We start from the raw sequence: 72,089 nt of genomic DNA on the forward strand, positions 1-72,089 counted from the left end.
GCCCCGTGGAGTCCCTCAGGAGAGGGACCAAGAGCCTGGGTTGGGGACTGCAGTTATATTTCACAGGAAACAGTACCTGAGAAGAGGGAGCTGCACAGACGTGGAAACTGATAAGCAGACCTGTGAGGAAACCGCCTAGGACCGGAAAAGGACAAGTCAGAGGCTTATGGGAAAATGTGCCCAGTTCACATGAGTGAACACAGTGAATATGGGGAGCCTCATAATACACGGGGCACTCAGTGGGGTACTGAGAAGGGTCTTGCCTCTGTGTGAGGAATGAACAGCTCTGAACTAAACTTGCTCTGGTCCTGCCTAATAGCAAGGCCGGAAAGGATCAAATTGTTCCCCCAAAATGTCACTGCTTCTCAGAACAAAGTACAAAAACATTTATAGGAATACCAAAAGGTCCAGTGCCAACAAGAGTGACATTCACAAAGCGTGACATCTAGTGAAAAATGACCAAGCATGTGGACAAGCAGGAAGGCCTGGACCAACAGCAAGACAAAATGTAACCAAATCATCCCAGAACAAAGAAAGACGCAGGAATTAGCAGACTAGCCCGTCACAACAGTTATTATGACAGTATTAAATGAATCCAAAACTTTGAGTAGAGGCACAAAAGATATTAAGGATTTGTGTTGGATTTAATGTCCCCAGGCAGGGAGACAAGGAAGATTGTGTTGGATAGAACTGGATAAAAGGGTCACTTTGTCTTTTCCAACAGAATGCCTTTCTCCCTTGAAGGATTTTATTGGGGCTCAAGTGTCAGTTACAGGGGGCTTACAGGAAGAGTTATGGAGCCTTTGGAGTTGGGAGTGAATTTCTGGGGCATCCTTATACTCTTCTCTCCTTTAGTCTGAGGATGGGCAGAGACTATACCCTGCATGAGAATCTAGGGAAATTGGAAACCATTTCTAGAATTATCTATATCTTGGCTATCTTCCAATAGTTACTTAACTTCATTGGGCTTTATTTTCATTGTTATAAAAGGAATACCTTTCTTTTAAATTTAAATTAGTATTTGATAAACTTATCCTGGGATAGGCCTGTGATCCTGGCCAGGGTTTTAGGTAGTCAGCTGTTAGCATAGTAACTGAGTAAAACTGAGTACACGTTTTTACGTGATCTTATTTTTTGGAGGAAAAATGTGTACCAGTAATGTATTCTAATGTTCTTTATTATCATATTTGTTCACTATACTTATTTACATAACATTCAGTTTAAATGCCTCAGACTTAGTCTCCCTTGTCACTTCAGACTTTCTTCTCCTTTCACATTTACTTTCTTGGTGAAGGAACCAGTGAAGCCCCATCCATGTACATCAGAAACCTAGAAGACAGGTCACCTCTCCCCTCCTCATCCAATCAGTGAAGAGCTTCGTTAAGCTGTCCTCTTCTATACGTCTACCTCCCCTGGTCCTTGGGAGGTTTGGTATCTTCTGACTAGGATGGATCTGCTTTCTAAGCCACCCTTCAAAACTGGGCTCTTTCCCCTACTAAAACTCGAAGTTCGAGCATGTTGCTTTTATTTAAATCATTTAGTAAGTCCGTTGTCTTTCTGATAACCACAGTGTAGAGTAGCTTCACCAACCACCTTTGGTCTGCTTTCACTCCCTCGATGGAACCAAACTACCCACCACAAGCGTGTCCACCAGGCTCCTGTGTGTTCAGACTCAGTGCTTCTCCTGGCGATGCTGAGTCTTGGTTTGGGGACCTTTGTGCGCTTGTGAAGACCCTGATAAGAATCTGCCTACATGAAGCCGTCTCCATGTAACCAGCAGTGTGTGCCTCTCTTCCTCCCTAGGCTGTTGCACCCAGCGGTTTCCTCTGTGCCATTTGTCACATCACTTTGTGAACCTCTCTTTGTTTTGCTTACCCCAGAGGCTTGGGTTTCCAGGGTGGAGCTTTATGCCTATGTACACTCTCCTGTCCCTAGAACAATACCCCCCACACAACAAATACTCAGTCTTAAATGACAGAGAAAATGAATAAGTAAACAGAACCTAAATGGTGTATTTCCATGATTATTTTAAAATTTTCATATCATTTTTTTCCCCCTCTGAAATCTACAAGCGTTCTTGGCCTTTGTCTCTATTTTTGTTTGTTTCTTTTCAGAAGAGACCCCAGGGATGCTAGTGGAAAAGTTATAACTGGCTGTTTCTTGAGGAAATGATGTCATGCGATTCTGGCTCTGTGCTTCTGAGCCTCCGTGTCTCTCGCTCCAAGACTGAAGTGAACTCTGGGCAGCATCTGGCTGGCCTTGTACCTGCTAATTCATTTCCGAAGGTGGGATATTGAGAGTCCCAGTGTCCAGCGGGTGATATTTTCAGCACTGAAACCTGTTAAACCACCAGGGCAGCTTTAACGAGATGGAAGAAATTGATTTATTTCTCTTCTGAATTGCATGGCAGTGCCTGGATTTCAAGTCATAAGGTTTTGCTCAGTGGGTCGCGTATGAGATTAGCCCTTCCTTCCCGCAGCCTACCCAAAAACTGCAGGAGGTAATGCTGTCTTGAACCTGCAATGTTCTTCTGCGGAGAGAACATCGGGGACATTTCAGAGAAAATCAAATTCGTCCCCAGTCACTTTCTCACTTTCTCTGGTGAACCTGGAGAGTCAGGACCTTGGGAGAAGAGAGAACAATCTGGAAGCTTAGGTTGTTACTCAAATTGTTATTCCCCATCCTTGGCTTATTGACATAAACTTTAATATCAAAAGACTGATGCTGATAATGTGGAATAAAATAGTTTAAATATGGATGAGCATTGTTTTAAATGCTGGGAGATTTGTCTCAGACCATTCACATTTTTTCCAAAATGTGAGCTGTGATTTCTCTCTTGAGTCCAATTAGAATGACAATTGACCTTTGAAATTTTTCTTCCCTCTGCTCATAATGATGACCTGGAGAAGATGGGAAAATGAAATTGATAACTTGATGTTTTAAGGGAAAAGATGGACTAGGGTCAGAAAGGACCACTAAGTGTTCTCTGCTGGCCAGGCAGCTTTAAGATCAAAGCTATCTTTTCCTGTGTGGACTCAGGTCACTCAGGTGCTCCCTGAGACCCTGCAGTCACACAGGTCAGCTCAAAACTGGGCTGGGTAATGGTTCAGATCAGGGCCTTGGTCTGAGTCCGTTCCTATTTCTGTTTTTCCATTCACCTGCAGTGTGTTTGAGGACCTCATCCCTGGTCTCCTCCTCTCTAGAATAACCCTTGCTACAGAGTTTTGCATATTTCATGTATGTGAAAGGACCTAGTGGGTCCTGGTGCCACCGATGTGCTGTGCAGATACTCTCCTTTTCCCTAGGTGTCCAAAGTGACCACCCGTCGGCTGCACCCTTTATTTTGTGAAACGAGGAAGAAGTTCTATCGTAGGGCTCTCCTTACTGGCGCCTAACATCCCCTGGTCCCCTGGCTGCTGAGCATGGACTTTCTGCTGCCTTCCTGTCCCCACACCATCGGGGCAGAGGCAGAGTCTGCCCACCCAGGGAGACATCTGTCCATTGGAAAAGCATCCTCCAGAATCTGAGGCTCTGTAAACAAAGAAAAGATTTCGGGATGGCACAGTGCCTTCCAGGGACTGGACTAGGAGCCCCTCAGGTCCCTCCACAGATGGAGCTCATCTTGAACAGCAGCACCTCAGCCCTGGTCGGCATGAACTGGCGACAGCTGCCGGTCTTGCTTTCTCTTCCTTCTCTGTGACCCCATGCAGCACTGTGACAGTGGCTGCGAGAACCGGGAGCTTGGTGGACAGAAAGCAGGGCTGAGGCAGGTTCATTTCACTTGCACACTGAGGTGGTGATGGTGGCAGTGGGGTGGTTGTGCATGGGAGTTCATTTTCTCTATCAAAACTGTACTTACATCGGCAGCCCATAATAACTAACTAAAAGCACCACCTTTGCAGGTAGGCTTCCTGGTTTGAGATTCTGACTACAGGGCTTAATCAGCTCTCTCTGTTTTGGTAAATCATTTGACCTTCATTTTCTCAAGCTGTAGAATGAGAATACTAGTAGTAGTTAGTCCATCGAGCTGTTTCTAAGTTAAATGAAATAATACACAAGAATACCTGACAACAGTGTGTGCTCACTAAGTGCGGTTTGTTTTCAGGTGGCTGGAGCAAGCCATGATGCCCCAAAGCGGACGCCACTGTCTTCTGAATTCACTTACCTAAGGTTCCCCAATGGCTCTGAGACAGTTTCTGCCCGGTTAGCTTTCCTGTGATCTCAAGACCCTCTTTTCTATCTTTTGTCCCTGGAGACCCCTGAGGTTTAAAGTTATATATATATCTTTCCTTAGTAATCAATATCCATTACATGTAGCTCATGATTACAGCTTTTCCTGGAGAAAGATGTTAATGGAGTCTGTCAAGCCCACAAAACAGCCACTTCCTTAGACAAAGGCCCTTGAGTTTTCTAAAAGCTGGCCTTCGGTTAGAAAGTGATCGGGAAGCTTCCAATAAGGCTAGGGATCTTATCAATATTTTCCATTCTTTGGTGATGATTAGTAGAGGGACCTCGGTTGTCATCAGGGGTCCACCATAAAGCCTGATTATGTCACAGGGGCTGCTGCTGCCTTTTCCTGACTTTTAGTATCCATGACATATTTCTGGGGAGGGGAAGGGGGACTCTTCAGGTTTCCACGACATGGTAGTAGTGGGCCATGTCAATTTGCTGGCCTTTGAAAAAATAAAGTAGTATAGTTAAAACCAAACAAGACAGATGGAAATGAGAGTTCCACTTTGGTTTCAAGAGATTGGGTTATTTGGGTCTGTTGGCCTTCCAACATCGAGAAGATTGGACTTCAGAGCTGACAGTAAAGAGCATTGCTTCTCCCATTTAAATTCTCCAGTCAAAGGTTTCCTAGTCCCCCTGTCATCTAAGTATATGGTCCCTGTTGTTTATTTTGATTTACATTCCTGGCAGAGAAGGAAGTGGTATTTATAGTCAATTCACCTGTATTTCCATCTTTAATAATCAATAATACAGTTTAGCAAATTTCTTAGTAAGTTTATTTAAAGTCAAGATTGCGAAGGCCTAGCGATGTCTAGAAAAGGGATAGAATCATTGAGCAATTTTGCAGCGAACATGAAATTCAGTTAGCTCTGCGGCCACCTAGTGGTGGGTCTGTGAACTTCGTTGATGGGTGGTCAGGTACCCAGACATTTGCATGCTGATAAGGAAGTTAATACCTTTATTTAGAATATAACTTTCCAAATTTGGCATATCCAGTGTGAACTTTTGAATTCTGTCATCATTGTCAGGAAAGACACCTTGAGGAAAAGGCAGAGTGTCTTGTGTGAGATGGTCGAGACGAGAGAATGCTGGAACCTGTGCGTGAGGGCTGGGGTCAGCCACCAGGAGGAGAAGCTCTTGGTTTTGTTTTGGATCACCAACGCCATATTCCTGACACAACTTACGTCCAGATATACTCGAGATTGTGCCAAGGATGGCACAATAGCATTTAGACTATATACTAAAAGTGAATTCTGATTTTTCTAATTTAAAAGGGACTTTCCTGACTTACATTGCAGAATCTATTGCCCCTCACATTGCCCTACGAACCTCCTTCCTGCAGTGTGTAGCCACTGATCGATCAGCTCAGGTCTTCTTACTTTTATATTTTATCTTCTTTTCTGTGAGCTGCCCTTGGACCTGCTCTGTATAGTGGTAAGTGATTTGAGCAGATGTTTTGCTTAAACCTCAGGAGTATGTGGAACTTCAACCTCTGGGCTGGTGTAGCTGGTTTTCAGATCTCATGGATTTTATCTTTTGTGCTTCTCTCTTGGGTCCCCAGCCCCATGCACATGCAGCCAGGGAGTCTGTGGAGAGCTGGTGGAGGCCTGGCAGCTTTGACTTGGGGCACCTGTCAAGCCAGTTCCATCTGTGGCAGGCCCACTCCTCACCTTAGGGTCTACAAACTCCAGCTAGCAGACATGAATCTTTGTCCCCTTTCTATTTCTTTAACTTTCTTTCTTTCTTTCTTTCTTTTTTTTTTTTTTTTTAATAGGGATGACTGAACCCCTGGAGAGCTTTATCCTATACTACATTCCTAGTCCTATTTGTTTGTTTGTTTTGAGATAGGATCTTGCTAATTCACCTGGGGCCTCACTAAATTTTTGAGATTGGTCTTGAACTTTCAATCTTCCTGCTTCATTCAGCCTCAGAAATCACCAGGATTATTGACTGCGTGCCACCCTGCCCAATTCCATTTGTTTCTTAGAGGTTTTGTCACTTTTGCTTATAAAATATTTGGTTTCTTCCTCCTCAACTCAAATCTGTCCCACCAAAGGCCATTTAAAAAAAAAAAAAAAAAGAAGAAGATGTGTTAAAAAAAAGATTAGTTCAAAGATGTTGGGAGAGGCCAACGGGTTGGGCCCCTGAAGTTCAAGCTTTGTTCATTTCCTGACCAATCTGCCTCTGTCCAGGACACAGAAGCCATGACTCACTACAGGCCCAGTCACAGCATCCAGAAGATAACCAGCTTGGTCTGAGTTTAGGCAGGTTCCAGCAGCAGGAAGGATTCTAAGTCCATGTGTTGGGCAGGGCAGCAAGAATTCCACGAGGGCAGATGTGAGGCATAGGGTCTCAGACCACAGGCCTAGCAGATGTGTTGGTTCACAGCAGAATTCCTATCAGCAACTCTGAGTTCAGGGGAGAGGATTCAACTCCCCAGAGGTGACGAGAGCCAGAGAGCATTAGGTTAGGGCTGCACCTGAAGAGCAGACACAGGCTCTAATCCTCTAAGCCAGAGGTTGTAAGCATCAGGTGCTAGATGTAGGAATGCAGCGGTAGTATGCAGATGAAATCCAGTAGAGCCCACTTGGGCCTGGTGTGGAGATCATGCAGACATCCAGCCCCTAAAACCTTAACTGTGAGGTCTGGGGAGCAGAATAACTTAATTCCAATTCTTCACACACACCCCCATCCCAAAGGATGGAGCAGGGACTCCTGATGCCTATTCCTGTGACATTGTGACTGACTCCACAACCATGCAGAATTTCTCTGTGTTAGCTGGACAACTAGTGAGGAGAAGCTGGAAGGATTGCTCCCTAATTTCTAGACAGGCCTGGAAGGAGAGGATCCCTAAGAAACCAAGCAGGTAGCAGCAGCAGTATTTGTAAGGAGGCTGATAAAAGCCCCTGAGGCCTGGGCTAAGCAGAATGGCAAAGCTAAAATCAAAGAGGGGCTGACCTGTCACAAGGTCCCACTGTTATCTGAAGAAAAGGGAAGCAGGCTAGAAATCTAGAGTCATTCTCTAGACAGGAAGCCACAAGGCAGGAGGATTTACAGGGTACTAGAGCTGCTTAGAAGAAGGAGAAGAAATTTGAGAGGAAATGTAATCAGAATTTAGAAGCTAGTTGAATGTGGAGCCCAGGTTTGAAGCACAGACGATGGTAGGTAAGTGTTCTGGAAAAGATGTGGGAACAATTAAAAAAAAAATGGGAAGGTGATCCTTTCATGGAGGGAGGGAGATAATACCCAAATGTGTACTGCCCACCGCATTGGTGGTGTTCAGGAGAAGGCAAAGATGTGGCTGTCCTTTAACTGGGCATGTCAGAGGATGGCTGTGGGCCTTAAGACTGCTATGCATCTGATATGGAGTTTCTTCCTCCCAAAAGTCACGTACAATGTTTAAATTGGCATCTTGCTCTCCAAACACGTTCATGGATATTCCTCCTCAAGTGGAGGTTCGATGAGAACTACAGAAGCATGTGCAAAGCTGAAGGGGCGACGTGCTGAGTCGCCGTGTTCCTGACTGAGAAAGAAGCAAGCACCCAGCAAGAGACTGGCCAAGGACAGCGGGCAGCCAACTCGCCCGAGCCTGTTTCACCGAGTCAGAAAAGTCTCACTTAGTACTTGAGATCTTTATTTTAGCAAATGAAACAAAAGAACTGCAATAGGCTTAACAGTTCACAAAGAGAAAGTGGAGAACCCCATTTGAGGCATGCACCCTAACACACTGACAGGCTCCGACAGGCCAGGTTCAGAGACTGCACCCTCGGGCTCAAGTGTCATCCAAGGACCCGGAGGCCCTCCCTGGAGGTCTGAGCTCATCCTCCTGGCTGGCCTGAGTTAATTTGCAGAAATGCTTATTTCCTCCCAATTTCTCCACCAGCCTCTTAAGGAATTCTAGAAAGGCAAACCCACAAAATTAGAACTGCCAGGAGCTCCTGTGTGCTCTGTTGCCAGCCCTGTGATTGTAAGGACTGCTCTGCAGTGGAGGTTACCATTCTTCTGCCTCCTTCACTTAATTGACTACGGAGCCAGTGCCACCCTGCAGTGCCCGCCTTGGCATTTCTGCAGGCAGCAGTTTCATTTAGATCAGATTTAAGGACATCAGGACACTGGTTCCAATTAAAGTACTTTCACGCCCCCAAAGAGCTAACCACCCATGAGCGATGTTGCTTCTTAGACTCAGGGTTATACGTTAGCATCCTCCAAGTTTTAACTTTTTAAAAAGTAACTAGATTAACATTTTGCAGGCCAGTGCTGGAGCAAAGAGACTTTCATTTTCATATTAAGCTAAAGAGCATCTGAAAAGCCATAGACGTGGTGTTTTTTTTTTTTTTCTTTGTTTTTTTTGTTTTTTTCCAGTAGCATACGTCTATGCTATAGGTTGTGAATTCTACAAGTAAATATTAACAGAAAGAAATTCTCTTAAGTGTTTTCTGCCTTGATAAAGAACATTTGAAACCCTACTGAAATACTCGTAACAAAAATGGAGGGAAGGTTGTGAAGATCTTATATCCCGGATCCGCCCAGACTGGTACAGCCATTCTGGATGTCAAGTTTCAAGGTCTAAACAGAAACAGATGGTCAGAGATAAGTTGCTTTCCACAAAATCCATAAACATGTACTGCAGTTGCTCATTTCTATCTACCAGCTAGAATACCCTTCCTGGATTCTGTGGTACTACATTGATGCACACTGTTTTAGATATCTCCTCAGCCATGGCTGACTGTTCACTTATAAAATGAGCAAGCCAATCAAAAAAAGAAAGGGAACAGTTTTGTTCTCCAGTGTAAGATGTCAAACAGTTGGCTTGCACTAAGGAGTATCTCCACTCTTCACTCCCTGTGCGACAGACCTGTCACTGGGGAGGGGAAGGATCATTAAAAAATGTTCTGCTCTCTCTCTCTCAGCAGGAGCAGGGTCTCTGTATTGTGCAGAATTCCTTCTAAGAACACCGTGTGGAGGAAAAGAGTCCCCAGCATGTTGTTGAAACTGACAAAAATGAATGAAGGAAGGAAGGAAAACAAAAACTTGGAAACATACCCAAACAACAGTCATTTCCTCTCTCTTTGATCAAAATCATATTTTTTTCATAAATTTTCCAGAACAGACATAGTAATTCAAGTGTGAAATCACCCTTCACCTACTGTCATTTTTTTATTTGGTTAGAAAAACTGTGGTCAAGCAATCCTCAGAATAACTGCCTTTTCTCTGATTATCACAAGCACAGGTATGTCCTTTAAAACACTTGGAGAACCTGCAGGTATGTATACTCTGGCCAAAAAAAGTCTGAGAGAAAAATGTTGTTGCTGTTATTTCTCATATGTGTCAAGGTCTGGGTACTCTTGAATACTAGCTTGCTCCTGTGGTCCAGTTTAATAGTCTTGGACAAAACATGCTTGGCAGAATTCCGATTTCAGCATACTGGTAAAAACAGTTTTAACATCTTGTTCTTTTGATAAGTTCAGAGGGCTCCCTAAACCAAAGCAGATAAAAAGCACAAAAGAATCCCAGCATTTGAAAAATAAAAGGGGGAGGGACTCTGTCAAAGGAACCTACCACTTTGGCACTTTGATTGGGATCTGCAACTCCTTTTGGATCTTTATTTGTAGGTTTCTGTAATCAATAAATTATGTTGTATCAGGAACTGCACCAGATACGAGCACACACTCACACACACCTAAGGGCATATACACACACAGAGACCACATTTTCTTACTCCATGAAAAATCTAAGACAGTTTGTAAGTTGCTATGGAGAGGGAATGGATAATGCCAATTAGATAAAGTCTTATTGGAACCATTAGTCCTTGAAAAAACTTGCAACTCTTTCCTAGAATATCTTAGGTAAGAGATTTTCTCCCAAGTACTTGGATAGGCAGAATTAATATTGTCAAAATGGTCAGACTATCAAAAGTGCTATACGAATTTAATGCAATTCCTACCAAAATTCCAATGATGTTTTTCATAGAAGCAGAAAAGGCAATCATGAAATTAATTTGGAAAAATAAAAGGCCCAGAATAGCCACTTTTCTCTTTAACAAGAAAAGTGAAGTAGGAGGCATCACAATACCAGACCTTAAATTATACATCAGAGCTACAGTAACAAAAACAGCATGGTATTGGCACCAAAACAGACATGTAGACCAATGGAACAGAATAGAAGACACAGAGACAAACCCACATAAATGCACTTATCTCATACTAGACCATAAACATATATTGGAGCAAAGATAGCCTTTTTCAACAAATGGTACTGGGAAAACTGGAAATCCTTATGTAGCAGAATGAAACTGAACCCATATCTCTCACCCTGCATAAAGCTCAAAGTGGATCAAGAATCTAGGCATTAGACCAGAGACCCTGCACCACGAGAGAAAATTTAGGCCCAAATATCCATCATGTTGGTTTAAGAATCGACTTCTACAACAAGACACTTAAAGTGCAAGAACTAAGATCAGGAATCAATAAATGGAATGGTATCCAACTAAAAAGTTTTTTCATAACAGAGGAAACAATCAAGAATGTGAACAGAGAGCCTGAAGAATGGGAGAAAATCTTAGCAACTGCACCTCAGAGCATTAATCTCCAGAATATATAAAGAACTCAAAAATTTAACATCAAAAACAAATAACCCAAACAATAAATGGGCAAAAGAACTGAACAGGCACTTCACGGAAAAAGAAATATGAAAGGTCAACAAATATATGGAAAATGTTCAACATCTCAGGCAATTAGAAAAATGCAAATTAAAACTACATTGAAATTCCATCTCACACCAGTCAGAATGGCAATCCTGAAGAATGCTAGTAACAAAAAATGTTGGCAAGGATGTGGGGAAAAAGGTAGACTCATATATTGCTGGTGGGACTGCAAATAAATTCAACTACTCTGGAAAGCAGTATGGTAATTCCTCTGAAAACTAGCAATGGAATATTCATTTGACCCAGTTACCCTGCTCCTTGGTATGTACTCAGAGGATTTAAAATCACCATACTACAGTGATGCAGCCACATTAATGTTCATAGCAGGTCAATTCACAATAGCTAAGCTATGGAATCAATCTAGCTACCCTTCAACATATGAGTGGATAAAGAAAATGTGGTATATGTACACAATGGAATATTACTTGGCCATAAAGAAGAAAGAAATTATGACATGTTTCCATAAATGGATGGAATTGGAGACTCTCTTGCTAAGTGAAATAAGCCAATTGCCAAAAAATAAAGACTGAATATTCTGTCTGATATGCGGATGCCAATCCACAATAAGGTAGGGGAGAGAAAAATAGAAATTCATTGGATTAGTCAAAGGGGAATCAGGGGAAGGGAGGAGGCATGGGAATGGGAAAGACAGCAGAATAAATTGGACATAAATCTCCTACTTTCGTGTTTGAATACGTGACCAGTGAAACTCCATATCGTATACAACCACAAGAACGGGAAGTTATACTCCATGTATGTATAGAATGTCAAAATACAATCTACTGCCATGTATAACTGAAAAGAACAAGGAAAATTTAGGCCCAAATATCCATCATGTTGGTTTAGGAACCGACTTCTACAAGACATGTACTTGGATAGGCAGAATTAATATTGCCTATCCAATAAAAAAGATATTCTCAAACTTTTTAAAGTTAGAGCCTTCATTTGGATGCTGTTTCCCCTGGAGTCCCAGTTAAACCCATTTCAAAGACAGAACTGCTTTGGCTCCATGGGGAAGGGGGGTATTTGCCCTTTGGCTCCAGCAATACAGTCTGGCACCCTCTGAGATCCCCAGTGTGGTCCGAGGATTCTAAGAAACCACAGACTGGAAAGTACTCTGATCACCATCATTAATCCTTAAAGAGAAATGCTGATTTTGAAATACAGATCTGAGAATCTTGACGTGTTCAGGCCCAGTTCTGAGAGTTGTTCAGCTAACAACTTTGCATGAAAGAGCTAGCGTTTGGGTGATTCCCTGAGATTTTGCAGTTTCTCTCTCTCTCTCTCTCTCTCTCTCTCTTTCTTTCTTTCTTTCATCCTTCCTTCCTTCCTTTTTCTTTCTTTCTTTTTTCTTCCTTCCTTTCTTTTTTCTTTCTTTCTTTTTTTTTTTTTTTAACCACTTTGGTTAAAAGCGCTTTTTAAAGCTCTCAGGTTGGCCAAGGCCTCACTGAAAACCCTCACTGTGTTTTATCGCAGGACTAGGGTGAGCTGAGCTGAGCAAGGCATTCATCTCAGGAGCAGAATTTAGGAGATAAAAGCAAACTCAATAATCACAATAAATAATATGTGAATGCAGTAGTTTTAAAAAATAAAAATTAATTGACGAGAATTCATAATGATATAAATTGCCAACATTTTAAACAAAGACAGGGCTGCCCAGGATTTCCAGGCTCCTCTCCTCACCCTAATCCCCACGCTGCTGAGTGTGTCTCTATCCCAGATGAGCTATTCCACCCCAAATCAGAGAGCTGTGAGACTGGCCTTCTAAAGGATCCAACAGGATCACCTGGCATCAAAAGGATTAATGCAATGGACACAGGCTGCTGCAAGCAACAGTAGGGGCAGGGACATACCAGGGTGATGTAATGGGGACTTGAGAAACTGGATGGGAGGCTCTCCAGGGTTTCTGCAGTTCTCCGCTAGTGAAAAGAGAGACCATTTCCCTGCAATTAGTACTCAAGCAAATAGGACTATTTCCCAAGCCCATGGCCATCCCTGGAATACATCCCTAGCAAATGTAGGAACACAGAAGGACGTGGAAACAATATTCTTCCCTAGGAGGTTGTCTTGCATCCAAGAGTCCAAGATCTGTCTACAAGGCCACATGAGAGTGGCTTTCTTTATATATTGTGCATGGCACCAGGTGGGTCTGCTAACCTTCAGATCTTAGTAGGTCTGCATCCTGAGATTCCACAGCCAGATACATTCCTCAGCATCTGGAAGGTCTTTTGGACCCTCCAGGACTTCCTACTAAAATACAGATGGGTGCTGCACTTGGTGGTGTACCCCTGTAATGAGCAACTCAGGGGGGGCTGAGGCAGGAGCATCACAAGCCCAAAGGCAGCCTCGGCAACTCAGGGAGACCCTGACTCAAAATCAAAAATACAAAGAGCTGGGAATGCAGCTTGGTGGTTAAGTGCACCTGGCTTTAATACCCGGTACCGAAAAAGAAAAAAATAAATAAAATAGAGATGGGCCGGACTGAGGCTACCCTCTTCAAAGTGCTGTCTGTTAAGTCCCCAGGAGACATTAAAACAATTAGAAAGTGTGATTCAGTGGAAACAAAACCTGGGAGGGACCCTGAGTGTCAGCGGGGAAAAATGAAGCATCAGTGATGTAACAAGGAAGTCACAACAAAGACGCCTTCTCCCAAGCACAATTTTGCAGAGGAGTGGCCCTTTCATGGGGAACTGAGGTGCCAAATGAGCTTGAGTTAAATCATTATCTTTCAAATAATTTTGTGTCATGTAATATAAAAACCCTAAAGGTAAGATGCGATGGCCCAGACTGTGGTAAGACCTGTATTTATAAAGCCCTGTCTATCATCAGTGCACCATTAATAGTAAATTGAATTTATCCAGATACTCAACAAATATTTATCAAGCTTCTCTCCTCAGTGCCTTTCATTTAACCAAAAAGCCAGAAGCTCTTTAAGGAGTTTGCACTCTTGAAATGTAACAAACATGTCCCAGCTCTGCTTGAATCTCTGGCTGGCTTCTATAACTATTCATCTGGGGATCACCTGTTCAGGTACCTTCATCAACCACAGTCCCTTCTCTGGGAGTGCGCCTAACTTACATACGAATTTAAGGAAGCCATAATTAGCAAAGTAACTGCATCAGCATGTGAGGCATGGAATAATTAATATAATTAACAAATATTAAGTACTAAATATACACCCAACACTGTGACATAGAGTTTCTCATTTAAACATTTAAACCTTGAGGCAAACATATGAGATTGATATTAGCATCATGTAGTTTCATACTGGAAAATCTCAGTGGAGGCTTAAAACTTTTTCACACAGTATTTTCTATACGTAAGAGAAGACAACTAGGACTTTTTTTTTTGTTACCATCTTGGGCTATCTCTTGCATGATAAAACATACAAATGGATGAAGTTGATAGCAAACTGTCAATTAACAAAGAAAGATTCGCTGTCCCTCTCTGAATACTCCAGTGAAGTTCAACAGAAGCATTTCTGCCAAAGTGTGGCGTGTGTGCTCCTGGGGGTTAGGAGGAGCATGTTTTTCAACATCTGGAGCTCTGTAAACAGAGCAACAGAAACCAAAAAAGGGCGCCAGTTCTAAAATGCTGGTGTTGTATCTTCACTGGTATTTGCATCCAGCAAGAGTCCACTGATGCTCAGCTTAAGCTTTGAGGCTCTTGCTCCTTCAAGATGCCTTCACTGTTTCATCAGTATGATCTTTGGAAGGATGTTGCTTTTCACATCAGTAATATATGTTTTAAAAAAAGGAATGACCTCGTAGCTTCTTAATCTGAACACATAATGCTTTCAGCGAGCTGAATGCACAGGAAAACAGCTGTTATGGGCATGAAACAAGTTACTCTATATAGGAATCTCTGCAGGATTTTACAGCTTCTTTCTCAGGTTTTATGCATTGCTGTGGCTGGTATTTTAACAAACATTCTGCTTTTGTATAAACATACACAAACAAATGCACAAATACTAAGTGCAGAGGTAGATGAATTTGCACAGATGAACCATCTCTGTGACCAGCCCCCACTTTCTTAGGGCAAAAAATAAAAATTTTAAATCCCCTCTGAAGAGCCTCTCCTTCCTATGATAACTGCTATGCTGACTTCTAATACCACAGATTTGCTTTGCTAGTTTTTGAACTTGATATAATCTATCGTCCTACAGTTTCCTTTTGGGTTTGGCTTCTTTTGCTTCACAGTCTGGTTGACAGATTTATTCAAGTGTTAGACATCGGTCATTCAACTGCTATCCTTTCTCTGTAGTGGTCATTGGATGAATGTACTGCAGTTTGTAGTTTCCTTTTACTATTAGTAGACCTTTGGACTGTCTTCTCTTTTAATCTTCTTAATGTTCTAACTATGCTGTTAGAACATTACTGTAAATGCTCTCTGAGGTATAGATTTCTGCTGGGTGCATTCATGTCAGAAGTTACTGGGTCTCAGGCTATGTTTATTGATTTAATATTGTTATTCTTTTAATTCATTTATTAGTTTTACGAAATTATTCTATTGATAATTTTGTTTTGAAACTATAGATCAATATAGGAACAATTGACAAGTCAACAATAGTGAGTGTTCTGACCTATGCATTTCACTCTTTATTTTGGCATTAAATTATTTATCTCATTAATGTTTTATAGCTTTTCATGCACATCACTTGTCCAATTTAGCCTTAGTTTTTGTATTTGTATGTTATTTTGTTATTTCATTTTGCTTTTTGAATTGTTCCTTGCTTGTCTATGGAACCACAATAATTTTTTGTGTACTAATCATGGGTCTTGAAATCTTACTAAATTCACTGTTTTGGAGATTCCATAGAATCTTTCCACAGATGAACATGTCTTCCGTTTTACTGCAGATTCAATTTTCTTATTAGGCATAAGGATATTCAGTTTATCTATTTCTTTATAAAGTTTGGTGATTTGTATCTTTGAGAACTTTTATGATTTCATTACATTTGCCAATATACTAAAATAAAGCTTTTTCATAATATTTTCTAATTATCAATTTAATATACATAGAATCTCCTGATTCTGAATCCTGATATTGATAATCAGTGCTGAATATTTTTTTCTGAACAGTCTGACTGGAGAGTTATTAAATTACTAATCTTCTCGAAAAACAATTCTTGGTTTTATTGATTTTCTTTGTTATTTTTCTGTTTTCTACTTCATTGGTGACATATCTAAAGTCTCTTGTTCTCTACATATGAGGAATTTATCTGCTTTCCTATTTCCAGTTTCTTAAAGTAAAGGTGTAGGTCATTAATCTGACATCTTTCTTCTTTTATAACATAAGCATTTAGAGTTATAAATTTTCTTCTAATAACTAATTTCACTGTTCCCCACATATTTTGATGAATGTTTAAGTTTCATCTAGTTTAAAATACTTTCTAATTATCTTTCGATTTTTTTTTGTTTGATGCATGACTTCTTCAGAATTTGTTATCGAATTCCCAATTAGGAATTTTTTTCGGTATCTTTCTGTAACTGATTTCTAATATAATTTTATTTTAAGAATGCCTTTTGCCTGACTTTGATTCTTCTAAGTTTATTGAGATTTGTTTTATGAATTAGAATATAGTTCATGTTCGTAAATATTGCACAAAATAAACATTATATTCACTCAGTTTATTCTACTTGGGAATGGAGTCTCCGTGTCTACCCTCCCCCACTGCTGACTGACAGCCTCACTGTATGGGGGTTCTTATATCACTTCTCCACCTGTCTCACCTCACTTGGCTTAGGGCCAGCTCCACCTCATCAACTCATTAACTATGGCAGGTACAAGTGCCTTACGTGCAGGGGGTGAATATCCGGCAAGACTGACTCAGTCCTCATCTGCTGCTCCTCACCAAAGTATCCTTTGTTCTCCACTCCCCGGGAGTCTCCAGGAGGGCTGTCAGGAGGGAAATAGAATATGGGCACAGCCATGGGGTAAGACTGGTGTTGAAATTAAGTCATCTAGAAAAAAATTTTAAATACTATGCATGGATTGCCCTGTGAAACAATCAAATCACGATATATTGGGAAGGAATGAACATCAGTAATTTTTCCAAGACCTCTGGAAGACTTCAATGTGCAGCCAAGCTTGGAAACCACTGGGATAATCACTGGGCCACAAGGAAGCATGTAAAGTTGGATTTACTACCGCTCTTACAAGTGTTCAGCAAGAGACAGTTTCCCCCATGGGGTATCCCCTGACACCACAAAACTTGTCTATTCTTATTAATATTCCTTCCACACAAAAATTGCAGACATACCTCTGAACTTGCTTCAACTTAATGCATTTTTGGTAACGAATAAATAACATGATCACTCCAGCACCGACAATAACCAGGACAAGTACAATGACCATGATCGTGATATCTGCAACATCAAGGAACATGGGTTTGACCAGGGCGTCAACCTTGGAGCAACAGAATATCAACATTTAATGGAGCCGTTGGGACCCTACTTCTTCCTTCCCTGAAGGACTTTAATCCCCTTCCCCCGGGTATTTTATACAGAATAAAAAGCCAATATGTTATGCAAATGATCATCTGTAGTACCAATTGACACTCAACCCAAGATTCCATTATTTTTCGGAGAACCACAACTGTCCAGCAGAGTTTTGATGGTTCCTTATTAAGTGACTATAGAAAAGGCTTTCTTGTATTGGGGGTTTTCAGAAGAACTGAGTCAGATTAGCTAGAAGAGGACATATTCATTCTAAAAGGCAACTATAATAAATAAATTCCATTTGGGTCTCCAAACATGCAGAATAGTAATAAAAAATGCAAATCTATTACAAAGACAACAAATATATAGCAAACGAGGAAAAAAAGGAAAAAGCTTTCTCACTATGCAGGCTTTTGATATATGTGAGATGTTGTATTTTAGGATGCTCACTGGTAATGTTTAAGGTTTCTTCCCAGTCCGTAAGTATCTGTCCTTCCTCACACTGGCATTCAAGTTCATTGCCATCCACCTGGAAAATCAGAATTTTATCAAATGACTGACAGAAGCTATGTTTCACACTCATTTTGGTTCTCATTCATTCTACATCAAACACACACACATGCACACACACTTACTGATCAATGAATTCAACCGCATACTAAAATCAGTGCTGCACAAAAATAAGCAAATATAATACAACTAGCAAACACCTTTGTAGAAGACCTTTGCACAAAAGAATAATATCAACAAATTCAGAAGATGAACAAGACAGCATGACTTATCTCTCCAGAAAGCATTCATGTCTTTAAAAAATAGCCTCTGCTAGAGTTGAACCCATCACAGTCAAAGAGCAGACACTAAGTCTAGTAATAATGAGATAATACCAACATGGGAAAAAGTGGTGGCAGAAAGTTTAGTCCATCAAAGAACACTGTGTGAGACCTGGAAGTCGTCCACTGGAGTTAAATCTAGGCTGCTGGCTTTCCCCCAAACGTATCTGTGTGTCTGGTTCCATTTTAAAAACAGGGCATAGGAATATTATTCATTTCCTAAGGTTATTTAAATGTTATTGGACACACACACACACACACACACACACACACACACACATACACATATATTTGCACATAAAATATGCAACAGTTGAAAGTATGGAATGCATATTCAAATAAATATTAACAAGTAATTAACTGGGTTTAGGGAAGATGTTACCCACAAACATAAACTGCTAGAATTCAACAGGGCTAAATCTTAGAATAATTTTTGGTTGTTTTTCTCAAAAACTTTAGGGTAATGGTGTTATTTAATTATGCGATATTGTAATAGGTTAGATTTTAAACTTCAGGTTTCAGCTTCATATGTTACTGGATTTCTAAATTACCTATCTAATAATAACACAATTACCTATAATACTGGCAGTATTTATGTGTAATAATACCTGGTTTGACTCTTTGCATTAATTATACTTATGATACATGAAAAAATGGATCCCAAATATGTATTTGATTTAAAAAATCTGCACACTCACACACAGGCTCAAGAATAAAGGTTTCTCTCACACCCCAACTCCTCACCCGCATTATGTATTATCATCCACTTATCAGGGAAAGCATTCAGCCTTTGTCTTTTTTTTTGGGAGGATTGACTTATTTCACTTAGCATGATATTTCTCCAATTCCATCCATTTATCTGCAAGTGCCATGATATTATGGTATGAAAAATGGTGGAATGAGACAGACATCATGACCCTATGTACATGTATGATTACACAAATGGTATGAATCTACATCGTGTACAACCATAGAAACAAAATGATGTACCCCATTTGTTACAATGAATCAAAATGCAGTCTGTAAAAATAAAAATAAAAAAAAAATTAAAAAAAGAAACTAAAAAGAAAATGAATAAAGGCTTATGTAAACAACTGGCTGGTGAGACCTCAGCTTAAGTAGCAATCGGCTCTTACAGAATTTTCTTCGCACTCAGAGGGGCAGCTGGTTGTGTTGTAGACGTTCTCAGAGTTCACACATTCCCCGTTGCTGCACACCTGGAAGCGAAGCAGCCAACACAGATTAGAATGACTTATGATTTATGTACATTGGAACCTCCCACAGTCACATGGGAGATTCTACATCCCACTTTATGTGATTTAGTTGCATTTTGTATGATTGTTTTCAATTGTGAAATTGCACATGTAGAATCTTTGGTGGATAGAGCAACCCTCTCTCAATGATTGATGAAAGTATTATGTGTGCAAGTATCGTTACATATGAGCTCAGTAAATATTGAAGTATTTATACCCTTATTCTTTGAATGTTAATTTGCCAAAAATATCACAATTATACTCACAATGTTTTCTTCTATTTCCGTTGAGTTTCTTCTGATTTCAAGTGAGGGTCTAAGTTTTTTAAACCATGTTTATATGTTGGGTATTTTATTAATATCAATTAATATTATTTATGCTGAATACTTTTATTTTAAAATTTTCTATTTGTTCTAATTTGTTGTACATGACAGTAGACCACATTTATACATTTTGATAGATCATACAAAAATGTATAATCATTTTTCTGATTATACCTATTCTATGATCACATCAATCATGCAGTCATATATGTACATGAGAGGTAATAATGTCTGTTTCACTCTACTATCTTTCCTACCCCCATACGCCTTCCCCTCCCTTCATTCCCCTCTACCTAATATAAAGTAACTCTATATGCTGAATACTTTTAGATTCTAATTTTGTAAAAGTAATTATTATGTACTCATATTTTAATGCTCATAATCAAACTATTAGGAATAAATAACCAGAATTTTCTCAAAATTGAATTGATTCTTGTTTTGCTTGCAACTAGTTTTTAATAACCTATTTCCTCATTTCCTCTTTTTAATTTAAATTCATTTCCCAGTTGGCTAAAATAGCTTCCTGATTTTTTTTTCCCTCAGAAAAGTCAGTGCCGTCTGTATGTTGTACATGATTTGTCAATCATGAGGGTGTTTCTCCTTTTTGGGAATGCAGAGTCCTGCAGCCACTTGACGGGCACTTTGCTGTTCTCTAACCAGACTGCACGTGCTCTTGCTGTATGACCCAGCAGTCGCTCTGCTTGGTGTTCACCCTGGAGAGGTGAAGGCTTGCCCCACACAGGGACCTGTACGTGGGTGGTCACAACAGCTTTGTTCATAAGTGCCAGCACCTGTGGAGTGCCAGGGTGTCCTTGAGCAGGTGGGTCAGTGAATAGACCGTAGGCATCTAGACAGTAGTGCATCAGGTGGGACTAGCAGGCTAAGTGCCGTCAACCAGGAAAAGACATGGAAGAAAGTTGACCGATAAATGGGAGGAGGGGCCGCCTGCTGCATGATCCCAACAGTGTGGCATTATGGAAAGACAAAACATGGGCATAAGTAAGAAAATCTGGGGTTTCCAGGAGCAGGGAGAGAGGAAGGGATGAACAGGCAGAGCACAGGGGACTTTTAGAACAGTGGAACTACCACTCTGTGAGGCCATAGTGGAGGTTACACGTCACCACAAATCCACTGAAATTCATAAAGTGTACAGCATCTTCGTCTTCATTAGGATAACGCTAATAAGGATACTGGGTGATAATTATGAGTTCGCTTGGATTTCTCATTGTAACAAATGTGCCACTCTGGTGGGAGATGTTGATATGGTCGCTAAGGAATAAGGGAAATCTCTGGGCCCTTGGCTTTTCTTGACTATTAGCATACAACCCTGTAAAAAGAAACTATGAAAATCTAGCTTTTTAAGACTTCTTTTCCATGCATACTGTTGGGTGGGGGCCTCCACGTTCACCTTCTCAGGTGGGCTTCCTCTGCTCTTGCCTGAGAATCCCTGTGCGTCTCCTGCCATTTGTCCTCTTGGCCTGCCTTTCTGCATACAGGACGAAGCATGTGGACTGAGTGCTTTAAAACCCACGCAGAGCTTTCTTAAGTTCTCAAGCTCAGCTCAAGATGCTGAGATCTGTGTTATTTTGATGTTGTCATTTCCATATGTCTAATAAGGAGACAACCAGGAAGACAGTTTCTCAGCAACTCTTCTGTGCCAGAGAAAGGACTAATTAGGTCCCTCCTTCCCTCCCCTCTGCTCCTCTCCCCTCCTTTTCTTTTTTCTCCATTCTTCCGTGCTCTCTCTTCTCTCTTCTTTTTGTCTCCTTTTCTATGCTACTGGTACCGTCGTATAATGAAGGAAAAGAACTTGGGAGCATTGAGATGTTTGCCCTGTCTTCCAGGAGCAAATAAAAATCACCTAGTAAAAATAAATACAAAGAGAATGCAAAAGTTTTTTTTTTTTTTCCCTGCATTTGAAGATCATTATGCTTAAAGACTGTACTCCAATGAAAACAACCAAAGGAAAAGCTCTTTGCTGTCACTGTGATGCCACCATAGGCTGGTGTTTGCTAGGCAGCGAATCTGAGTTGGTGAAGAACGGGTAGGAGCAGGACTGGTGATCAGTCCCCAGCTTCTCATGAAGGAACAGGGACTTTGGTGGCATGGACACAATGCACTTGCAGAATCAAGATGTCCCAGTCTTCAGTCCCTGCTGCTCTTGATGGAAGGGATGCCAGATCTTTGCTTTATATCTGAGCTGATTTTCCATATTCAAAGTGAACTGAAAATTGACATTTTCTTTGACCTGATGCTGCTTATATACTTTATCTTGTTGAATGTCCTTATGTTTTCAGGCTTTTGGTGGATACACATATCTTAATTTTCACCATTTTGATATTCATTAGATCACATTAGCAAGAAACAGTATAGCGAAAATATATGGACTTGAAATGTCAGTCACCGATAAATCATTACGTTTTTGGGCTCTCTTTCTTTCCATCCTGCATTGTTGCTGTCCAATTTTTACTTCTCTTTCACTTTTTACAAATACCACTGTAGCATTTGTGGGTAATAGTGTCTAGAGGGACAGGCGGCAGGTCCTAGAGAGGCCCTGTTTAATTTCAAATAGTTGATTTTTTAAAAAGTATTCTATGCTTTCCACATATTCTGGATGAGTTGGCTATTGCTCAGAGCACAGATGGTTTATAGCATTTTTCACCTTGGTATGAGAAACCCTTTCCCATTTGGTCTCAATTTGTTCAGCTATTTCTTTGGCCATTGCACCTCAAGCTCAAGCCATGTTGAAATTATCGATCATCTGAATATGCTGTACACTTTTGCCTTTGCACATTAGGTAGGCATTTCTTCATAAAGGCTTCTCTGCATTCCCACGTTTACTGCAGAACCATTTATAATAGCCAAGTGTTAGGGCAGGTCCCAAATGGCTTGAGTTAGGCTTCCTTGCTGAGCCTGCCGGTGAGCTATGTTATGCTTTTTTGTATGTAGCCAGGCCTGAGAACAAGCTGCAGGATGGTTTGTCAAGGCCAGAAACACTGACTGAGCCTACAGAATCAAGGTCATCAACATTACCTTGTGAGCATGTGCCCCCTTAGGTAACCTGTGGCAGTGTGCCTTCTTGGTTTGGCCTGCATATAAAAGGGGCCTATAGAAAAGACTCCAGGGATAAATGGGCTAATGGGGACTAAAATGGAACTGACTAGGGGCTGAGACTGAGGTTGGAGGCCGGAGGTTGTGGGTCACCACTGAATAAAGCATGTCTACTATGCTAACTACGTCTTGCATCTTCTTGGACCTGCTGAACCCGGAATCTGTTTCCTGGTTCACAGCCCCTGCACCACACCAAGATATGGAATCGACCTAAGTGTCCATCAACAGATAAAGGGATAAAGAAAATGTTTCATGTATACACAATGGAATATTACTTGGTCATAAGAAAGAATGAAATCCTGTCATTTGTGGTAACATGGATTAACTGGGAGATATTATATTAAATGAAATAGGCCAGGTAGAGAAAGAGATTAAATCCTGCATGTTCTCCCTCATCCGTGGAAGCTAAAAAATGTTGATAGCATGCTAAAAATGTTACTCATGAAAGTAATGAGGAGAATTGTGGTTACCAGAGCTGGAGAGGTTGGGAAGAGGAGAGGGCAGGAAGAGTTTGGCTGATGGATACAAACTTACAGTTAGGAGGAATAAGCCAGAGGAATAAGCCCTCGAGTTCTAAGATACGGTAAGGTGACCACAGTTCACATCTATTTAGTGTATGTTTCAAAATAGAAAAAGGATTTTGAATGTTCCCAACACAAAGAAATGAAACTTGAGGTGACAGATACACTAACTACTCACGTTTGCTTATCACATGTTGCACAAATGAATCAAAATATGATGTTGCATCCAACAGACATGTACTATTATTATCAGTTCAAAATAATGTCAAAGGTGGGAAATAAATACATACATCATAAATAAATAAAATGCCCCATTTTCTCTGAGTTAAAAATGTTCATTCCAACCTAGTTGTCCTTCAACAAATGAATGGATAAAGAAAATGTGGTCTATATCCACAATAGAATATTACTCAGCCGTAAAGAAAAATGAAATTAAGGCATTTGACAGTAAATGGATGGAACTAGAGACTATCATGCTAAGTGAAATAAGCCAATCCCCTCCAAAACCAAAAGTCAAATGTTCCCTCTGATACACGGATGCTAATGCACAAATAAGGCAGGAACAGGGAAGAATAGAAGTTCATTGGATTAGACAAAGGGAAATGAAGGGACGGGAGAGAGGATGGTAATAGGAAAAGACAGTAGAATGAATCGGACATAACTTTCCCATGTTCATATATGGATACATGACCAGTGAAACTCCACATCATGTACAACCACAAGAAAGGGAAGTTATACAGCATGTATGTATGATATGTTAAAATACATTCTACTGTCCTGTGTAACTAAAAAGAACAAATGAAAAAAATTTAAAAATGTTCATCAAGCCAAAGCTGAAATTCAAGATGCTATATGTATTCTACAATCAGCCAGATACTTCTTTTCAGATTCCAAATACATACTGATCACAATGCTAGGGAAGAGAAGCACTTTTGTTAAATTGTACTGCTCTGTGTAAGTGAATGTATGAAATTTTCACATACACTCATCTTTAAGCCATCTGTGTCCAGCACAGTTACTGACAATCTGTGCTTGACAGTCAGCGTGGTTGAACAAATAAAGTAAGTGAAAGTATGCTCTTTATGGTCACATTAATTAGAAAATCTAAAGTTTAACTTCATTAGATGTCTACCCATTAAGCATATTCAATGACACCCCATTTAGTATAACTAAAATTAAATAAAAGAGTATTACTGTATTATTTTTGCTATTCTGTTACTCAATAATAAAAATGAGTTGCTTTCCCATATATAAGGCCCTCTGGAATCAATTACAGGATCCAGTGATGTTTTTGAGCAGTTAATCAAAGATGCCTTCATAAATTCAGGGTTGAAATCTTACCATTCCATCTCCACATTTTGTTCCTGTATGCACCAGGCCAATATCCTCAGAACTGTGTTGTAAAAAGATGGTTTTGCATTTGACAGTGGTGTTCTGCTTTGTACTCTTCATGTAATAGGTCTTTTCTTCTCCGCGAAGAGATGACTTCTGTCCCCCGGTACAGTATATCTTTCCACATCTGACATCTCTGAAGGGAAGGGAGGGCATTCTCAGACTTAGGAGCAAAAACAGACCTTTAGAGAGTAGGCTGTCAGCCAAGGGGCCCAATCACTGCAGGCTCATTAGCAGGGCAAAGGGGCCAAGACAAGCTGAGGAAACCATTAGACAGGTAAGCCCTGACCCTGGGAACTGAAATGAGTAGATACCATGTGTAATAAAGCATTTAAAAAATTCCTCCGTGATCCTCAGAAGTCAAGGGCAGTTCAAGTTTACACCTTAAAGTCATGCTGATTCAAATGGCGAATAGGAAATATTCTTCTGTCAACTTGAACTCATGTTGACTTTTGAGGATCTTTCACCTCCTATACTCAGGAGCAAGTTGAACCTGGCCATCTGCTTTTGTGGTATTGTTTTCAGTCCAAATCCTGGCTTGGTTGGTTGCTTTTTTGTTTATTTGTTTGGCACGTCAAAAGTCCTACAGAACGTCAGCTGACAAACCTGAAAGTATGGCCAAGCTCACACTTTGCTTCTGCCCTTCAGAGCTCACTTGCAAATTTTCCCACTCTCCTAATATCAACTTCTTCCTTTTTATGGCTTCACTTCCTTCCTCCCCCACCCCTACCCTCATCCCCTTTCTTGCTCTATGGCCTCTCTCCTCCAGTTTGCCCCCTTTCCTTTTGGGGGCAGCATTATTTTGCTTCCTTTCTTCCCTAAGCATCTTAACTCAGCACCCCACCCCCACCCCCATCGATCTTTCCTCTTTATATTCCAGGACTGTCAGCAATAGATGCAGTATGCGAATCCCAGCCAACATCAGCAGGGGTGGGCACGCTGTCCTCATCCCCTCTCTTCCTCATCTCTGGGCAAAGGAGGTTACCAGCTGTCAGAACAGCAGCTTTCCTAATGTCTATAGAACACTTCTGTCCACCCCCACAGGACACTTACTTCTCTTTACAGGGAACAAATTTGTTCTCCTTGTTTTTGCAGTAACCAAATTTATTTCCTTTCTTATTCATCTTGTAGCAGATATCGTGGCTCTCTTTTGCTCCTGGGGTGCAAAGTAATATGATAAAAGTAAAATATGATAAAAGTACAATAACAAAGGGACCAATAGTGTGAATCATAAAACCTTATTTTCTAATGCAACCGTACTTTCAATATCACGTCCTATCGTGTAGTGGTGCAGGAGGATGAAATAAATAAAACATTCAAAAACTGTTCTACTGAGTCAGGAGAATATTCTAGGAAGGACAAGCAAGAGACAAAAAGTGACGAGCATGTACCAGCTCAATCCTGAGCTAATCAGTCAATACTGGAGGTAAGGTCGACTAATAATGGAGGTAAAGGCTAAAGAGATGTTAGGCAATATTGAAGAATATGGAAAAACAACCCCCAGGGAGAAAAGGAGAACCATAGGTCCCAGGGAGAGAAGGAAATAAATGGGCTCTGGACTTGCATGTTTTCCAGTAGCAATGGACTCTGAACCTGCACAATTCCCTTCTGCCACTATTTCCCTGACTGCTCAGCCAACACATTCTGCGGTGATGATTAAGTCTCACTTAACTCTATAAAAATCAGACCCCTTCTGAAAACGCGCCCCTCCGCTGCTTAACGAAGCATCGCTGATGGGTCCAGGTCCGTCCCCCTTTCATTTAACTGTTGCTATCAGATATTATCTCCAGTAGTGCCCCCAAGTCTTCCAGGACAGTGACAGGGAGGGGCAGGCTATTCTCTTTTCAGTCTTCACTGTGACCGCCTCTCACCGTTACTGAAGATTTCTGAGCACTGGTCATTGTGAGTGGGACATTTCCCCATGAAGCAGTAGCCTTCGGCATTCTTGCAAGGAAAGCCATTGGCCTGGAATTGGTCCCTAGGACACTCGGGTGAGTGGCCAGTACATACTTCAGGATAATCACACTCATCTCTTGCCGGTCTACAGGTGGATCCCGCCTTTTTCATCTGTTGAAAAAGAACAGAGACTGAATCTCTGACATGTACAAATGCCTTTCAGGGTGGAAAGATGTAACTTCCCTCTTCATCCTACAGAGCATTATTGTAATTTATAAATGCCTTGACTTTTATGTAATTTTAGGCATCCCAACATAGTGATTTTGAAATCTGATGTTAGAATCCCCTTGGGTAGACTCAGAATGGACATAAAATGCAGAAACCGGCAGGTGTTCTCATTTATCTTGTCGTTTCTTCCTCTCTTGCTCTAGCCTACCACCGCTCTGCCCACATGACAGGGAACTGCCGCCTATAATAAAGAATCTCCATCCCCAAGAAATCAGACCCCTGCATATGCATTGGAAGAACAGGCTGGTTCTCCCAGCTGGAGGACAGTCGCACCTCGTGGATTCTCATTCAGCCATTCAATCTGCATTTATTTGTGCTGATTCTGAAAGCGACTTGCAGGTGCAAAAGACAATTTTCTTTTCATTGTGATTTCACGATCCAATGGAGTGAAAAAAGTGTCAATAAAATCCTTGGGCAGAGCCATTTGGATTTCTGGTCGTCTTCTCTAAGACTTTTTCCAACCTAGCCACTATTGCTTTCCAATCCCTGCATAATCCTTTCCCTTTTTAGCCCACTGCTGTTGGGATACAAATCTTCCTCCTGAGGTTAACAAGGTGGAAAATGATGAAAGAAGAGTAAGAAGAGTGTTGGTCAGGCGATTTCTGCCGGGGTCCAGCCCTCGCAGTGGTTGGGGGTCCTGGGTGGATGGGAGGCGTCAGCGCGGTGGATCCGCTGCTAGGGCTGGACCCCGGCAGACTTCACTCCTAAAACACCAGTTTCTGCTTACTCGCTTCTCCATTCCCCAGACCCTAGCACTCCACACTGCTCACCAGTCTGAGCCCCTGCATGGGCCCTGCGGGCTCTCAGCAAGGCCCAGTCTGCAAGTCAGTGATGGATGGTCATGCATGGCTGGAGAGCTCTTGGGTCCTAGGTAGACGGAAAGTGAAAACAGAAATACCATCTCCCGCACAGGATTTTACCTGACAAGATTCACAGCACAGTCCTTCTGCACACGTAAATCCCGGCTTCAGCACACATTTATGTGCGTCACAGCAAGGGTTAGTGCACTCCTGGCAAAAACCAAATGAAGTGTTAGAGGCTGGTTCCTGTGTGACCGTGCACGGGAAAGATGGAGGATCCTTGGTCATGTGAACTCTCTTGGCTCATGAACTCTCACTGCAGGGCAGAGCCCCAAGTCTGTGACTTGCCATTCTCTCAGTGACTCCCCTTCTCTGAAGGGTCCCGTCACTGCCTCATGCTAGAGTTTGATATGAGATAATACAATTTCTGAAGATCTGATCTTACCTTTTGTTCAAGATGCCAAGTATTTCTGTTGACTTTTTTTTTTTTTAAACACATCACTACACAATAACAGCAGGATAATCACCTGGGCCCTGCTGGATCAAACCAACTGCAAAGGAAATTGTCTGCATCTGAGCAAGTGTGGTATTTCACGTGTAGGGTGAAGTTGAAGACCCATTCCAAAGAACGTGCATGGGCAAGAGGATCGGTCTCCAAAATTAAGAACTTCTTCACATTTAACATGAGACATCTGAAGATTACTAGTTGTCTCTGGACAGGTCGCTGTCTCCACTCTGATTAAGGAGACTGTTGACTGCTTTCCTTGGTGCATAGACACTATGAAGTCTGTCTTCAAAACAGTGCATCGGCCGAAGCTTGCAACCAAGCAAGTTTGCAGAGTTCAGCCCACTGCAGACCTGCTAAAGCAGACTCCAGACCTGAACAACACCGCTAGTGGTTTATAAACACTCATTATTTTGAGTAGTAGGTTGTCTAGGACACACTTTTATTTGATGTACTTCTGAAGAAAATAGTTTCTATCTTGGGGAAAAGCACATTAAAAATGACTTTAAAATTTGCTCTTAAGGCTTTTTCTAAATACTCCAAAGACCGAGGCTGAAATAAATACGTGAAAGGTTTGGAAGTTTCTGCTTTATTAAGAAAGTGTCCTAATAAGGGGAGCTGTTCAGCTGTGATGCAGGCAAACCTCCTAAGACCCTGAGTAAAACCCAATTGACTTTGCGAGATCTTGGAGAACATTATAGTCTACTGTGCACGCCGAGGTCAGACCCGATGATACCTATAGGTCCTTCTCACCCATGAGCCAATTGATTCATAAAGCAGGCAGATGTGATGCTGTGTACTCTGGCAAGACCATTAGACACAATGCATGATCTACCAAGAAGACCTGAAATGAGGCTGTCCCAACATCTTGTATCCAAATGAGAAGCAGAAAAGGCACAGTTTCCAAAGCTCGACAAGGAAGATGATATGATATGATACACCCCTGTCCAGATTCTAGCTGAGCATGAACTTGATAATTTAAAGTCATCATCATTTGCAAATTACCTGAATAGGGCCACAATCACACTCTTCTCCCTCATCCACCTTCTTGTTTCCACAAAATGGGAAATTACTTGACTTGTCAGGAAACGGGATATTGAGCATGCATGTTGGATTATGATCCTTCAGGAATTGCTGGTATTGGTTCTGGTTGCATTTACTGAATTTTAGTGCAGGAATGCTGGAGACAGGACAGGGTAAAAATAAAGATTTATCATATCAATGCATCATGGTACAGCAGCTGGGGAAGTTTTATGAAGAATTTAGAACAAATACACATAAATGTTAAGTTTGAGAGCAAAGCAGGAATTTGGATCATTATTATCAGAAATGCCTTCTTGAAACATTGCTAATACACGCTATTTCAAGAAAGTACCTGGCTATATTTTACCTGCAGCAAATCCTACCTGAAGCCCACCTTTTGGACTGGTGGTCTGCTCATGATGTTCCTATATTACCTCTAATGTGTCCTTGAAATGATCTTATAACTGTAAATCCATGTTTACCATCTTGTAAGATTACAAACTTCTCAAGGCTATATCATGTTCATTAAAAAAAAAATAACCTCTAATTAACACAGAGCCTGGTGCAGAGTAGTGCTCTATAAATACTTGTTGAAACCAACTATTTAAAAATATTATACGCATCCTTTGGAGTCTAATACACTCCTTTTAAAACTGAAATTCACCTCCCTTCTATCTTCCTTTGGTCTGACTCCCTTGACATTAATATTGACACAATGATTAAACATAGAAGGACTTCTAGAATCTTGATCGCATTAGATGGGGAAGGTAGGACTCGCAAATGTTGCTCCGTGTCTAGCTGATGATGTAAAATTAGAGGCTCAGTCGCTGAATTCTTACACCATGCCAGTCACTGGGTTTGGATGCTTTAGCTACTTCACGTCATTTAACGAATGCATGGGATGGCTGCTCATTTTAATGCTTTTTTATTGTGCGCCATGCATTACTATGCCTGCCATGAAGGAGTTCTAGAACCTGACCACAAAGTGATTCACAGAATAATGAGGGAATGCTGGGCCGTCATTCCATGACTACTTATGGAGTTCCTAACCTGTGTCTGGGACTTCTCTAGAAAAGATAATTTAATAGTGACCAAACCCGTCAAAACCTCTGACTTCACAGAGTTTGTATTTTGATGGAAGAGTAACCTAGTAAGTGAGCTAAATATGCAAAGGGTAGAAAATCTTAGACAGTGATAAGTACCAAGGAGAAAACAAAACAGAACAATAAGGAAGAGGGTGAAAATGCCAGGATGTTTGTGTGATAGAGAAGGACTGGAAGTTGAAGCACTTGGCCAGGAAAGTCTTTGCTGAGAATGACACCTGGGTAAAGATGTGAAGGTTGCAGAGTTTTTAGCAGAGAAGTCAAAGCAAGGTGTGTGGAACTCCATTTCTCCCTAAGGACCTTGGCAGAGATGGGTACTAGTTGACCACCGTGTGTATGTTTGCAATCTGCAACTCTATTAGTTTTAAAATTTCTTTTGCTGTGTCACTAGAAAGAGTCCCCGCTGATAAGATTGAGCTCCAAAAGAGAAATTCCTCACTATGCATGGTTTTGAAATAGATCTTCCAGAAAATTACACCGAAAAGGAGTATATTCCTAAAAGGATGGAATTAACCACAAAACTACTCTCAAAATATTGAAATGTGTTCTCTGTCTCATTTGAGCCTCACCTTCCACCAGTATCCATCACACATTTTCCCAAAGAACAGGTACATGGGAACTCGTCATGCTGCAGTCCAAGATTATGCCCCAGCTGATGCGCGATCCTGCTGGCAACTGTGTTTATGTCAGGCAAGAGATCCTGATGGGAAAGAAATGTTCATGGAAATTTCCAAAGGAAAGCACGTTGTACAGTACATAGCACTTTGAAGCAGTGCTTAGAAAACCTGATTTCTAGCCTCTAGTTAACTAGCACCTCTTTGAGGGGTCTTGGACTTAATCACCTCCCTCCTCTCTGCCTCAGTTTCTTTAATTATATAAAAAGAAGTTGGTAATATGACTTTTTAAGTATCTAGCTTTTAAATTTTGAAATTCTGTTTTAATGTGTGTGTGTGTGTGTGTGTGTGTGTGTGCGGCATGTTCACCGATGGATTTACATACACTTATTCTTACAAATAGCTAAAAACTATTAACTAATATTACTACGGTCTAAATGCTTGTGTCCCTTCAAAATCCATATTTGGAAGACCTCACCCAAATGGTTGGAGGTGACTGGGTCGTGGGCATACATCCCTCAGGAATGGGATCAGTGTGCCTAAAAAAGAGGTTAAAGAGAGTTCTCTTGCCTTTCCACCATGTGACAACTCAGAGAGAAAGTGCCAACTCTGGGACAGAAAGCAGACCCTCACCAGATACCATATCTGCTGGTGCCTTGATCTTGGGTGTCTCTGCTTCCAGAAATGTGGGCAATATATTTCTCTTGTTTATTAGCCACCTTGTTTATGGGGTTTTGCTACTGCAACCTGAATGGACTCAGACAAATGTCCTATACAATGAACTGAAGGTTATTGATCATGCTCTATACTAGATGTTCAAAAGATACAAATAAAAACACGTGCTGTTCTTGTTTTCACTTTATAGTCTTTCATTGCACAATAATGCTATGTAATATTGCAGACAGAGACTTCGTCACAAGAAAAACCTGAAGGTCAGAGATTATAATAGACTCCATGGCAGAACGGCTGTTACTGCGGCTCATAGCTCTTTCACGTTATAATCCCTATGTTAGTGAAAAAAAATAACTTCCAAAGAGAGATAGAATGTCCATTTATAACAAAACTAATGGAACTCCTTTAATGTGCTCATTTTATTCATATGGATTTTGAAATATTCCTGGATTTATAAAATTATAATGGAAAGACTAACATTCTCTATCAGAGTATTATATAAAACTTGTGTCACTAAAATACCAATGGCAAATCTACAGGCATCACAATTAACTATGTAGTTCTTAATTAAATAAATAAATGGACCCTTTTTAATAAGTACTAGCTTCCAAGTTTTAGGTCTGAAGACCAAACTGGACACAGTAGCAGGGAAGTAAAGCCACACAGGAAAAGAAACACAAAACTTCATGCTTGTGATAATCTCTTGGAAAAAATCATGCAGACAGCACTGACTAGAAGCTTTGATACTTGGGAAAAGATCAGATGAGCAAGGGAAACACAGTTCACAGGTCTAGTGCCTGCTGAACGTGAACGGAGGCTGTCTTGGTATGGCATTACATGGCACATGCCCTCCTGGTGTGTAGCAGGATCAACTATTCTCACGTGCTAAATCATTTCCTGTCCTTGCAGATAACTGTATCTAACACACCAATGAGCTTTACTAATCACCTTACGTTAATCTGTACATGATGCTACTTTGTGTTCTGAACTCCACTGGTTTACTTTCATTATTCATTGATAGTTTTTTCTTTTAATAAAACATTTCTTTTCTCATTTAATAAAGGAAGTACAATTCTCATCATGACATGTCTTGGTGGGAATATATGACAAATTGCACACTTGGTCTCTTTCAAGGGGACATAGAACACTGCAGAATTTAATCTGAACATTTTGGTTAGGTAACATAACATATTTAAAACACAGCCCACCTTCACAATGCTGGAGGAGTAATAGGGCTGGCACATACCCTCTGGATAAGAAATCCCTTGCGCATGTGTGTAGAGCCATTTCCCACTGCAAATGAAAGGCAAATACACTCTTCAATCTAAATTCATAATTAACACAAAAAGCAAATTATAGTGAACCAACACAATCTTCGGGCCTTTGCACATGAAAAGCCCTGTTACTTCTGGAGTTCTAGAACTGAGGATGATCTTAGTTGATACTGAGCTCATTTGAAGCACATGGTATATAAGAGGCACTGAAAGTCTGGCACAGTGGCCCATGCCTGTAATCCCAGTGGCTCCAGAGGCCAAAGCATGAGGATTGTGAGTTTGAAGCCAACCTCAGCAAAAGTGAGGCACTAAGCAACTCAGTGAAACCCTGTCTCTAAATTAAATACAAAATAGGGGATGTGGCTCAGTGGTTGAGTGCCCCTGAGTTCAATCCCCAGTACAAAAAAAAAAAAAAAAAGACACCAAAAAAGCCAATTTTAAGTTGAAATTATTATAAGAAATAGGTTATTTTCTATAAAAAAGAGACAAAACAAAGGTCAAAGTCTTTCTTGACTCTAGTCTACCCTGCATTAGTTCTGGACAAAACTACTTAAATTACAAATAATAAATTAATGAATTAAATTTAAAACTGTTCATGAACAGAAATGAAATGTGGCAAATTCATGCAATTAACTATGACTGAGAGACCTTAAACCTTCAATCGACCAAGAAACTCAGAGAGGATTCGGTGGATATAATCAAACATTGAGAAGAGTTTTCATATAAAAAGAGGTCTATTCCTGTATTGCCTAGGAAGACAATGTCAGATGTGTGTATTATATGAATTCCAACACAGTTTCATTCAGGAAGTACTTTTGGAGTGGGACCAGTTTAAAAAGTGCAAACTTGTGCTAGAGGACAACACCTAGAATATGATGGGATCCAAACACAAGAAACATGGCCAGGTGAGGTGACCCTGTGGCTTTCATTTTTCTTGATCAAGTAGATGCACAGTTTCTTTCTGTACTAGTGCAATGCTCTGCACCTCCATGTCAAGGATCAGTATTTGTGCATCTTGGAGGACCTTAGAATTCTGGCCTTCCTGAACTCTGGAGATCTTGGGAGAATTCCATGAATGGAGATAAAGCACCAGGGAAGGACCATCTGGAGACTGACCTCTTTCATGATCCTTGAGAACAAATGACACTGTGACAATGCCATATAGGTTGTCTGGCCACTGCTAAGTCTATGTGAAGGTAGAAGGGAAGACACATAAGAAACCCAACATGCTAAGTTCCATGTTAAATCCACCCTATCCACTTTCTGCACACTTCCTTTTGTTGTGAGAAGCTACTGGAGAAACATGAAATTCTGTGAAAGTCAAAGTTCACTCACTTATTCCCAGTTGAGTGTTTCTGGACTTATTCATTAAGTATTTTTAAATACATGTACAAACAGGGAGCTAAGGGACTACTCTTGCCCACCATGAAGTTTATGGAGATATTTTACTATTCTTCATTCTTTACAATTTAAGGGCAAAATAGTGTATGAATATCTAAGCCCAAGCCAGATACAGCTATACCCGCAGAGGCATATGCTATGGGTTATCCACGTATGAACACCAAATGTGATATTACCTTGGAAGTCTGGTTCACAACCATCAATCTATGGAAGAACTAGACCTAACCCTTCCCTTGTAGGCTTTGGAAGCTTTGTGTTTCTGGTTTAGTCTGAAAGCTAAAAGCTGAATAACACCAGAAAGAAGATTGGCAGGCTGTTTGCAGACCCTTAGAGAAATACTGACATTATAGTTTGATAATGTAAGGTAAAATGGGTCCTGTTTTAATACTGCAACTGTAGGAGCTGAAAGACACTATCACTTCAAATCATTTTTCTCACAATTTAATATTTCTTAATATATCAATACTATGCTAAACATAAGGCTACATTAAGTTCAGTTCCACAAACTTTTTATCATTTTCCTCTGGGATAAGTATTGTACAAGGTATTTTGAATAATAGTAATGACCAACTGAGGCCCTGTCTTAAAGGGAATTTGTGATTGAGTAGTCGAGAGAAATGCAAACATTTACTTAGGAATATTGAAGCTGTGACTGAATTAACTTATCAGATTATTAGTCCGTCAATTTATACAGTGCAGAAGATGGTCTTGCAGAATGGCCACTGGCTGGGTGCCTAACCTTTGATGAGAAGTGTCCAAAGACACTTTTCCAGAAGGGCAGGTTTTGGTGTAATACTGGGATGGCATAGCAAGAGAGGGTGGAGGGAGATGGTACTGGACTTTTGTAAATAACATACACGGATTCTCAAAGCACTGATGATATTTTCAACTCTGCCCAGGAATATAACAAATTTTCTCTTTCTAGTCTTAATCAATATTAAAAAGAAGGGTTATTAAACAGCCTGCTTAGAACTTTTCTGTGCAGCAAAAAATGACATGTTCCCTTCAGATTGCCCAAAGTCAATTAATTTAAAAGATTTCTTTGTAGTTCGCTTGTTTTGTTTTGTTTTTTAAATGATCTACCTGAGGTGTGCAGGAAAATAGAGTAGTCACATACCTTAGTAACAGAACATGATCAAAATTCCTCCTTTTTTTAAGGTTTGTTTCTTGCCAAGCAGAAAAACGCATTAAGGTAGTTTCTATGTTTGAATCTATTTCTATGTTGTCTCCAGCTGTCCATATTTCAATGCCCACCAATGTTACATGAATATTCAAGGTTTTATAAATCTGTTCAAAGAAGAAATCATTTTTCACAAATTCAAGTGGCTACAAGGATCCTCCATCATTACTGTATTCCTTTATACTTAAAAAAATAGCAATGTAGACTTGTAAGGTACCTAAGAAAATAACACAACTCTTACTTTACAAATTGACATATTGAAGCAGAATGCATATTTTATTGGCCAAGATATTGGGTAAACTTCCATTCTCAACAAAGAATCTTGATCAGTAAGGTCTGATTTTCCTTGAACTATCATAAGCTTCATAGGCGCCGTTCTCAAAATGTGCCTAGAAGAGTTCATTAAAGTGCTGAGGTCATACAACTCCTGAGAACGTGCATTCAGGACAAGTGGAACAGGGCAGTATGAGCACTCTGTTTCTTTCTCTACTTCAGGCCCAGGATTGGCTCAGCACAGGTTAGAATGTTGGTATTTGTATTCAGAAACTTGGCCAAGTCTGCTTGCTTTTTACAACTACCTCTTTTTGTCCGACAAAACTGGGGATTGCTCAAAGCAGGCAGAAATGGTCACCGTCCCTGACTCTCTCACCCCTTTTCCAAACTGCTTCGTGGACACACCTGACTGACAGATGCTTTATGGCAGAGAGAAAAAATGACACAGTGAGACAAACATGAAGATTTTCAGACAAACAAATATGCATCCTATCAGCCTGATATTCCATAAGAGCCAGTTCAAAGTAGCAGTTGAGGAGCAAATGAAAGATGAGCTAGTCACAGAGAATGAAAAACAGCAATGGAAAGGTCACCGGTGCAGTGTTCCTGGAGAAGGTCACTAGTTATTAAGACACTTCAGAGCCATATCATGGCTATGACAATGACTGCATAATTTACTACTTTTCTTAACCTGTAGGATATGAATACACTGAATTTCACATGTTTCCATAATAACCCTGAGAACAAGGTTTCTTTTAACTCACATGAGGTTAGACATCTAGTCATGACCTCAGAATTGACACTGGGTGCTGGTGATTCCCAATTTTTCCTCTTGATCTTGATCCTACAGTGGGAAGAGTGTGGTGAGCTGGGTCCTGCAAAGGCAACATCTTCTAACCTGAGCTTTGTGGATGGGTCTCCATTCACAGGAGGGCTTAAAGTTCATAAAACTGGCGGCAAGAGCAGATGGAAATTATTCTTCATTCTAGAGCTCATTCTGTTGAGTGAGAACATTACCTATACAACAAAAGCCTTGTTTACTTGCTTGAATGCTCACATGGGTCTGAAAACTTTTGGAAAGTTGTAGAAAGTTGAATTACTCTTCACAGTATAGAAAGAACTTTGGAACTTCTGAGATAAAAGAGGTGAAGACATGAGGAAAGATGAAATGAGAGAGATCCTATGAAATAATGTGATTGTGAACTCCGTGGAGGATGAAGGACTGGTCAGAAGTGATATAATGGAAGCTGGGCGTAGTGGTGCCCACACCTATAATCCTAGTGGCTCCAGGAGGCTGAGGCAGGAGGATCCCAAGTCAAAACCAGCCTCAATAACTTAGTGAGTTCCTAAGAAACTTGCAAGACCCTGTCTCAAAATAAAAAATAAAAAGGGATGGGGATGTGACTCAGTGGTTAATTGCCCCTGGGTTTAATCCCTGCTATGCATCCCTAAAAAAAAAGAAAAAGTGATATGGTGGGAAGGCTTAAGGGCTTTTAGGAGTCATTGCTTTGTAACATAATGCACTATGTGACCCCCTGCCTCAAATCTAAAATGTAAAACTTTAGTAAGAATTTGGCAATAGTTTCATGTTTATGCTTACTACAATGAACATATTTTTAACTCCTAGAACTCAAGATGAAGGTCAATGTAATGGAAGAAAGGGTAAATAGAAAATCCTTCTGCCCTTGGAGGTGAGGCAGGAATTGTCCTGAGCCCAGCTGAGGTCTCCCATCCACGAAGAGGAGAGTGGACATTAGAACCATCCAACTAGGGACACTTGCACAGGGCTTCCCTGAGGCTGAGGACAGGGCAGGATAAGAGGATGCTCTGAGCCCCACACCAGGCTAGCAGCACCAAGTAGTGATCAACAGATCACCACTAAGATGAGACAGAAGTGCGAAGGGAGATCTGGGTTCTGGCACCAAGGAAGGCACCACGTTGAGCGGGGACAAGAAGACAGACAAACAACTTCCAGCAGCTCCATTTCTAACAAGATGAGTTCCATTTAACAGCTAAGGGCCTAGTAAAGAAGTGTGTTGTGTACAGGTAAAGACGGTTTCCTTATTTTTACCAACATTTACATAACGCTCACTATCTAATGGAACGTGGAGGAACACACCAAAGGGCAGGGAAATACAGCCTGCTGTTCAAGAGCAGAGTTGACAGCACTGGACTCATAGGCGACCTATGTGTTGAAACTGATAAGAATTTAAATTTATCACTAGGAACATGTGAAGGCTCTAGTGGAAAAGAGGATTGGGGTTGGTGGAGTTTTAAGATGGCCCCAGGGATTTCTGTCTTCTGATACAAACACCCTGGTACCTTAAATGTCGACAGGTTTTCTAGAAACAAAGGTGGCCCAGCTTATACTTGCGAGAAATGTGGGCACTTCAGGTCCACAACTCTGCTGTACCCAAACTGGTGTAAAGTACATTGAGAGGTCAGACATGGATGTTGTTTATGATGTTTGTAGTGACTTGTTATTCAGAAATTAAAAACAAGTCCAGTGAAAGACATGCTTGAGGGGCTGGGGTTGTGGCTCAGGGGTAGAGCGCTTGCCTCGCCTGTACGAGGCACTGGGTGCTCCATCCTCCGCACCACAGAAAAATAAATAAATAGAAAATAAAGATATCGTGTCCATCTACAAATAAAAAAATATTTTAAAAGCATGCTTGGAAAGATTCGAATTTCAGTACAGAGGTGGAAACTATAAGAAAGAATGAACAGACATGATAGAATAAATATACAGAGGTAAAGATAAAGCATGCCTTTGATAAGCATGTGAGAAGGCAAGACACAGTTAAGGAAAGAATCCCTGTGACTCTACAGAAATTACCCAAATTGAAAGACAAGGAGTAAAGCAACAGAAGACAAGGTTCAATGGTTTGAGGGGGAAAATCACAGGGTCTAATATGCATATAATTGAAATACCAGAAGGAGAAGAGAGAGAGAATAAAGCAGAAGAAGTATTTGAAGAGAACATGGTCAAGAACTTTCAAAACTAATAGAAAACAATGAATCACAGATCCAAGAGGCTCAGAGAATTCAAGCAGTATAAATAGCTCTCTCTCTCTCTCTCTCACACACACACACACACACACACAGACACACACACATACTCACAGACTTTGATATGGTATGTTAAAGGAACACACAGATCAAATAGCATTTTGCCCAACGGCCAAACCTAAGATTTTGGCTAACAAAGCAAAGTGTCATTGGATTGTAACTCAAAGTATAAAACAAATATTCATGAGTCCACACTGCTATACAACAACGACTGAAGAAACAAATTAATGGAGTAAAAGAGAGTACCTCTTGTGTGGGATCCCAAGTAATTGATGTAGGTTCTCTACTCTCAAGGAGAGGAAGCATGACTCTCCACTGCTGAAGTGTGAGCTGTGAACAGTGACCCTCTTGCAGAGACAAGAGTTGGGTGATGAGTGAGAAAGGAGTGATTTCACCAGGGAGCAACCTGACAACACTAGCCACCAACTTGACACAAGTGGTCTCTATAGAGAACTCGAACCCTCCATGGCGGAATAGTCTCCCCCTGGCCCCAGGGACACTTGAGCATTCACTATGCTATAGCCAATGTTATGGTTTAGATCTGGAACGTTCCCCAAAATCTCACATGTGAAGCATTCCAGAGGTAGGACTCTGGAAGGACTTGGATCATAAGGACTCTGATTTCATCAGTAAATTAATGCATTTAATCAGTGAATTAATCCATTCTGATGAATCCATCAAGTGGGTCCATCCATTGATAGCTGAAGGGACTCTAGTAGGGGCTGGAACCCAGTTGGAGGGTAGGTCTCTGAGGGTGTGCCCTGGAAAGGTTTATCTTGTCCTTGACCCCTTGTGTATTCTCTCTCTTAATCTCTCTTTCTCTCCTTCTCTGCTACCATGAGCTGAGCAGCTTTCCTTGACTACACTCTTCTGCCATGATGTCCACCTCAGTCCCAAAGAACAGGAGCCAGCTGACCAAGGACTGAACCTCTGAAATCCTGAGCCAAGTAAATCTTTCCTCCTCTAAGTTGTTCTTGTCAGGTATTTTGGTCATAGTGGTGAAAAACTGACTAACACAACCAGATTCCGGGCCAAGGAAAAACAAACAACAATTTTAAAAGACTTGAAACCAGACAAAATAATCTCTAATTCTAATGGAATGACAAATAAAAATCTATAACAAAACGCAAAAAAGTCCTAGAGTATTTGCAAATTAAATAACATACTATCTATAACCATGGAAACAGAAAGCCATAAAGAATTATCAATATTTTAACTGAATGAAAATTAAAAATAAAATATAAATCCTTGGGAAACAACTAAGGAAGCATACCCATGACTTATTGCCCAGGATTCCCGCATCTTAGTTATCTACATAAAATAAGTGAAGTTTTGTGTTCACCCACAGAGTGGCATTCAAATTTTACAGCAGTTGTTTTCATAGCAAAAACTATAACCAGATAAAGTTTTCCTCAACTGATGAATGAGTAACCACTAGCCCTTCCTTCCAGCATCTTCTCATGGTGACTCACTATCCCAGTAATAGAGCTGGGGTGTCTAAGGAGGGAGCAAAGAGAGCTGTGTGCAATTCGCAATTTGTTTAAGAGTTATAATTCATTAAAATTTAGAAAAATGGTCATCTTAATAGATTTTACTGAAATAGCTACCCTGATTTCTGTGCCAAACCATGGGCAGTAAATTTTAGCTTGAAAAGACATTTTTCGTACCAGGTCATAGAGCACATCAGACTCAGTTAACAGGTGATTGGTTTTCAAATGTTTTATACATTGCTTCATCAACTGTGTGATTAGAGATCAATATTGAAACTTACTTGACTATTAAATGTTATCAATGTGGAAAATCAAAAACTCAGAGCTGTGGTTTGTTGTTACAATTTTTTCAATAGATTTTTTTTGTGGGAGGCGTACCAGGAATTGAACTCAGGGGCACTCAACCACTGAACCACATCCCCTGCCCTCTTTTGTATTTTATTGAGAGACAGGGTCCCACTGAGTGGCTTAGCCTCCCGTTTTTGCTGAGGCTAGCTTTGAACTCACAATCCTCCTGCCTCAGCCTCCCAAGCAGCTGGGATTATAGGTGTGCACCACCGTGCCCGGCTCAATAGGTTTTTGCCAGTCATTTTACTTGATGAATTTTTGTGATGTAGACTCTCACCATATCAAGGTTATGACAAGAATCCAATAGAGAGCAGCCCTAAGATGTTCTTTGTATTTTCAGCATGATTCAAACTATCGCAAACCTTACCATGTTGACAAAATTGACCATTCCCCAAATTCGGTTCCTTAGTTTATAGTGAGGGTGACTGTTCCTGCGATACTGGAAATAAAAACATTGTATCAACAATCTTTCACAGTAGGAGTTTCCCAAAAGCTCAATAAAATGCTCCATCCATCATGAACAGTTATGAAGAAAAAAATCATTGAACAATGAAGAAAGAGGGCTCCTTCCTGTCAACTAAAACCTGGACACTGTGGAGAGAGAAACTTCTAATGTGAAACCACTAGATCCAGCAGGCTATGAAGACATGCTTTGGCCTAGCACTACCTTGAGACTTTCTTTTCAGTTTTATCCTCATTTCACTTTACATTATATTTCATGACACTGACCTATTTAACCCACTGACCATTAGTAGTGTGCATTTTTATGTTGAGATCACACCTATTAAAACTATAACAACCACTGTGTTGCAAACAACAGGAACTTTAGCAGCCTTCTTGACTCCAAGGTGATCTCAAATTATGGATCATAGCAGCAAAACACACCCTGGAGCCAGAGATGTTCTGCAGAGGGGCAGGCAACTGCAGCTTTCCCAGGAAAACATAGGAAAGCAAAGAGAACTTTGCAGCTCCAGTCATTCTGGGCTTAGTTGTCTTTTTGTGCTATTTAGGTAGACCTTACTATCAAATATCAATTCAATGTACTTACTAACAACACAGTATTCTGTCAAGATACATGCATGTGGTCAAACGTTTTCATTAGAAAAATAAAGACTAAAGATGTTTTTTGTGAATTCTGCAAGTATCCTCTAGTTACCATTCCATTGATCTCCTGTTATCCTAAATATCTCAACACTTCCAAGATATAGCTCCAGAATCTTCAATTTTCATCTACCACTTTCTACCACTTCCTCTACATACTACACTCTGATTTCAACTACTGCTGCTATTTCACTGAAACTAGTCCTGATAACCCACATATATCTTCTTAATTATCCAATGTATTGAACCCCTTTCCCTTCTCTTTCTGGTCATTTTGTTCATATTTAATACTAACCATCTTCTATTCAAGAAATTTCTTAGCACTGGGCATGGTGGTACATGCCTGTAATCCCAATGGCTCAGGAGGCTGAGGCAGGAGGATTGAGAGTTCAAAGCCAGCCTCAGCAAAAGCCAGGTGCTAAGTAACTCAGTGAGACCCTGTCTCTAAATAAAATACAAAATAGGGCTGGGGATGTTAGTCTCAGTGCCCCTGAGCTCAATCCCTGGTTACCCACGCCACCAACCCCTGCCAAAAAAAGAGAAATTTCATAGCACTTTGGTTTCTGCTACTCCATATACTCTTAGTGATTCACTGTGAATTCCTCTTTTCCCATCATCCCCTTAAATTTTGGATGGTAAGTATATTTCACACCAGGATTCCCACTGATCAACTGGTAGAGACTGCCTAAAATACACTGTAGAGAAAGATTCTGAGGCTGTCTCAGGGATTATGAGAATACAGCACTTGACCATCAGTGATTTCCAACTAGAGGGCAGAGGGACAGCAGGGGTAGGTGTCAGCTTTGCACTCTGTCAAAACTTTCTCCATCTGTGCTTTATTTTAAGTAGTATTCCTTTCTTCCAATCATGATATTATCTTTGTCTGAAAATTTAGGTAACATAATTATTTTTTCATTAGTCTTTCGAATATAGCATTCTAAAAACTCAAGTCTTTTTCTTTTGCTTAAAAAGTGTGCTCTGTGTGTGATTTGTTAATAGGGAATCCTGTCTTTGTTTCAGTTAATATTTAAGGAGTTTATTTTGTTACATTTTCCCCCCCTCATTTTCAATACTCTAATTTTTCTACATTGTTATCTGGTTTATTTAGTCCTCTTTATTTCTGGAAAATTCTCAAGAATTCTCAAAGAGTATCTGTCATCCAGTAATCCACATTCTCTGCAATCTTTTATTCTGCATTTGATGTCTCATATTACCCCAGTTTTCAACTGTACTTCTCTGTGCTCAACAAGTGGTGGATTCCCTGACTCCTCCATCCTCCAGTGCACTGATTCTCTCTTCACCTATGTCTAATCTGTTGTTTCATTTATTCAAGTATATATGCATTTTCCTTTTAAGGATGTGGGATACTTTTTCAAGGAAACCAGCTATTTTTTACAGTCTCTTCTAATTCTTTCATTGTAATTTCTATTCTTTTCACTTTTAGATCTCCAATAACTGTAAACCTATACTTTCATGATGCAGAATGATTTGAAGTATCATTGGATAATTGACAGTTCTCAGTAGCCTTAGTCTCCTCTTCACTATGCTGACTGACCTTTCCTCATGGAATTCATTTTATCGTGGATGATTACAGTGTCTTTATAGGGCATTTTTTAACTTGGGCTCAAGTTGTTTACCAGAAAGATCTCTAGTCAATTTTTATGCTGAAAGCATGTCTGTAGCTAACCAAAAAACAAAATCAAAAAAATCACCAAACACCATGCTTTGTCTTTGTGTGTGGTGCAGGCTTAGAATTTCTGTTTCTCTTGGGTGATATTTTCCCTTCCAATGGCTATGGGCAAACCAAACTTCCTTTAGCCTTTACAATTTCGATGGAGATTTTCTAGTTTCCTTTTTGGAGATAGGGCAGTCCTTTCCAGCTCTGAGAATTATGGAGAGGACTCATCCCAAAGGCCAGTCTTTTGCTTGCAAGGAGGTTAATTCCTCACTCCTTACACCAATACTCTATATGTCATGGGTCACCAAGGCTTTGAGTTTTACTTCCTATTCTGAAGGAGATCTTCTTAATTTTTAATATCTGGAAATGTTCAATGTTTTCTTTTGAGATCGACTATAGATTGTGGACAAGTTTTCAATGTTGTTCAGCATCTCCATATGTTCACAGTCGGGAGGAGGGTTCTAGTTTGGATTAGTCTGCTACAATATCGAAAGACCTAAATCACCTCTTATATGCATATATTTTGAGAAGTTAAAACAGAATTTGGAGACCAGAATGGCACTCTGATTAGAATACTTCTTCTCTGGGTTGGAATCATAGCTACAGTTTCATGAGGATGAATGAAAAGTGAAAATGTTCATCTGAAAACTTACCACGTAATCATCTGCAACAACGAACAGCTCCAAATACTTTGGTTCATGGACGTTCTGGAAATTGATGGAAAATTCGATGAAGTATGTTAACATTTTTTTACCTTAACATTGAATTTCTGAAAAGCTAATGTTTTCAAGTTAAGAAAATTAATTTTACTGACAATGGAAAGTGAAGTAAATGAGCATATCTAATAATCCTGAATTGACATTCCAAATTTGACTACCCTTTCCTTTGTTGAGTTTTTAAGGTTAAATAAGAGTAAAAATATAATAGTGAATCCCATGCTTAATACTTAAGGTTTTTTTTCTTTTCTTTCATTTACAGAGTAAATGGTTCATGAGCAATCTCATAGGAAGCACCCATGTACAGCTGAGAGCTTCCACCAGACTGACTACTAGCACTGACCATGTTCCTCATAATCTCCTTCTGCCTCCCAAACTCCTAATTGCAGTAGTCTCAGGTCCAAAGAAATAGATGAACATTGCTAAATCTAGTTCTCTTATTTCTAGAAAACACCAACACCAGGAAATTCTTCTACAATTTCAGTATAAATGAACTAAGAAGCATGCATATTCTCTGAGGACACATCAGAGGGACATTGTTCAAAGATTTAAGTAAGTCATCCTTTAATGGACTAAGGAATTATCTATTCGCTGAGTTATTCCATCAGGAAACATCTGTCAGGTTTCAGACACTGAACCTTGAACATGAGGTGATAAATAGGTAGCTTACAAGTTCATAGCAACTAGTTCTTCTGGGTATAAGAACTAGTTTTCTATACAGCTAGTTATATAGAAAAACCTAAAAACACAAGGACTCTGCAAGCATCCCATCAGAAACCGACCTTGTTATTATCATAATCATCCTTAAGCATCAGAACATTTGGCCTGAGGGAAGGGGAGGATTGGGCTTGTCATCGACTGTCCCCCAAGTGGCCGGGGAGGCAAGGAGACACATTATCTAGGACAGGACACTGAAAATTTCAGTCTTCTACAGAGAGGGCTGCAGACATGGCCATTTTTGGACACAAGTGAAACGAATTGAGATGTGCTCTACAGAATGACACCTTCAACATTGTTTTAAAGCAAAAGTTTAAACTTCAAATCCAGACAATGGAGTATCAGATTCCGATGCCCACACACACCCACTGGCTTGCCTCGTACTCTCCAGAGCCTACGGGAAAGGGGGCTGCTTCACCTGGGGTGAAAGATGTCATCAGAGACCACTCACTTCCAGCTTGTAGTTTCCCTTGTATGGAGCGTCCGTTGGAACAGCATTCTTGGTAAAATTGAACTCGGCACAAGTATGATTGGCAACACGCGGCACCTTGGCATTGTATTTGAACACCAAATGCTCCCCCTCATCTGAGAATTTCACAGGTTCGATGAGATACCTCTGATCGCGAACTCTGAAGAATCCCCTGAGGAAATAGAATCACTGCATGCATTCAAGATCTAGAAGTATCTTATTCTCTTTTATTGACTTTATCTTTTGAAGAATGGGAATTTACAAAGTTAAGACTTCATGAACAGGGAGTCAGGGTTTCTGGGTGGTAAAGAAGCGAGATAGCACGTGGGCTTTGATTGAATTAAGAACTTTTTCTAAGGGGTCAACTTACACGGATTTTCAGAAGTTTGACAATCTCATTTTCGCTTTGAACATAGGTAGAGTACTAATTCCCACCACGGTGGTTTCAGGTTTTGTAGAAAGTTTGTGTGTTCCTTTGTCTATGTATTAAGTGTAGAGTAAACATATGAAGATACAAAACTACCTTGGGGTAATTTTGTGACTAAAGGTGTTCTCATTCTTAAAAATGCTAAAACAAGGAAAAGCCTTGTAAGTGAAGACAAAAGGTCCCTGTTCTACCCTCTGTCTCCCGACCTCTTCCTTCTTTGTCCTTAAGTCCAAGATCTATGGAGAACTGCCTCTGACTTTTTACTCTTTGGAGATCATAAACAGTCAGGCGAGGTGGTGCATACTTGTAATCCCAGCAGCTCGGGAGGGAGGCTGAGGCAGGAGGATTTCAAGTTCAAAGCCAGCCTCAGCAAAAGTCAGGCACTAAGCCACTCAATGAGACTCTGACTCTAAATAAAATACAAAATAGGGCTGGGAATGTGACTCAGTGGTCGAGTGCCCCTGAATTCAATTCCCAGGACCCATCCCCTAAAAAGATAGCATAAACACAGGCTAATTGAGTAAAAATTCTAACTCACTAAAGTGCCATGGTGTAGTGGGAACTCAAAACTAGCACTCAAGAGACCTGGATTTTGGACTCAGTTCACCACGAGCAAATTGAACATTCAGGAGCAAGTCTCTGATGCAGTGTCCTGGTCTCTAACACAGGAGCACAGACTAGATTTCCAGGAGACCTCAGCTCTGAATCCTTTGATCATACATTGCAAATCTCATCTCACTAGGGTGTGCATTGGAAATCTTTTTGTTAAAAATGAACATAAATCACAGGCTAGAGCTCATACTCACTGGCTAAAAATATACTATAACCCTTTATCCATTATTTTTTTTTTCTTTAGAGAGTTAGTGAAAAGAAATAAGTAAAGTAGATCTCTTTAAACATTTATAGGAAAAGTTATAAAAGAAATAGGAAGCCATGAGTGGTGGCATATGCCTGTAATCCCAGTGACTTGGGAGGCTGAGACAGGAGGATAGTAAGTTTGAGGCCAGTCTCAACAACTTAGTGAGGCCCTTAGCAACTTAGTGAGACCCTGTCACAAAATGAAAAATAGAAAGGCCTGGGGGTATAGCTCAGGGGTAGAGCATTGCTGGGTTCAAATCCCAGCATGAAAAGAAACAACAACAACAACAAAAAAAAATTAAAAAAGAAAGAAGAGGGAAGATACTCTACCTTACCTTAGACCATTGCATGTGCTGATACTGGCTGCAGAATCAAATTCATGTATAACGGATCCTTGGTAAAAACAGTGGTCCTAAAGTAGAGGAAGAATCTATTAATGTACGTACAAATATCAATATTGTATACATATTACTATCTGATTATTTTCCTTTCAGACATGTCTGTAATTCATTCATAGGTTCCATATTTTCCTGTGCATTCTTCATTACATTCTTTCACTTGGAAACATTTGAGTCTGCTTTAGAGACCATGGAACTTAATTACATAATTACTTTGTGTAAAACCCAGTATGGATTCTTTCCTCACAGATTTAATGGTCTATGAGGTGATGATACCAGCTTCAGATATGCAGCCCTTTTCTTTATAAATACCATCCCCTTGATTCATCCTCATATCTTTGCCACACGAACACTCTTGTGTTAATGTTACAGTTTTACCTGCTGCCTAGGAAATCGAGCCAAGTTCCTGATGCTCGCTATAATAAGATCCTGCTTCCCCACCAGTTCCCTTCCTGCCCTTCTCTCCAGCCTCTACTTCAATCCTGCCGGCAACCTCACGACTCCTCGTGGTGTTTTGCTCTTGACGAGCTTGTCGGGTGATTGCTCTTCCCATCATTTCCACCTGTTCAACTCCTGCCTGTGCATGAGCGAGTCACGACCCCCACAGGATGATCATCAGCCCATGCATAAAAGAATGTCACCCAGTTTTCCTCTGGTTCTATGTCCTAGGATGACATGATGACTGAGATCTCACAGAGGTTGGCGTTTGCTTCAAATAGAGGAAATAACTTTTTAAAAGCATATTTATGGTAAGAGGGACTTATATTGTTCTTGTCTCCAGGGTTCAGACAGTATGTTCTGGAAGGGGAATGAAGGAAGAAATATAATCTATATCCACTAGAATAATAGTGATCAAAACAAATTCATTTGGAAAATGGGAAGAGACCTCGATCCCTTTAACTTAAGTAAATCCCACCAGGATGCTTTATGCTTCTTTGGGGTTCTGTTTCACTCTTCCCTCCAGACTCAGCACTGTATTGAACGTAGAGAAGTTAGTTTAGTAAAGGAAGATACATTACGACATCATTTGCTAGTGAAAGGTGTATCATTTCTATTCTGGTCTTATGCAGAGAGATGAATCTATTTGGGATTTAGTTCTGTTGCAGTACTTTTTGGAGTAGTTTGTAAGGCTAGAATTGAGTTTCAGAATCACATCAGGAAATATTAGTTTCGGAAAAGAGGCCCAGAAAGGTTCTGTAAGATACCGTGATTGGAGGATGCCGGATGAGCTTTTCTTTTTTCACAGTGTAGAAGGTTTCACTGTAATTTGAGGATAGGAACTGCCTAAAAACAGAGAGTAGAGAGGAAGTGAGAATAATTCATTCTAAAACTCTAAAAGATAGAAGCAATCATGTGATGAGTAGCCTCCAGACCACTTTGGAATATTAGCAAAACAAACAAATGAAATTTCAAAGTCAGGTGTATCAATTATAACATGCAATGTTAATGGATTAAACATCCCAATTGAAAATCAGAGATTTTTGTCAGAAGTCATTAAATATCACGATTCAACTAACTGCCATCCTACAAAATGCACATTTTAAATATAAAGACAGGGGCATAGTAAAAAAGTGAATAAAAAATAGTTTATTGTGCAAATAGGTAAACATAGGAAGTCTGCACATAATATCAGGTAACAAAACGTAAAATTTGTGAATACTATCAAACATTTTAAAAAGAAATAATATCTTTTAGAAAATGTAAGATGAGAGAACACTGCCCAACTCATTTTTTAAATTTATTTTTGTACTGGGGATTGAACCCTGGGGTGGTTTATGACGGAGCCCCAAGACCAGTCCTCATTTAAAAAACACTTTTCTTTAGTTTGCTCAAGTTCACATCAAATCTGCAACTCTCCTTCCTCAGCCTCCTGAGCCACTGGAATTACAAGCATGTTTCACAGTACTACCACTAATTTAATATGCACAGAGTAATCTAATGTCAACTTCAACATAGTTTCAAACACCACGAACAAGATGTAGTTTGGACACCACAGTATAATTTAAAATAATGAATAATGGGCAAATAAGTTTTTATTGCAGGAATGCAAGGATGGTTTAACAAATAAAATCAATCAATGTAAATCACATTATTTATGTTTAAATGAATGCTGACAAAACACCTTGAACAAACTTCTCAGAGAACTTTCTTAATCTAATAATGCACATCAATGGCGTATCTATAGATAATGTCATATTAATCACTCAATATTTAACTCTTTCAATAATTAATAGACACTCTTAAAGGGAATAAAAGAACTCAAATTACCAAATATCAGAAATTAACAGGAGATACACTGAAGATTCTATAGACATTAAAAAAATAGCAAGAGAATATTATGAAACATTATGCCAAAAGTGTGGCAACTTAGATGAAATAGGTTTTTCCATGAAAGTTTAAAACTGACACAAAGTAAAACAGAGAATCTGAATGACCTTCAGTCATTTGACAAGGCGATTCTAAATTACATACAGAAACGCAAAGGCCCTGCACTGTGACCCTGGGTAAGCTATTGTTCTTCTATATTTTTATTGATGCATTATAATAATACATAATAGATTCAACGTCATACATGATAAGCTATTTGTTTTAATGTACCTGCTTCATATGGATATTGTAGGAATTAAGGAATAACTTTGATAAAAGGTACACAGAAATCACTCAATACATTTTAACTCTCTTCATGTGGAGAATGTCAAATGTGCAGTCTGAGAATATTATCAGTATGGTTATGCTATTAGGTTGCATTTTCTGCACATTCGTCAAGTGGGGGATTCAGGATGGAGGGATATTTTTCTGTATCTTTTGTTTGTTTGTTTTTGCTAATAGACCTGAGTTTCGACTCTCTAATAGTGGCACTCTTCCACATGACTGAATGATTGATGACAACTCGTGCTTTTACAGTTTGGGGCTCTGTGATAGAGCTATTCTATGTAGAAAGGGTCCACAGGAAAACAGTGGAAATTAACAGCAAAGTTAAGGACTCAGAAAGAGAGTTAGTAGTGGTTCAGCTAGAGAAGATGTCAGGATGAAGCAGATTCTTACAAGTTCTTAGCATACTCTCCAAAGAACTTGGTAGGATATTGATTTTTAAATGACTTAGAAGTCAACGTAAAAAACAAGTTTTTCAAACTTCTCTTATTCTCCTGATTCAAGGAGCACTGATCAACTCACTTCTTAAAGTGATTGGAGTTCAAAGAACCCCAAGTACTCCAAATTAGGAGTTATTTAGAAACTACAGAATGGTGTCTATAGCTGTCTTTAAGCTGTTGAGAGGCAATAGGTTTACATTTGAAGAGGAAGAATTCACATAGTGTAGAGATAACAATGACTTGAAGAATTAACTGGCAGCTTTTAGAAAAACTGGCATATCAGAGATGACTGAATCTGCAAGGTACGGAATGACACCAGGGCCTACCTTGATCTTAGAAGGTGAAGGATTAAGGTCTTTCTGTTTAGTTTTATTTCATACAACAGTTCCTCTTCATATGCTTCCTGAAAAACAAGATCTGTCATGTGACTTCTGCGCATGCTTGGCAGGTGCCTGCTGCAGGGGGCAGTGAGGTGCAGAAGTGGTCACCCATCCCAGCTCCCAGCAGTCCTTTTAAAGATCAAACACTGGGCAAGCTGGACTTAAAGACAGCTAGTATTGTAAGGAAGATTTCACCCAAGTTATTTTATTCTATTTTGGCACTGGGAATTGAACTCAGGGGCACTCAACCACTGAGCCACATCCCCAGCCCTATTTTGTATTTTATTTAGAGACAGGGTCTCACCGAGTTGCTTCTCACCTCGCTGTTGCTGAGGATGGCTTTGAACCCATGATCCTCCTGCCTTAGCCTCCCAAGCTGCAGTTAACCAAGTTATTTTTAATTAAAATTTTCAAAGGACATTTTTCTTTAGAAATGAAATAATAATAAAATACAGATTCTCCCCTCATCCAAGGATATGCAAATTTATGTGTGTCCATACAAACCTCCAAAACACCCAGATCTTGATTTTTTTTTAATTTGTTTTAGTAGTTTTGTATGTGCTGTTTTAGAGTTTCCATTTTCAATTAAGAAATCATGACCATTCCTTACTCTTATAAATGTTCTCTTTCAGAATGTTTTTAAGGCTGCAAAAAAAAAGTGTGAGTGAAACTTCAGTTATTGAATCTGTATCAGTTATCAGAAATTTGGTTTGGATGTTCACTGTAGTGAGTTGCATTGTTGACAAATGCAACTGTAAGGCTTCTGATAAATATTGATAAAATATCCTAAAGGAAGGAAACCCAAATGTAGAACTTCGCCAAAAATTAATACTGGTTTCCATTTGTTTATTTGCAGCATGATATCTATTACTGGTAAGTTGACTTCTTACCAGTAATAGATAGTAAGCAACTTACCAGTCATAGAGATTAGCATTCATAAAGTTTTTTAAACAATGTGATAACTTATTGTGATGTTCTGTTTGATAGCCATTGATATTGGTATTTTTATCTTGTGTGTTTCATTATTTGTCATTTTTTATATGAATTTCCCCTTCGTGTCCATTTCCTATTTTCTTTGGCAGTATTCTGTTTCCTTTTCATTTATAATACTTCTTCATAATTTAAGGGTCACAGGTGTTGGTATTCATTGTACACATTCCTTTGAGGTCATTGTCCATTTATTTGACAGTTGTGACTTCAGACACAGCAATAATAGAGACACAGTGGTGCACAAGCTTTGCAGAGGTTCTAAGTTGGCAAAGAAGATAACCAGATAGGCAGGGAATTGGGTGTGATAGCATCATAACGGGAAAAATAGAGCACTATGCCAGCGTCACAGGCAGGAAACAGCATCTGGGAAGCCCTCAGGTAGAAGAGGACTCTGGCTTGACTGAGGAACACGGAGGGAGAAGTTTGACATTGCCAGAAAATCAAGTGCACCGTGTAGCACAAATGGGAGGGAGAGGTACAGGAAGAAGGTGAACGAGCATAGCCCAGGAAGGTAAAGGCCTGAGACTTCTCCTAAGAGCAACAAGCAAAGGGTTAGGCAGAAACATGCAGCAGCCAGCATGGAATTTCAAACACTAGGTCTGAGAGATCAGTTCGGAGGACAGAGAAGCCCCTTAAAGGCTGTTGGTGGGATGCAGGTGCCTTGGCAGGGGACTACAGAGGCGTAAGTAACTCAAGAGACGTTTGCCTGCTGGAGTCTAGATGTACCTGTGATTGTTTGGCAAGGTAGGTAAACTGGAGGAGCCGAGAGAGCCCAGTGTTGGGGGTATTCAATTTATTTGACTGTCTCACTACTACAAGAGGGTCTGAGGGGCAGTGCTGAGGGGCAGGGGGCTTAGTTTCCTATTTGCTGAATGTGAGGTGTGCACAGTGCAGCCTTTTTTGATGGCAAGTTTAACCCAAAAAAAAAAAAAATAGGACTTATAGTAAAGACATGGAATTAATAGGTGGGCAGGCAAAAAGCTATGTGCTCAATCAGGAAGAGTCGAGTCATGTATTTCAACATCTGTATGGACACGGAGTGTAACACTGGGACAGTGGACATTTTACATCTTTTGAATATTTGAATGTGAAATTTTATTAATCAACAAGAAATGAATATGATGTATATTATTGTTTTCATCTTGTCATTAATATTGTTTTTAATAAATGTATTTTCATTGTAGGATTTTTTTTTAGAGTCAGAGAACATTTGGAAAGACAATAGTACTGAGACATAGTGTGCATGCAGGGTCCCTACTGCTAACATCCTACATCACTCTGAAATTTCTGTCATGACCGATGCGCCAAGATTGATCGATTATTAATTTAAATCCCTATTTATTCAGATTTCTTTCATTTTCACATAACGTCCTTTTGCTCTTCCAGAACCCCTTCCCAGATACCAAACTGCTTATATGTCATGTCTCCTTAGCCTCCTCAACCCGAGACAGTTTCTCAGATTGTCCTAATGCCCCATGACTGACAGTTTCGAGGTATACTCACCAGTTACTTTGTAGGATGCTTCTCCACTTTTTGATGTCTTTCTTTCTGGTTAGACTGCAGTTATGGATTTCAGGGTGAAAAGCACAAGAGAAAGGGCCATTTTGCCACATCATATCCAGAGTCCTTACTATCAGGAGGACTTTGCACTAATGAGATTGGCCTTAATCACCTGGCTCAGGTGGAGTTTGCTACCTCTCTCTTCTGTAAAGTTACTCTTTTCTTTCTCACCATGCTGTATTCTTTATAATAAATCATAATGCACAGCCCAGACTTAGGGGTGGGGATTCAGGCTCCACCTCCTAGAGATGGAAATGTCTATATAAATTATTTAATTCTTCTGGATGAGAGGTTTCTCTATTCTCCCACATTCATTTATTTATATCATGAATCTTAATCTATTCTTTATGTTACAGCACAAGGGCATATTATTTATTTATTCAAATTATCCTAACTTTAGCCCTTGGGGGTTTTTAAAGTGAATTCCTAAGTTTTTTTTGACATGCCTCCATCAATGTGAGTTTGAAGCTTGGTGTGTGTGTGTGTGTGTGTGTGTGTGTGTGTGTGTGTTGTTGGGGGACGTTTCATTTGTTTGAGCACTTTCCAGTACTACAAAATGCGCCAGGCCCATCTTCTGTGTTTCCTGCCCTTAGTCAGGCTTTATATTCATAATGGAAATTTTAATATTAATCTCGACTAAGACTTAAGACAAGAGCTGCCAAGCGAGCCCACTGTGGTAGGAAACTGGTTTTGCACCCTTGAGTCGATACCAACCTTTGACTAGTCCAAATGATGGGAAGGTGAAAAAGAGTTGGAAATCAAGAGAAAAATTATTTGTAAAGATAATTATTAGAGATAAATAGACATTGTTTCCAAATGGGGTTGGAGGGAGAGTTGCTTTTTGTCACAAGCCATGAGAAAGTGATATCAATGGGACCATTCGGGAAGCTGAAATGTATCTTACTTCGAATGAGCAATCTAACAAGTAAGAGTCTGGGAAACAGGCTGCTCTAATGGAGGAGGGAAACGAGTCATTGCCTTGGGAAAAATGTTGGAGTGAAATGCCTGTCAGTATTTTCCACGCACCAAATTTAAAACCTAAAACAAAAACTGCAAGTGCTTAATGATACACATCCAAGAACATTCATCTAAGAGCTTTCCTAATAGTGGGAATTGATAATAAACTAATTGTGAATCTTGCTCAAATTTCCATAATAAATATTCATTTCTTTTGACAATATTATTTTAAATACTTTTAAAGTTCACGACCTGCACGAACACCCTTCCAAGTGCAGGCCAGGAAGAACTTTTTGTTCTGGTGAAAATTGTTCAATTCTGCTGCAGAATTTATTTGCTGTAAAGCCAATAAACCAGCATGCTAGGTCTCTGGGAAAACAAAATAAATTCTCAAGATGACATTCCAGGGGCACCAGCTCAGAACAAATGAGGTGGCTCTAGACCAACTTAGAGAACTGTGGCTGGAACACCTCGCTTAAACAGAAATATACAACATGGCGCAACCCCAAAACCTGAGCAGTTGTTCGTTTCCTAACCCACTGAGGGGTTGTCCACCCGTGAGCACATCCTGTAAACTGAATGGGAGTCCTCCCCAGAACAGAGACTCCTCTCCCTATTTCTTCTGGTTGGAGCCAGACATAGTTTCCCATATGCCTGTGAAAGCAATGAGCTCTATTTACTAAATAACACTCATACCGGTATGTCATGATGATCATGGGTGTAGTCAAGGTCTCGCTTCTGCATCAGAGGAAGGCTTTTCACGTGGACCACTTGGTAAAGTTCCACTCCAACAATCACTTTTTCAGAAAAGAAACACGAGAGGGGGAAGTCCAGCTGATATTACGATCATCCACACATGCATCTCCCTCACTTTACAGACAAGGAAATTGAGATGAATATTTACAAACTAGGAAAATGTAAGTAAAATTGGAAAGGGGACAAAGACCTGAGTGTCCCTGGTCTTCTTCTCTAGTTTCACCCTGTTCTGGACTGCCATCTTTCTCATTGTAGTCTCCTCATGCCTCTCTCTGGGTTCTGCCTCCTCTCAGCACCTGAACTGGAAGGGCCTGTGGCTATATAAATTACTAAATTTTGTCTTTGGGGAACATTTACACTTGAGGTCTTCACTCCCGTAGTTAAGTATAAGGCTTTCACTTGCTAGTGAACTTTAGGTAGACCCAAGTTGGGGATAAACATAACCTTCTACTCGAGCCCTATCACATTGGTGGTCATCTGTGAGGTGATCTGGGACCTTAAAGAGTAATAAAGAGGAGAGGACATGGGTGTCTTGGAACATGCTCTGATTCGAATCAAGCTTTTACCAGTTTAACAGCTGTGTGGTCATGAGTATCTAATCTCTGTGATGTGTAAACACTACTCTCATTTCCCTTATCTGCAAAGTGGAGATGATAATATTGAGTTTAAAACATTTTAAAGTACAACATGGCTAATGGTAAGCACAGTGCCTGCTGTATTGTAGGTATTTGGTGAATGTCCACTATGGGTCAGAGTGGAATTTCATAGAATTATCAAATCTCAGGATTAGCCATAACCTAGTCCAAGAACTATAGTCTGTCCTCAGCAAAATCACCTATGCATAGCTAATGTTTTTATCATTTATAATTTAAACTTAGTGGCTAAAGAGACATGGCCTTGTAGTATAATCAGAAAACCCTGACAAAAAGAGTAAGACATACCTTCAACCTGAGAAATGAGTAAAATCATCAAAAATATAGACCTGGGAAGCATTCTGAATGGTCCTGGTGGAAAAGGGGCCCCGGCACCTGAGAAAAGCTGTGCCCTGCTCCTCGTCCTTGAGTCCTCCGCAAGATGCAGAGCCTAGCAGCTAGACGGGCAGTTTTGATCCGGCACAAGGAAATGCTTCTGACCAAGTTGCACAACTTGCTAGAGTGCTTGAGGCGAAAACCTGGGGGTTGGACATTGTGTGCTAATTAAAGAGCCGCAGAGGTGGTGGTGGAGGTGGGCTTGGCATAGATTCCGACCTCATGCCTAACATGATATGATTCTAGATATCTTCAAACTTCGAAAGTGAAAAAGTCAAGAATGTTTTAGAAAAAAATATTGAAAGATGTTTATATCTACTTTGGTTGAAGAAGGTAAAATCCTGGCTATGTTGATGAACACAGGTAAAAGCCATAAGGGGACATGTAATATATAAGATTTAAAAAAACGTTGAAAATTTATTTATGTCATAAATCACAAAACAAAACAAAACAAGACAAAAACTCCAGAAGTGCATGCAACACATATAACAAAAGGTGAGAATTCCCTTTCAATATAGCGCTCTTTCGAATTAATGCAAAAAAGAAAACACTAATAACCAAGAGGACAAAGGACTGGGGAGACCCTTTCCATAATGTCCGACTTCCCTGGTGGTGCTAAGCAGAGATCTTCCACTGCCAGAACAGTCCCTTGGTCTGCGTTCAGGACTCTGTCCCTCCTGCAATGCCCACTGTCTCTCCAGCATTCCCACAAACTGAAGCAATTTGTGCCAACTGCACGTGTCCTTTTGATATTTAAACTTGAGACTCCCCCTTTGGAAACCTCCACCCTCCATCCTCCATCCTGCTCTTGGGGTCTTAACGAGGTTCACCTGGACTTCTCGAGGCACTTTTCTTACTGTAACTCACGCTGACACATTCCAGAAAGGCGTCTCCTTTTATTATTATCTGGACGAGTGACTGAAGGACTCCAGTGGTTTCACCATCTCCGTATCCAACGGACATTTTTATTTTGGTTCTTCATTTTACCTGCCCCTATACCGCCCCTTAAAATATTCCATTTAGCTCCTTCGACTTAACAGTCTTTTTAATTTTTTCCTATCTTTCTGGCAACTTGTAAACATATTCTATTCCACCCCGTCTTTAAATTTAGGAGTCCCTCAGGTATTATCCAATACCCTCTTTTCCTCTAATTATGCTCATTCCCAAACCATCTTGTCTTCCAATGTGGTTTAGTTATCTCTCTTCTATGCTCAGGTTTTATATTTCTAGCCATCTAAGCAAGGGAGCTTTACAGCCAACTTTTTCTCAACCTTGTCATTAGCGGGGCACAAGCTCACACAAGCTCAATCAATATGTGCAGGAATTAAAGTACTTGCCCTCCCCACCCCTCGCGAGTTGATCTCTGCCTTGGCTAATGATACTCCGTCCATCTAGCGTGACAATTCTGATAGTCAATACCATCTTTGCACCTCTCAAAATCCATACATCACTAAATATGTTTATTTGACCTACAAAACGTATCCCATCTGCTTCTCTCTACCTTTTCTGCCTCTGTCTTAGTCTAAGCTACCATGGACAGTCTTTGGGCAAAGTCTAGCAAGTGAGATCTTCTCAAAATACCAATTTGATTATGTCAAGTGCCTGCTAAAAATGCTTCTATAGTTTTTCATGATGCTAGCAGAAAGACTTACTAGGCTTTAAAGTTCACAAAGCTGCATCATCTGCCACAAAGTTTGTGACTTCGGGCAAGATATGAAATATTTCCATACTTCTGTTCTCTCCTTCATAAAACAGGCATGATAATATTGATCTCATAGGGGTGATGTGAGAAGTAAATTAATCTGTGCAACAGGCAATCTTCTATTTCCTGGCTCATTCACTCTCTACTCTTTTAGTTGACTATTTTAAACTCTTTCTTCTCTCCTCAAATCTCTAAATGTTCTCTTCTTTACACTTATCTAATTGCCTTGCTAATTCACTAAGAAAAAAGCCATTAAAAGAGTTCTCACTTTCTCCATTACCACCTCTATCTTGCTGTCAATCAAAACCCATGCCCTGATAGTCTATGTGCCTCCTGTTTCTATGGATGTGCCATCCCTTATTTGAAGGTTTATGCACCATTAAGGTATTCAAGTCTCTTCTTTCCTGCACCTCAAAATCAATGGTTATTCCCTTGATCAACCATATCATCTCAATAGATATATGCATACATTAATGTGATCATTTTTCTATCCTTTTAAAAAAGCATTTCTTCTTTTACATCACTCTTCCTTTTACCCAGTTACTACCCATTCTTGGCTTCTTTGAACAGTTAAACTTCTCATGAGTGAGTCTACAGTTAGTCTCCAGTCCCTGTCAGACAGTTTATCTTACTCACAAAACAGGTCTTGTTGATGTTACCAGTGACCTGCACCATGCAACATTCAGTGATCAATTCTCCATACTCATTCACTTGACCTTTCAGCAGGATTTGACAGAATTGATATTTTTATCTTTGTTGTTTGTGTTTGAGGTTCTGGAGTTTGAACCCAGGGTTTTACATGTCTGAGGCAAGTGCTCTACCATTGAACTGTGTACCCAGCCCTTTTTTATTTTATTTTATTTTTATTTTATCTCACTATTTTCCTTGACTGGTCTTGAATTTGTGATTCTCCTGCCTCGGCCTCCCAATTAGCTGAGATTGCAGGTGAGTACACTACTGCTCCCAGGCCATTTCCATCTTTTGAAAAGAACTTAGCTCCTCGTAGGCAGTGCATCTATTCCATGCTTATTTCCTGCTTCTTCTTAGTCTTCTTTCTTTGATCCTCCTCCTTGCAACAGTGTCTAAATGCTCCAGATTCCCAGGGCTCAAGTCTTGAAATCTTTTTCTCTCTCTAGTCACTAATGAGGTGGTTCTCTTCCTGTCTTTTGGCTTCAGATACCATCTATGAAATGATGGCCTCCGAATTCTCCATCTAACCTGACCTCTGAATTCCAGACTCAGAACCTCTTCACTTGAAGGTCTAGTAGATAAAATAGGAATCCCACTCTTGTCCTTCGGACCTGGTATTTTCAGACTTTCTTATCTTTGATATCGCAACTCCATACATGGTTGTTCAAGAGGGGTTCTTGATTCCTTCTTCTCCTGACAGCTGGGAGATCCCTGCTCCACAAATCCAGTTAGTTCTACCAGAAATGACATCAAGGTTCTGACCACCTCCCACACTTATTTCTACTGTGCTGATCCAAGACACCTTCATCTCTATGCTATTTGATTGAAATCTCCTCTTAACTTATCTCACTGTTTTACTCTTGGTCCCTCACCATGCATTATCTGTCTATCTTCCAGAATGGTCCATTAACATCCACCCATATGTGATTCTTCTGTCCTGACCCTTTCAATGGCTTCCCCTCTTAGAGTGCTAGCCAAAGTCCTGTGATAGCCTCCAGGACCTACATGGTTTATCTTGATGTTCTCAGGCTTCACATCTTACTATCCCTCCTTACCCACTGGGAGGTAGTTACCACGTGTCCATGAGTATTTATGGAGCATGCCAGGCACATTCTGCTTCAAGGGTCTTGCTTGCTGTACCTTCTCCGGGGATGCCCTCCTCTAAGATAGTCACATATCTTGCATCCTCTCTCCTTTCAGGTCTCTGTTCAAACAGCATTGTATAAGCACATTGTGCAAAATAGATCTTCCCATGTCCATTTGGGCACTGCTGGGTCCTTTGTGACTTGGCATTAGCCACCCTCTGAAATGCTGTACATTTACCTGTTATTTTTTATTTATTTTTGCCTTTTGTATTATTTTATTTTATTTCTTCCCACATTTTTATGGGTGCATTATAATTGTCCACATTGATGGAATTTTTTGTTACATATTCATACAGCATAAAATATAACAATATAATTTGATCAATATCACTTCCCAGCACTTCCCCCCTTCCTCTCCCAACCCCTCTACACCTTTTAATATCAACTTTGTGATGACAAGGTTGTGTCTGTTTTGTGTTTTGTTAACCACTGTATCATCAGTGCCTGGAACAACAGGTTGCCAATAGGTTTCTATTCAGCAAAGACATTAATACATTTTCAAACATAGAAAGATATCTGGTATAGAGAAAGCACTTAATAAAAAAACTATTATTGCTTTCATTATGAGGAAATTATAAAGTAGATAAAAGTGCCCACTTAGAGCCACTTCCCCTGGGTTCAGTTCCCAGCACTTAACCTTCCTGCCTCTAGATTTTAGACAATATCTGATTTTTCTGTACCTAAGGTTTTTTTATCTTTCAAAATGAAGAAAACAATAGTATCTGATTTGTACCAGTTGTAAAGAATAAATGAATGAATTTATGTGCATTACATAAAAGCAATATCTCCTGCATCTTAAAACCTAGATGAATGTTGAATATTTTAAGGGGCTATTTAAATGTGGACCTCTACGTGGGTACCTTTCTCCAGCTTCATCTGTTATTATTCTTTCTTTCTCTCTCCGAGCTGCAGTCTCCCTGGCTGTCTTTACTCCAACATGCAGCCCTATCAGAGGAACTCTGGACACCTTTGTCTCTCCACCTGTAGCTCTTTCTCTCCTCCTCGTGGCCAAATTAACACCTCATCGTTCAGTTCTCGGTTCTAGGGTCACTATCTCAAGAAAGTCCTCCCTAACCCAAGTCCAAGGCCATATTTCTTTGTGAAACAAGATACTTTTCCTTCTGAAGATTTAGGTTGGTTTATAAACCATTGATTTGTCCAATTATTTGAGCATGTGTCTGCTCTAGAAAACCATAAGCTTCAGGAAGTGCTTGTGTTTGCTGACTCCACCACCAGGAACCTATCAGTGTCTTGTATATAGACCTTGCTATGAATTCATGACAAGGATTACCAAACTAATTTGCATCATGATTATTATCTGATTATATCCCCTCTCCCCAGAAACTTAGCACATACCAAGGAAACCACTTTTAACCCAATGATCATTTCTACCAATAGAATTTCTGACCATCTTTCAGCTCAGTGGAAGAGAGAGTTGAAGGCCAAAAGGCCTAACCAGGTAACTGGCCCTTCACCAAACAAACCTCCATGGAAATTAGCAGCTTCATTCCCAGTGACAGTTAAACATTTTAAGTTGTGTGATGAGATATACACTGAGTTTTCCCTTATTACAGTCAAAATGTGGAAAACAGAATAAATCAATTTTTAGAATACCAACTATGACATCTCAATTAACCATGGTTCATGTTAAATGATATGGCTTTCATCCATTTGTCTGACATCATTGAGCAAGTTATGGTCAAACTTTTAGTGAATCATAACTTTAATGGAATTCACAAAAAGTTTTGGAACTTATTTGAGCCACATGATAAGTTAGAATCAGAGAAAAGTTCTGCCTTGCTCTGTGTTCTTTTAAACTATGTACCAGGAAATCTCTTTATTGAAAAATGGAGAAAACCTTTTTCTCACAATCTCTGCCTAATCAATCTTTCAAATTCGAAAAGCATTATCCCTCAATTCTAAACTCCACTGGATCATTGGCACGGGATGGCGAAAAACATTTTATAACTAGTCTATAATTTATTCTCATTCTCAGGTCACTGATTTCTGTATTTAAATTAATGGGATCACTAAAGCATACAAAGCTTTTTTAATAAAACAATGAACCCTGAAACAGATTTCCATATCAAAGGAACTCCCTGGAGTCTAAATGTCAGACCAAAGCAGATTTTAGAAAAGATTAAGCAAGTATGAGAGTGTTTTGTTCCCTTCTTATTTCCCGCTGTGAATTAGAGAGACAGCCTCTCCCGGAAGGTGCTGGAATGGGCTCCTGCCATGGTGTCCATGGAGGTCTTCCTGCATCCCCGTTGCCACTGGTGTGAGCCCTTCACAGACCCGTCAGCAGCAGCGTGTGTCTGGGAGGCTCCCAGCCCTGCCCTCTCCTCCTCACTCTCTCACCGCCCAGAGATCTCTTCAGCCCAGCCAACCCTGCTCAGCTTTCTCTTCTCTCTTTTCTTCACCCTCTCCACTCTCCTAGCTGGCAACTTGAAGAGCAGACTCTTGAAACCTTTTATTTTCATTTTTTTACTCATTATTTTGAGTTCTACATGACAATAGAATATACGATGGCATAGTTATAAAAGTGTGGAATATAATTTGTTCTCATTCATTCCTCAGTATTCCACCATCCCCTCCCTTCCTCCCATCCCCTGTTCCCTTCTCTCTGTTCTACTGATCTCTCTACCATTTACTTATAGCTATGCTTTAAAATTAGGGTCTTGTGGATGCACATAATGGTGAGATTCACTGTGGGGTATTCATATATGTACATAGGAAAGCTGGGTCAGATTCTTTCCACTGCCTTTCCCTATCCAGTTCCTCCTCCTTTCTTTCATTCCCCTTTGTCAACTCCTCTGATCTTACTTTTATTCTTTTTTTTTTTATCACAACCCTTATTTTGGATTAACTTCTGCATGTCAGAGAAAACATTCAACCTTTGACTTTTGGGGACTGGCTTATTTCACAGCCTCCAGATCCATCCACTTACAAGCAAATGCTATGAAGTCATTCTCTATGGCTGAGTAATACTCCATTGTGTCTATATACCACATTTTCTTTATGTATTCATCTGTCAAAGGGCACCTAAGTTGGCTTCATATCTTAGCTATTGTGAATTGTGCTGCTGTAAACATTGATGTGGCTGCATCTCTGTAGTATGCTGATTTTAAATCCTTTGGATATACATTGAGGAGTTGGGTAGCTGGGTCAATATCATGGTTCCATTCCTAGTTTTTTGAGGAATCTCCATACTGCTTCCCAGAGTGTTTGTACTCATTTCTTACACCTTTTTAATCAGTCAAAGGATGGGTTCATAGTGGTGGAGGCCCAGGAAGAACAATAGAGCCAACTTTACAGACCCCAAACACTATCTTCCCATCAACCACCTTTGTAGAGAAACATGAAGAAGAGCTAAAATGTGTTTAAGTGAATAAAGAGAATGAAACAAATGAAGAAAAATACCTTCTGCAAATTCTAACAGTAATGAAGTCTTCCCGTAGAAATACCGGGATGAAAGTCAAGGAGGCAACTTTATTTATAATAGCTATCAAAAAAGTACCTGGGAATAAATTTAACCAAAGAAGTGAAAGAATTCTACAATGAAAACTATAAACATTGTTGAAAGAAATTAAAGAGAACATTTTTTTAAAATGGAAAGACCTCCCATATTTATGTTAGGAAGAATCAACCATGTTAAAAGGTCCACATTACCCAGAGCGACCTGCAGATTCAGTGTGTCCCTTAACAAAACACCAATGTCAGTCTTCATAGAGTAAAATAAGCAATCCAAAAATTCATATGGAAACAAACAAACAAAAAAATAGAATAGCCAAAGCAATCTCAAGTGAAAAGAATAAAGCAGGCGGCATTTCACTACCTGACTTCAAAATATACCAGAAAGTTACAGCAATTATTGCAACATAGCACCTGCATAAGCAGACAGCTGGACCCATGGAACAGAACAGAAGGCTGCAAAGTGAACACCTGCATCTCTGGGGAGATGCACATATGCATGCAGAGAATGGAACTAGACCCCTCTCACCACATTAAAAAAGTCAACTCAAAACGGATTAAAGACTTAGCTGTAAAACCAGAAACTATGAAATTACTAGAAGAAAACAGAGGGACTATTCCAGGATGCTAGACTGGGCAAGGTCTTTTTAGATAAGACTCTAAAAGTACATGAAAGAAAAGCAAAGAGAGACAAACAGAATGACGTCAATCTAAAAAAACTTTGTACAGTAAAAGAAATAATCACAGGAGTGAGGAGATGAGCAACAGATTGGAGAAAAGATGTGCAAACTGCACAACTAACATGGGGTTAAAAATGAGAGTTTCTGGGCTGGGGATGTAGCTCAGTTGGTAGAGGGCTTGCCTCACAAGCACAAAGCTCTGGGTTCAATCCTCAGCACTGCAAAAAAAAAAAAAAAAAAAAAAAAGAGTTTTTGAAAGAAATGTTATACAGCAGTTCAAAGCCACATTAGTGAAGGTCAACCTGTAATTCTTTTTATAGATTCAGAAGTCAATGGCAGCCTGCTAATTACGTTTTAAGTGCCCTGAAAAGAACATTGCATTCGAAACCAGGAGCTCTGTGTTCTCCTGTAAGTAACTCAGCTCCTTTGGCAAGTTACCCATTTCTTTGGGCGCCAATGCCTTATTTATAAGTCGGGACTGTTGTCATGCTTGATGTCTAACGTCTTTTCAATATCAAGATGCTTTGGTTCCACGTTTTAATTTTTTTTTTCCTTTTGTTAGGCTTCCCTTATTATAGGAAAAAATTTTCACTTGAAAAATGAAAGATCAATGTAATAATGAGAAACTGAGGGCATTTTGTCACTCTCATAGTTTCTGTTTCACAAGTGGAAAAGCATAAATTTATTAATTAGCATGCATCGTAAATCTCAGCTAATAAATGCAACAAGAAGTTTAAAAAAAAAAAACCAAGTCATGCGGTCAGGTAAAGAGATGAGCTTATTCCTGGGAAGTGGCAGGCCCCGCGTTAGTAGTGTATAATTTCACCCTTTAATTCCAGTAATCGCATTCCTTAGCTAAGGACATGGAGCAGATTAGTATTTCTAGAGTTTGGGTGGCCTCATTGTAAAGTAGGGATAATAGTGATTTCTACACAGGATCACTAAGTAAACTAAATAAAATAATCAACAAAAAGAGCATGCATATGTATAACTCTCAATTTTGTCAAAGAGTGGATGTTATTCCTCGCCTTCAAGTTAATTCTGTTTCACTCCACCTTGAGGAACGCACTGACCTCAGAGAGAGCCAAGTGGCTTCCCAGTGTGGACTAAAAGGCTCACGGTGACAGAGTGTGAAACACAGTCTGATCAGATTCCCCACCGCCCCTGTGGATGAGCAGGCCCAGGGAGAGCATTCCCGTGTCCCCCCGCCCCGCATTCCTGCAGGACTGAGCCATCTCCCCCTCTCTCCTGCACCCTCCCACGCCCTCCCAGGATCTAGTGTCAGTGATGAACTCGTTCCGAGTCACTGAAAAAACAGAAGATCAGAAGAGCTTCTGCCAGCTCCCCACCACGTCCACCCACCTTCCTGTGTCCAGATCCCCTGATGGCTGGGACTTGCTCTCAGCCAGCACCAGCATCTCTACCAGAACCTGAGGCCCCAGCCCCTGTCCCCTCCGGAAGGACCTGTCAGCAGCAGGCAGGGTCCCTCCTTCATCTTTCCTTCCCCTCAGTCCTGGAGAATGTTCCCAGGCAAAGAATCAAGGTCTCACTTCCTTTATCTCCAAACGTGTCATAGTAAATCTCTTTAGTTCAAATTCCCTGCCAGCAACAGCGGTTCTCAAAATGCTCTCCCAGAGTCAACACCGAACACCGACCCTGTTCTTATCATCATTCTCTCTAAGCCACCCCATCAGAGTTACATTGCTCACGTATTTATGTGATACTGGTGTGAAGAAGCCCTCTGTCCTGCCAGTCACATCAAAGTACAGCAATATCATTCATGTACATTAATAATACTTGATAACGATAATAAGTAGCGATCTCACTCTCTTACAGATTTACCGTGTAATGAAGGCAAGGCACTATTTCTGGGTTCTGTGAACTTGGCAAGGGATATGGTTTTATCATTATTTTAGAGAGTGCTCCTTCTTGATGAAAAAGAGTTTTCTGTAAAACAGTCACCTGGTCACGCCAGCAGCAATCTCGCACACTTCCTGTTTGTGGAAGGGCACTCTGTGGTGTTTGTATCATGACCAGGTGGCCTGTGGAGGCTTCCTCAAGTGTCCCCATTGTTAAGGTATGGTCTGTCTACCTGTGTTAGCGTGCAATGCAGAGAGTTTTGCCTGTTATCAAGTACTATATCTCCAATGTACAGAATTGTCCCTTACATATGGTAGATACTTTCAGTAGATACTTGTAGCAAAAGTTATTCATGGACTGTTGTTCATGTCCTTTTAGTCTATATTTTATTTTCAAGAATCCAAGTATTATGAATGAGTTTCTGAGACTCTAGACTCCTTTGCACTTCTGCAGATGATTTTCTAGCAGCACGTTCAGCCAAATATAAGATGTTCACTCTTATATTTAGGAGCTTAAGTTCCCATGTCCAGCTGCTAGTTGCAAACTATTTTATAACCATCCACTAAAAGGGAGTAGGGACCTCACCATTAGTCCACTGACCTTGTGATGATTGGCCCAGTCTTGGCACCGTGGACTCTTTTATTGTCACACTGTGCGGGTTCTCCTACACGACTCTTTCATCTTCCTACGGTTTCAGCTGAAACAACTTTTTCAAAGCTGACTGAGCAGAACTCAGGAAGCATTTGTTATTCCATGGTGGCTTCATGACAGTCCTCGCTCCCTGTCCTTCTCTGTCAACTTGACGATATGATCAGCCCCTCTCTAGAACACGGGGCTCCCTGTCTGGCCCCATATTCTCCATGACACCTGTTCTTCTTCCCTGACAGCGAACATGGTGCCCACCTCAGCCCAGCTGTCTGTAGCTAGGTGTGGTGAGCAGCTTGGAGAGAGTTTCACCTTTTCTCTTTGCTTGTTAGTGTGGACTAGTCATAGAAAGCTCTGAGGTGCTAAGTTTATTTGTTGGTTTAGATCTTAAAGTAATATCCACAGGGCTGGGGACATAGCTCAGTGGGTAGAGTGCTTGCCTTGCAAGCACAAGGTCCTGGGTTCAATCCCTAGCACCGCAAAAAAAAAAAAGTAATATCCACAAAAAGAAGTCACGAGTCCTCTGCCTATGACTACCTCAAAATATTTGCAAATGATGAGCAAAATTAGGAATTATTAGTAAAATTTTCATTTTATCTTCAGGCATATGTGAAAGTTTCTTGAAATCAGAAACTGTGACTCATATCCGTATGCCCTTTGCAGGGTCTAACACCATGAGTCGAGTCTAAGCGTGCTGAGTCTCCTGTAGGGGACTCAAATAGGAGCTTAATAATTTGATTATTTTACCTTAACTTTATTGCTACCAATTGTAACTGCAAAAAAGAAGGTGTTCACTGCAGCCTTCCTTTTTCTCTAGTAAAATTTGAAACACTCTTGGTCTCTGGAGAGGAAGCCCAAGACTACTTAAAAGCCCCAAAGTTAGCTGGTTATTCGTGGGCTGTCAAGTGCTGGGAGCCAAAGTCATATTCCAATTTCTAATAACTCGGACATCATCGTGCTCTTCTGAAAATAGAAGAGAAGGCCATGGCATCTCCGTGATCTCCCTTTCAAGGCCCGCAGATTGCTCTCACCCACAACAGCACCTTCCGGCACAGCGAGATCTCTGTGTGCCTGGAGTAGCAGCACGCCACTGATCAAGGGTCAGAGGCTGAGTATGCCCGCGAACCTGTGCCAGGAACCCCCCACTGCTAAGGTCGTCACCCGAGAAAGCTTTGGAGGGTACTTGGGCACCCAGAGGTTCCTTAGGTCAGAATGCACACATTTGATCCAGGTTCAAATTAACCCCTCCAGCAAGGATGAAATAAAACTGATACGCTGAGCTTCCCCTCTGTAAGGCACCTGCTCATTCAGTGTGAACAATAATTGTTAGCTATTACTGAGACATTTTGCACATGGAAACCTGAGGCTCGAGAGAGAAATTCAAAGACAATCAGCAAACAGTGGAGCTTTGTGCAAGCCCAGGTCTCTTGGACAATTAGTTTATAAGGTTTCTACTATTCTATTCTGTCTCTCAGTGCCAAGTATCACAGAAAATTCCTTTAATTATGGCCTTGATTTCTAGGATATACAACAAACTCAAAAAAACTTAACACCAAAAAAAAAACAAATAACCCAAAAAATCAATGGGCAAAGGAACTGAACAGACCCTCCTCAAAAGAAGAAATACAAGGTTAACAAATACATGAAAAAATGTTCAACATCTTCAGCAATTAGAGAAATGCACATTAAAACCACACTGAGATTTCATCCCACTCCAGTCAGAATGATAATTTTCAAGAATACAAGAAATTGTGAGGATGTGGGGAGAAAGGTACGTTCACACATTGCAGATGGGAATGCAAATTATTGCAAACACTCTGGAAAGCAGTATGGAGATTCCTCAGAAAACTTGCAATGGAACCACACGATGACCCAGTTATCCCACTCTTTGGTATATACACAAAGAACTTAAAAATCACCATACTACAGTGAAGCAGCCACATCAATGTTTATAGCAGCTCAATTCACAATAGCCAAGCTATGGAACCAACCTATGTGCCCTTCAACAGATGAACTGATAAAGAAAATGTGGTATATATCCACAATATAATACTACTCAGTCATAAAAAAGAATGAAACGTATGATTACACAAATGGTATGCCTTGACTCCATGTACAAATAGAGAAACAACATGTATCCCATTTGTATACAATAATAATAATAAAAAAAAAAGAATGAAATTCTGCATTTGCCAGGAAAAGGATAGAACTGGAAACTATCATGCTAAGTGAAATAAGCGGTCCCCAAAAAACCAAAGGCTGAATGTTTTCTCTGATATGCAGATGATAACACACAATAAGGACACACAATAAGGGAGGGTGGGAAGGGGAAGAATAGAAGTTCCTTGGATCAGACAAAGGGAAGGAAGGGAAGGGAGGGAGGATGGGAATAGGAAATAGAGTAGAATGAATCAGACATAATTTTCCTATGTCCATGTATGAATACAGAACAAGTGTAACTCCACATCATATGCAACCACAAGAATGGGAAGTTATATTCCATGTGTGTATAATATGTCAAAATACATTCTACTGTCCTATAAAAAGAACAAATAAAAATAATAAATCTCACACTTATGTTAAAAATATTAGTGCTAGGCAGATTAAACTCCAAGGAAATAAACATCAGACTTGAATGGATAGCCATGAAATGTTTTGCTTCAGGAGAGGCCTTCTAGAGTGTTCTTTCTATAATTACACACCTGCATCTGCAAGTCACTATTTTATTACATGGAAGGCATAAAAGAGAAAAAGAGGAATCATTTTCCCAAGAATATATTTCTGTCTTGAATTATTTTTTGTCCCTAGAAGTTTCTTGTATTACATTTCAATTATGAAGAGCTGAAAGAAGAGCTGAAAGAAGAATTTGGAGAACAGAAGGAGCAGAAGACCTCTCTGACAGCCATGTAACGGCACTGCAGGAATGACCTCCGGGAGGGACACACACACACACACACACACACACACACACACAAACATATATACATAACATATATGCACACATATAAACATAAATGAAAAGAGCAAGGAAAAGAATAATGTCACTATGAAAAAATAAAAAAAAAAATCTAGACATCACACCTGAGACTGGACAGAATGAAAATAACCTCTCTTAGTGACATTTGCTAACATCGTCTTTCACTGATGGAGCGCTGACTGGATCTTACACACACAACTAGACAATAAATCCCTGTTCAGTGCTCCAAAGATCACAAAATAGAATTATGCTTCCTCCGTGCTTGTGAACGTGTCCCCCTCTGTGCAGTGGGCTTGGTGTCGGTGGGGATTTCACAGAGGAGCAAACATATGCAACAGTCCAGTCCCACCCAGGTACTAAGTGAGCAGGAGGGTTGCATCTGAAGCCTCTCCTGCAAAGTCAGTGTTTGGTCAGAAGACCATGTTAACTCTTTCAAAGGTAGATAACTTTTTGTAAAACCCAAACATCTTTCTCCTGCCAAAACTTCTGATTCATAGCAGTTAGAAATTTCATGTGAGTAATTGGAAAACAGAAAGGTAACTGGAAACATACACTTCTGAAGAAGCACAAACTTCATCAGCCCAAGGATCGATGTGTGTACTAGACATGCGTTTTTCTAAAATTGGCTCCAAATCCATTAAGGTTGTTTGGTACTGAAGGTTTTTTCCTGGCTCTAAAATGTTCTGTTCCTAATAAAAAATTTGACTCCAACCACGTGCTCTGGAAAAAGCACTTTTAAAGAGTAGAATTACTGAAAGAGTGTTTTTAAGTCAACCCAATGAGGTTTTCTCTCTAATCTACAGACAGAATATTTTGGTCTTCTGTTTCTAGAATTTTTTTTTTTTTTTTTTACTTCCCAAGTAAATGCAAAACAAAAACAAAACCAACAAACAAGGTAGTTACTTTTTTTTTTTTTTTTTTTGGAGTAAAAATAATGAATTAGCTTTATACCTTTTTTTCTGTGTGAACATATGCCGGTCTATATGTAGACACATTTTATCCTAGAGACACAGTTAGCTAAGAAACTAAGTTGATTTCTGGAATTTTCTCAAAAAGAGAATTTCAAAGACTTTACCAGAAGTACTTAGGTTTACTTTTCTCATTAATATTTATTTTACAGGTTTGCTGTTAGATTTCTGTGGAATGCAGAAAAAATACTTCTGAATTTCTGAAGATTTGGAGTTTTCTGAATAAAATTTACACATATTTCATATACTAGGCTAAGAGCAAGGCTTGGGAGCCTGATTTGCAACAGGGTGGTAGTGGGGTAATTCAGAGGAGTACCTAGCTGGAGGTCGGAGTCCCAGGACCTTGGAGACTTACCCAGCCCCTGGAAGCTGGGCATTTCTGGCCCTCAGAGTGTATTTTCAAAATCTCAAAAGATTACGGTGAAAATCCAAGGTCTTTCCATTCTATGTGAGAGGAGAGAGTTGTTCTCCCTTCTTTGGGATGAGGTCAAGGAAGCCCCGAGAAGACCCAGGTCTCTGGGTTCCTTGCCTAGGGGCATCTGGCCCTCACATGAGAGATCTTCCCGTCTGGTTGTCATTGGGTCCTCCCAGGGTAAGGGCTGCAGCAAGAGGCAATGTTATTATTATGTAAACGCTGATAACCAACTTCGCTCTCACCTACACCTCTTATGCACATTGAGAATAAAGATAATAATGAATATTAAATACCTGAGGTTCACTTTTCTTCTTTACTTCTTTCCCATTTATGTTTTCATATGCCACTGTGAGCTATTTTAAACTTTTTTTTTTTTAAACTAGGAGTAAGCAGGTTGGTGTAGATAAGAAAAGAACGTGGATAAAGAGATGAAATAGAGATGGAAAGACAAAGACAGAAAGAGATCCAGAAGTTAAGAAGCAAGATCTGATATTTATTTTTACTAGTTCTGCACTGAGGGATTTTGATTAAGTGTTATATGTAGGATAAATAAAGCTAATTTAAGTTTGCAAGTGATAAGTTAAATATTTGACTATATTAATTGGAGATCTCATTAATCTTTTAAAATTAAATGCATGAAAATTTTCCAAATCTCCATAGAATTAAAATGTTTTCAGGAAGAATCATTGAAGACATACATTAACAAACCAGCTTCTTAGTATAATAAAATATTCTCACATAAATGAGAATTATTATAATTTTAATTCATTACTCCAGTTTTTATTTGTTTATGGGATTTAAAAGTGAAAAGCATAAAATAATTATCAATCTCTGATAGTGGACTTACTGTGCATAATGATATAATTTGTGACATAAATTATATACAATGAGAAGGGCAGAAATAGAAAGTTGGTATTAATTTAAATTAGGCTATTATGACTTTAGAATATTATATATGTAATCTCCAGGGTAAACCAAAAGAAAATTGCTACAGATTATACACACAAGGGAGTAACAGGGAATCAAAATACTTAACTACAAAAAAAAAAAAAAAAATCAACTTAAACACAGGTAGCAAGGGAGGAAATCATGAACAAAATGAATTAGACCAAAAAAAATTACAAAATGATAACAGTGAGTCCATTCCTTTCAGTCATCATTTTCAGTGTAAATGGGATAAAGTCCTCAATCATAGATAGGTAAATAATAATTAAAAAAAAAAAAAACAGTGTCCAACTGTATGCTCTCCACAGGAAACTCCTTTATCTAAGAATCAGGTTGAATATGGAAGGATAGAAAGACAGCATATGTAGCCATCCGAGTACCAACAAGAGATTCAAGTCAAGAACTTACCAAAACAAGGAAGGACGATGGAAGTGTCCACTCTCTAGGATAATATGAAAACTGTAAACATCCACGCAGCAGAGCCAGGAAATAGAGAAACATAATGAAATTACAGAGAGAAATGGATCGCTGGAGACATCTGCCCCCAACTTTTCACAATGAAGAGACCAACAGGAAACAGGGGAACTGAGCATCATTACAGACCAGCTGGATCTAATATGCATATGGAAAACTCCATCCAATTACAATAGAGTGTTTTTCTCAAGTGCACATGAATGCTCTCCAGGATAAACCATGCGTTGGCCGCAAAATAAATCTTATAAAAT

At 40.0% G+C, this 72,089-nt stretch overlaps 1 protein-coding gene across 5 annotated transcripts; it reads right to left on the bottom strand.

The window, feature by feature from the left end:
- Positions 1-8,521: 8,521 nt before the first annotated feature.
- On the bottom strand, positions 8,522-55,980 carry Adam7 (ADAM metallopeptidase domain 7). Of its 5 annotated transcripts, none has more exons than XM_047548828.1 (23): positions 55,780-55,979; positions 54,779-54,879; positions 50,522-50,598; positions 48,309-48,387; positions 47,041-47,117; positions 45,403-45,592; positions 44,172-44,225; positions 41,107-41,178; positions 35,497-35,666; positions 32,913-32,997; positions 30,988-31,118; positions 29,298-29,472; positions 27,908-27,997; positions 26,675-26,870; positions 25,857-25,959; positions 24,753-24,939; positions 19,340-19,420; positions 17,824-17,902; positions 17,196-17,301; positions 16,732-16,831; positions 12,787-12,852; positions 9,790-9,846; positions 8,522-8,796 (listed from the first exon to the last, which is right to left on the bottom strand). In XM_047548828.1, the coding sequence occupies exons 1-23, from the start codon at positions 55,829-55,831 to the stop codon at positions 8,740-8,742; spliced, it is 2,385 nt and encodes a 794-aa protein (XP_047404784.1). In that variant the 5' UTR covers positions 55,832-55,979; the 3' UTR covers positions 8,522-8,739. The 5 variants fall into 5 exon arrangements, with proteins under 5 accessions (XP_047404784.1, XP_047404783.1, XP_047404786.1 ...); XM_047548827.1 differs by having other exon boundaries at positions 17,776-17,902; XM_047548830.1 differs by lacking the exon at positions 12,787-12,852.
- Between the last annotated feature and the right edge of the window lie 16,109 nt (positions 55,981-72,089).

Source organism: Sciurus carolinensis, chromosome 4 (assembly GCF_902686445.1).
Source record: "Sciurus carolinensis chromosome 4, mSciCar1.2, whole genome shotgun sequence".
NCBI classification, from domain to species: Eukaryota; Metazoa; Chordata; class Mammalia; order Rodentia; family Sciuridae; genus Sciurus; species Sciurus carolinensis.

Coding starts and splice junctions, on each gene's coding strand:
- Adam7 (XM_047548827.1), bottom strand. CDS start 55,831: ATGCTTCCCAGGTCTATATTTTTGATGATTTTACTCATTTCTCAGGTT. Junction 24,940..25,856: donor TTTGTTCCCTGTAAAGAGAA/GTAAGTGTCCTG, acceptor CCTTCCCTTCAG/AGATGTCAGATGTGGAAAGA. Junction 17,903..19,339: donor CTGAGTGCGAAGAAAATTCT/GTAAGAGCCGAT, acceptor CTGATTTTCCAG/GTGGATGGCAATGAACTTGA.